A 72,089-nucleotide genomic window follows, 5' to 3' on the forward strand; every position below is an offset into this window, starting at 1 on the left:
TGCTGTTAGGCTACAGGTGTGAATCGCCTAAAACAGCAGTCTTTTACCATAAGAAAGAGCAAGAAAGTTTTTAGGGCTTTTTAGGTGTTATCCTCAGCATTTCAGTACAATTAGAGAGCTAGAAAGCCAGGAGACCCTCAGACTTTAAAGCCATCTCCAGAGTCCTACTCTGTGACTCCACCACTACCCTGCCCTGGGGCCCAGAGTCTCCTGGTATGTATCCCATGAGACCAAGTAAGTAGGAAAGAGGCATTGCCATTTCCCTATCCAGAAATGTGTGTTGGTTGTACACACTTGCCATTAGTTGGCTAAGTAGAACTTCACTATACTTCTCAAGCCATTGTGCTCTTTTACAAATTTCCTATCTGAAATCTATTATGTGAATCATTTATTGGAATCAGATGTTACAGTTGAAAGAATGCTAAGGAGAGATATGCCCTGGTATGGTAACCATAACTAGACTTGAAAGAAAATCAGTACTGGAGATGCTCCCTACCTGGGTATTAACCTGTAACTTAGGGCATGGAACAGGAAGTCAGAACAGTTTTCAATCAGAGATCTGAAAAGAATAGCTATGTTAAAGGAGAAACTCATATTCCCACAGCTTCTTATAGAGGAGCCCACACACATTTAAAATTAGGACTCTTGTTTGAAACTTTGGTTTCTGCTCTAGGTTAGCGACACAGCTATTGAGAGTGTCATGATGTACTGAAGAAGAAAGGCATAGAGAGGAAGGTTTTTCAGTGGACATTATAATGAAAAGATCATGTGTAGTTTCCTGAAATTCTTCTCAAAATTTTGCCCACATACTTGAAGAAAAGGGGTAAGATATGTGGCTGTGAAAAATTGTGGGGAAAGAAGTATAGCAGTTCTTAAAAGAAGTAAGAAACTATAAGCTATAGACCTGAGTTCATAGCAGGGCATAAACATCTGTATTTTGTTATTTGTGAATATTTCTAAAGTTGTCTTATTTATTTGTCTATAATTAAACCCTTGAAGGGTATATATGTCTCACAGTCCACAGCTCAAGTTGAGGAGAGCCCCAGTCCTTGTTAAAGGAAATGAAAAGAGCCTGAATCTTTGAGGTTTGTAATACAAACTATAAGAATGCGTTGGAAGATAGTAAAATGAGATGGAATGTATTCTCTGAGTACATAAACACCCTGAAGCCACAGGTCTTTTAGGCAGGTACCTGCAGAAAGGTTTAGGGAGGTAATTAATACTAGGGAAGTGTATTGCTGCCCAGATCAGGGCAAAAAGTGGTTTCTTTCATGTGTTTTTTCCCCAACTATTTAAGATGTATACAGTAAGTATACATACAGCCTGACATCTCCAGCTAGATTGTTTACACCTTAGGAGCTGTATCTCTGATTTTCTAGCCCCAAGTAACACTTTGTCTATTGACTAGTATATCAACTTGAATTTTATAATGTTATTCTCTCATATGAGATCATTATTAGCATTATTATATAAGGTTAAACAATTTACCTTACATGATATAAAACCATTCTACCAGACCTCTGTTTATATTGCAAGCAAAGGTTCCTGACTCACTTCAGAAATGGGACATTGCTGATTGACTGGACTATATTGGATCTTATGACTAATCTTGTCTGGTCATGTATCCCCATGGGGGTGAGGACATGGGCCTTGGACTGTGACTTGTACAAATAGGAAAGAGTTTTTATCATTTACCATACATCGTCGTCTCTCATTGTAACAAAGAGATTATCGTCAGCCAAAACGAGAAAGGGCTATGACAAAGTGTGTTGACAAAAGAAAAGGAAGTGCAAATAGCAAGAATGAGACCTTTGACAGATATTAAACTGGGAGTGGAAGAAAGGCGAAGATACCTGGGTGTTAGTAAATAACAAGTGAGCCATCTCCTCAGCTGTGGCACATTTCTGGCGCTCAGGATTTATACTCATATACTGATAACTTATGAAGTATGTCAATCACTATTTCATGCCTGTCAAATTTTATAGCACCTGTAACATAGACTATTATAAAAATACTCTGATCCCTGTTAAGCTGAGATGAATAATCTTAACTACACATCCCTCTTTAGCCACACAGACATCTCCACCATGAAGGACTATATTAAGTATAGTCCCTCTATATTGGAACACATAGATGTGGAACATGTCTATATGGACATATATTGGAACTCCATGATGTGGAATTGATTGCTTTCTTTTTTTTGTTGCTTGCTGTCAGGTATTTGTTCATAGAAAAGAGAAAATTCATAACACATCTACTTAATCCTCCCAGCTACTGAAAGTCTGGTTGTTCTGTATACACAGAAAGCCTCTTTTCCTGACGTATATATACCCAACTAATGACATTTTCTCAAAGGGGGAGGCTTGTGGTATCAAGAAATATGTACCAGAGGCAGTAACTACAAGCCTGTGCAATCACTAGTCACCTAAGGAAGGAAAATAAACTATCTGCCTATGGTATTATGGTGTACCAATCTCTGGGTCAGTTTCCAAGATCCATGGTGTACTGGCTAGTTTTGTGTCAACTTGACACAGCTGGAGTTATCACAGAGAAAGGAGCTTCAGTTGAGGAAATGCCTCCATGAGATGCAATTGTAAGGCATTTTCTCAATTAGTGATCAAGGGGGAAAGGCCCCTTGTGGGTGGGACCATCTCTGTGCTGGTAGTCTTGGTTCTATAAGAAAGCAGGCTGAGCAAGCCAGGTGAGGCAAGCCAGTAAAGAACATCCCTCCATGGCCTCTGCATTGGCTCCTGCTTTCTGACCTGCTTGAGTTCCAGTCCTGACTTCCTTGGTGATGAACAGCAGTATGGAAGTGTAAGCCGAATAAACTTTTTCCTCCCCAACTTGCTTCTTGGTCATGATGTTTGTGCAGGAATAGAAACCCTGACTAAGACAAATTGGTACCAGGAGTGGGGTATTCATGTGACAACCTGACCATGTTTTGGGGAGGTCTGTGGAAGGACTTTGGAACTTTGGTCTTGAAGATCCATTTGTTGTTAAGAGCTCTGTGGGATGTTGTGGTAGGAGCTTGGAAGATAATGTTGAGAACAGTGCAGAAGATGGAGGCCTGGCTTGTGAAATTTCAGAGGGAAAATTAAAGACTCTTTTCAGGGCCATTGCTGTTTTGATTGTGAAGATTCTGTAGTTCTGGTTAGCTGGGGCTGAAGAATCAGCTGTGATTAACAAGATACCAGAACTACTAAAGCAAAAACTTTGCATTACTGGGACTATTGATGCTGGTTAGCTGGAGCTAAGAAATTAGCGGTGATTAAGAACAGACCAGCATCATTGAGGTGACATCTTCTGGGAAGTGTTTTCTGAGAGCACAGTGGCTGTGTTCCAGATATAGCCAAAGTTGTACCTTGTGCTGTGGCTGGACTTGGTAATGTGTAAGAGTCACCCAGGTGGTACTGTTTTTGAAGGCATGAAGGAGTTGAGCAGAGCAGCTGAGGCTTGGCACTGTGAGAGGCCATGGAAGGCCATTGGTGAAAGTCCAGCCTCATTTGCAATTGATGGCCCAGGACTGAAGGGGTCATGCAGTGTTTTGGAGATGCCAGTACCATGAGATGACCACCAAGAGCAGCAGCAGCAGTGGAGTACAGGCATCTGGAGCCTAGAGGATGATGTGTGTGCTACAAAGGGCCTGGCTGGAGAAGTGACCCAAGCCCTTGGAGGAGCCCAGAAGATCGTGAGTTGGATCCCAGACATTGGACAGTTGGAGATTGACTTTTGCTTTTGATTGTGACTGTGCCCTGATATTTTCCCTCTTGAAGGAAGAAACTGTTTTAGTGGAGCCCACAGTTAAGAGACTTTTAATTGTAAAAAGACTTTGAATTTTAAAAGAGATGGATATTTTAAAGAGATTGAAATTTTAAGAATATGTAAAGACTGTGGGACTTTTAAAGTTATTTAGAATGGGGATGAATAAGATTGTAAGGGTTGAGGCTTACTAGTGATGTTTTTGTGTGTCAAGTTGACAAGGGGTCAATTGTACTGGCTAGTTTTGTGTCAACTTGACACAGCTGGAGTTATCACAGAGAAAGGAGCTTCAGTTGAGGAAATGCCTCCATGAGATGCAATTGTAAGGCATTTTCTCAATTAGTGATCAAGGGGGAAAGGCCCCTTGTGGGTGGGACCATCTCTGTGCTGGTAGTCTTGGTTCTATAAGAAAGCAGGCTGAGCAAGCCAGGTGAGGCAAGCCAGTAAAGAACATCCCTCCATGGCCTCTGCATCAGCTCCTGCTCCCTGACCTGCTTGAGTTCCAGTCCTGACTTCCTTTGGTGATGAACAGCAGCATGGAAGTGTAAGCCGAATAAACTTTTTCCTCCCCAACTTGCTTCTTGGTCATGATGTTTGTGCAGGAATAGAAACCCTGACTAAGACACATGGTGTAAGAGAAAAGGTAAATATTAGAAAATATATGTGGATCCAGGCAGAAAAAAATTGCCTAAGATGGCTGATGAGCCACTTAAGAAATTAATGAGAGTTTGTCGTATGTAGTAGGTGACCTGGTAACAACCAGTCTAGGCTCACTGCCCATTCTTGACACATTAAGTGTTAGAGAGGTCCCAATCAATGCTGTCCATATATGCTGGTGAAATATAGCCCTTGATGCATCAGTTCTCTTAGAAAAATTATCTGTCTTTTTAAAACCCCATACTCCCTACCTCCTGGTATAAAATCTGTTAAGGATGTCAAAGACCAGCTTTGACACCACAGGATAAACTGAGGCAGGCAGCAAGGTATGGGGTTTGTGATCACAGTCAGTGCTGATCAGAGCTCACTGAGTCAGCTGGCTGGGGTTTGGGGCTGATAGACAGCAGTGATTAGAGAAATCACTGTTGGAATAGCAACCTGCTGCTGCTGGCAGCTAGTGATTAGAGAAATCACTCAGCAGACTTTCCTGCTAGGAAGCAAACCTTGATTCATTGGGACTAGGCACTCCCAGTCAGTGGCCAGCAAGAAACTCTAAATTCCTTTAACTATTAGGGGTCATCAAAAAAGTAATGGAAAGAGAAAATTCATAAACACCCACACCCCGCACACACACCCCCACAAACACACACAAACAGAGTGGATGAAGCAAAGCAAGCATCAACAACTTCACACATGTGTGTGCATCCATCCATCCAACCATCTATCCATCCATCCATCCATCCATCCATCCATCCATCCATCCATCCATCCATCCATCCATCCATCCATCCACAGATTGAATGAATTTCACAAATGTCAAACAAGCAGGCACTAAGTATTTTACACATATACACATTTGGGGGATGGAAATAGGCTTCAACACATACTTTGTTTTTCTCCCACAACTCATATACCCTAGCAAAATCTTTCAAGCAATATAGAATGATAACGTGATTACATTGTATATTTCTTCTAGGAAATGGCTAATGAAAAAAACAGTATGTTCCCCATAACTTTACATGATAAAACACCACATGGTAAAGGTAAAGAAAACAAACTATTCCCAAGAATATACATACGTTTGTAACTTGTTTCAGGTTGACTAAGTGTGAGCAGCAAAATATTTTTCTCAGGCAGTCTTTCTTACGAGCAAGCAGCAATTTGTGTTTACAAAAAGGATCAATTGATTTATCTTATCATAAGAACCTGAAAACAATCACAAACCCAAACTTTTATATAAAATCAGCCATATTTACCTTAAAATCTCAGAATACACATCTACTCATCAGCAACGCTTATTAAATCATAACAGGAAGCCGAGGGCAGAAATAGGTTTAAGAAGTCAACCATCACCAGTCCAGCCTCAGTGAGACTGACATCAGGCAGTGCTGCCATTGTTCTTATTCCCTGACCACAAAAAGTCATTGGTTTAACTATTAAGAGTGTGCCTTTTGTACATCAGAATGAGTTGTCAAAACATCTCAACCTAGCTTCACTAACAATTTTATTTTTCCTAATTTTTTTAAAGGGTGATGGTCATTGGTGACAACCTACATCTGTAAATTATCTCCTAGGAAGTGACTGAATGATTAATCTGTTTCAGCAGCAATGCCTGAAAGATATCAAACTGGATTATTATGAGTACCAGTGACACTGCCCAGTGAGGGCCTGGAAACCCCCTTAGAGTTTTCATACAATTCTTAGATTAAGAGGGGTGTGACGGCAACAGGCAGAGCAAAACTCACCAAAGCATGAAGTCCTCAGAACATTTAGTCCTTGAGGTCATGTATCCCAGTGACCTGCCCAACATGACTGTGCCAACCAGTAGGCTGTATTCCCTGAGCAGTGAAAGCTGTTCACTGTTCCTCCTGCATGGGCCTCAGCAAAAATCCAAGTAAAGTACTTTACAGACTGTGTGCTATCTCTTGTGATCCTCTTAGAAACTGTGAGATGTCTTTTTAGGACCACAAAAGTAGACAAGTTAAAGCTACTACAGACAGAAAGATGCAGCAAGTTGGATCCAAGATCTAATGATAGAACAATTACAAGATCAAATGTGTTTCTAAAACTCATTTGCTTTGGAAAAAAGTCAGATTTAGTTTAAGAAATATACATCATTTGTATCCAGACTTAGTATATCTTTACTACCTAACAAGCTTGCCTCAGATGATCTTGCAGTACAAAAAGCATCCTTCAAGAAAGAATAGAAAGTTCCCAGATTGCTCAATCTGTGACATATTTGGCAAGGTGCCTTTCTATATCTGTCCACACCATCCATGTGGGTTGCCAACAGACTCTTGAGTTTACTGAATTCATAAGATGTCCTGCTATGAGGAGCAACAGTCATATGGGGGTCCTGTTACCTGGGTAACTGTAGAGAACTAGGGAGTTGGTCTGTCCTCGCTGCCTTGAGAGGTATATGTTAAAGGTTTTTCACGTTAAAACAGGCAGTGTTGAAGAAGTAGCATTTGTCTGTAGAATGTGGTGATTTGAGTATGCTTGTCCCAGGGAATGGTGCTACTAGGAGGTGCTATTACAGCCTAGTTGGAGTAGGTGTAGCCTTGTTGAAGGAAATGTGTCACTGTATGAGTGGGCTTTGAGACCCTCCTCCTAGCTGTCTGAAAAACAATAGTCTTCTTCCTTCCTTTGGATCAAGATGTAGAACTCTCTGTTCCTTCCACTCCCATCTAAAAGCACTGACGTGCTTCCTACCTTGATGATGGTCTGAACCTGTAAGCCAGTGCCAACTAAATGCTTTTCTTTATAAGTGTTACCTTGGTCGTGGTGTCTGTTCACAGCAAAGGAAAACCTAAGACAGAGAAGTTCTACGAACTTTGTTGCTGGAGGAAGGAGGTAAGAGGGAAGTCATCAGTTGATAAAATTCCTGGAATTTATTAGAGAACTTCAGTCATCTTTCCCTCAAAAGAAGTTGGTCCTTGTTAGAAAACCAAAAAACAAACAAACAAACAAACCAAAACAATTCAGAGAATATTTGATGCAAAGGGGCCAGAGGAAATTCCTAGTGATGCTTTTCAGTTTTGCAAAGAAAGGAAACAATACTAGATTTGACACAGTTAAAACTAAAACTGAACCAAGAGGTAGTGGTGCATGCCTTTAATCCCGGCACTCAGGAGGCACAGGCAGGAGGATTTCTGAGTTTGAGGCCAACCTGGTCTTCAGAGTGAGTTCCAAGACATCCAGAGCTATATATACAGAGAAACCCTCTCTCAATCCACCACCACCCCAAAATAAGAAAGTAAAAACAAATAAAAATATAAATAAGATCAGGAAAAAGCAAGACTAACACTGGCAATAAAATCCAAATTAGAAACTACAGATAGAGTATTTACTGCCTCTCTGTGACAAGGTGGAGGATTTTTTGGTTTTTGTTTTTTTCCTTCTTGTTATGATATCACTCCCTTACCTGCAGCTCCAATTTCTCTGCTGCTAAAATGTGTGAATCATGTCCAGTTTTTTCATTGCTTGCTTGCTTGCTTGCTTGCTTTCTCTTTTCTCTCTTCCTTTCTTTCTTTTTCTTTCTTTCTTTCTTTCTTTCTTTCTTTCTTTCTTTCTTTCTTTCTTTCTTTCTTTCTTCCTTTCCCTCCCTCCCTCCCTCCCTCCCTCCCTCCCTCCCTCCCTCCCTCCCTTCCTTCCTTCCTTCCTTCCTTCCTTCCTTCCTTCCTTCCTTCCTTCCTACCGTATAGAGGGGTGTACATGTTCGGTTCACAATTGTCCAGGGGGGGAAGCCCTCCCGTTTAGTCCGTCGGGGTACAAGTCTGCCAGCCCAGAGATTTTGCATCAAGCCTGAGAGATGGTAAAAGATATGAAAGGATTTTCTCTTTTACCAGTGAGTAAAACACCTGATCTAAAATCTAGATCAAAAAGATAAAAAGTATATACACATTTCATTTAAGAATTTTAAGAATTTTAAGCAAGCTTGTGGCCTCAACAGATTAAGATAGAAGTTATCTACCCTGAATTCCCCTCATGTGCTTTAAATCAGGCCCCTGAACTCACTTTGGGGTCTCCATCTTGAAATGAGAGAAACCCCCAGCATGCTGGACTTCTGCAGAATAAAAGATCTTTGTGTTTCCATTCTATTTGAGTCCTGGATACCATTCTTCAACAAATCTCAAATCTTTGTATTTAGAAGTTCTCACCCAGGATTGGCTAGAGAGCCACCCCCCACCCTGCCCCCCTGCCCCTCACGACCATATCCACCCAAAGAGTGAAGTGTTTTTCTGATCAGTAATTCTGGGCACCCAGTTGTCTTTTGTCTTGTCCATCTCTGTGTTTGTGCTTTGGGTTTAATCTTTCTGTTTGAGGCCTAGAGGGACAAAGTGGATGCATGTTTTGTCAACTGGCCTGAGACAATTGAGGACACTCCCCAACCCCTACTAGAAGCAGGAGAACTTGCTAGTTCTCATCTGAATTCTGAACTAGCTGTGTGTCTTATAGGCCTCCCATGCACAGGGAGAAAGATCATCTTAGACAGCCTTTTGGTTTTGGTTTCCCAGGAATATCCTCCTGTTTCTGTCTGTGTTGTATTACGTTTGTGCTTTTTGTCCTCTTGTACAATTTTTTCTTTGATTCCTAGAATGGGACAGGCACAGTGCATCCCACTGGGCTTGTCCTTCACCATTCTAAGGACTTTCAATGAACTGCAAAAGACTTGAGGCTGGTTGTTTGTCCTGTAAACTCACCACCATTGTAGGAATAAATGGCCCACCTATGGTCTGAGGAGACTTTCCACCTGCCGAGCCCCATCATTTACAGGGTGAAGGTTTACTTTCTGAGACAAGTGCCATACATCACCTCATGGCAATACTTGGTTGAGAAGCCCCCTGTTTGGATGAGATATTTTTGTTATGGGCCTTGCTCCCCCTTTCTACCTACCAGTAGGATCTCTGTCCAGCTCCTTATATTTCTACCCATGTCCAGCCAGCACAGGCAGAGGAAGGAGCAGCCCCTGACTCCCCTCGGAGTCTACCTCACACTACCCAGAGAGCCAAGTCTACTACAGCCTTACCTCTCTGGGCTACAAGATCCCAAATGCTCAGGGGAGACATTTCGTGGCATATGTGCCATTTACCAGTAATGATGTTAATAACTGGAAGTTGCATAATCTCCCTCCCCTATACCCCATCCCCATTCTCAGAAAGACCATTAGCTCTCAAAGGTCTTCTAGATGCAATCATGCTGACTCACCTGGCACGACTGACAGCAATTGCTCCAGGTCCTCTTTGTGACAGGAGAGAGATCATTGTGAGGCCCATCAGGGAATTGATTCCAGTAGCAAATGGGCTGCCTACTCAAGTTCAGGTTGATATAGATGCAGCCTTTCCTTGGACTGGGATTTTAAAGGTAAGGAGAGGTGCTGGGTCTACCACCAGATAATGATGGGGGGTGGCGGTGGGGCTCTGAGAGGCCAACAGATGGCCCACGATCTTATCTAAGGTGAGCCAGGTGATGCAGGGGAAGAATGAGAGTCCCAGGGAAGACCTAGGAAGACTTTGAAACCTACAGAACCTACACTGCTTTTGACCCTGAAGCCAGAGAGTTTCATTCTGCTGTGAACATGGTTTTGTTAACCAAACTACCTGCAGCATCCTTTGGAAGCTACAGCCAGTGAAAGGCTTAGTGGCCTGTCTCTGGCACCCTAAAGCCAGCTTCTATTTGACTTTGAATTGGCAAGACTTGGAGAGAAGCTTCAAGGGATAACTGACTTGGCCACTCCTGCCTCAAGGATTCAAGCACTCATCCTGTAATGACAGGAAAATGTTAAACCAGACAGGAGCTGATCTGATGCAATCTCACAGCAGATTATTTATTTTAGTTAAGCTAGCTCAGTCCCTCAGCTCACCTCAGACAGGCAGGACAGGTTATGGTGGGGAGAGGAGCCATGAACATCTATCCAAGGCTTTCTAGCAAGCAGCAGGTGGCTGGGAGTGGGGAGGGGCGGTACTGGGGATATTGGGGGCAGGGGCCAGGAATAACTGCAAGCATCTAATTGGAAAGCTACTATGGTCTTTAGCATAATTGGCTGGTGCTGGGACTCAAACTGTAAAATTAATTTCTATTTCCCTCTATATTGGTGATCATTAGGCAGGTGTGGGCTTGTAACCTGGGGGTGCAGATCTGTTGGGATAATAACCTGGAGTAGCTGGTCTTGTTCAGGGTGTAACCTGGAAACTCTGATCTTGTTGGGGTGAGAGCCTAGAGACTGGAGCTAGGCTTGGGTTTTGTTGGGGCAAAGTAACTTGGAAACTAATGCCAGGTAGGAGCGTGTTAGTTTACCTGACTTCAAACTTAGGTCAGGTTCTCTAAAATGGAGTCTGAATTTAAAAGATTTTGGTCTCTCCACCTACTTACTGCCTTTGAAGAGGCACTGTATGAGGACTCAGATGAGTACCTGTGGGCACATCCCCAAATAAATGTGCTCCAGTATGTATTGAGAGCTCCAGACTTGGAGACATGTCAGGAGGCCACTTGATGCCTCCTACAGGAATAGAGTCAACTTGGCTACTGAGTATCTGCTAAGAAAGCCCAGCTTTGTCAACTTAAGGTCACCTACATATTCAAAGGGGACTGACTGACCAACACATGCTGTCATACACCAGGAACAAACCAAACTTAACATCTCAGTTACATAACCCAAAGGCAAGTACAGAAATTTCTGGGATATGATGGGTTTGAAGACTTTGGGTGCCAGGGTTCACTGAGTTAGCCAAACTGTTCTATGAGGACTCTCAGGGCCAAGAAGACAACATAGAACGGACCCTTGAGATGGACATGGCTTTTAAGACTCTAAGAAGAGCCTTATTGGAGATGACTGCTTTGGCCCTCCTGAAGATTCACAAACCTTTCCACCTGTATATGGATGAGAGAAAGGGGATAGAAAAGGGGGTGGCTCACCCAAACTTTGGGATCATAGAAAAGATCTGTGGCTTATTTATCTAAGAAGCTGGACCCGGTGGCCCAAGGATGGCCAGTCTACCTCTAGATCATAGTTTCCAGCATCCTGCAAGACAAGGATGCTGACAAAATAACCACATGGCAGGAACTTATCACCACCCCCAATGCTATTGAGGGGACCCTCTGGAATCCACCCAGCCGGTGTGCCAGACTGGTGCACTTTCAGGCTCTACTTTTGAATTCCCCTCACATAAGATATAACCGGTTCACCATCTGCCTTAAAGCCAGCCACCCTGCTATCTGATCCACCCTCAGACATGCAGCATGATTGCTCTATAGTACTGGGATACATCCAGAATGTCAGGCCAGACTTGATTGTCATACTCTGGTCAGATGAGGGATGAATATACTTAATGGATAGGAGCAGCGTCATCCAGAATGGAATCAGACATGCAGGGGCAGCAGTAATGGGCTTGGACTCTGTTATTTGGACAACTGCTTTGCTGCCAGGAACTTCAGCCCACAAAGCTCAACTAAAGGGTCTATCCCAGGCTTTAAAACTGGAAAAAGGAGATACAGATGTGGTTATTCACTGCTGAAGGAAAAGCCATCAAAAATAAGGAGGCAATACTTTGTTACTCAACAACGAAGTCAGACAATGGCTTTGCTTTACCTTTTATTGACAGATTGTTTTTGACTATGCAAATACTTCATCTCTACTGGTAAATTCTACTTTAACATTAACAAGTCTTTCTTAACAAAGAATCATTTCTGAACAGTTAAAGTTTCCTTGTTTTATGTTCTAGAAGAATTCATGGGTGGAATGTTAGTCATTATTTCACTTCCCCCCAAAACAATGTATTTCCGTATTCGGGTAAGGCAGTAAAACTTACTATTTGCCTTATCTCCTAAATCAACATATTTCTTTTAACATTTGGAGAACATAGGAATAACATCTTATTTTTCTTCTTAGAAATGCTGTTTGGTACACAACTTAAGACTTTAGTACCTGCCTCCACTTTATATCTGCTTTCTCCACGACCTCCATGGGATCCCCCAAATCTTGGTATTACTACTGTATGATTCACGAGATGCACTATACAGCCCATCCTTAGGTGAATGCCCTCTTTCCTGTCTGCCCTCACGGTCAAAGTATTCCCTATCAATAGGTGGTGGAAGCACTTCTTGTCTACCACTACGTTCATAGTCACTTGAGTATATGTTACTTCGGTTGCTTATGTATGGTTCTCCTCTTCCACCATATCCATCTTGTGAGTTACTATAGTCATCATAGCGGTTGTTTCCACCTCTTGCAGATGGTGCCTCATGGAATCTTCCTAAAGTAGATAAATGACCAAGTAAGAAAACAGCCTTAAGACTGCCCATTTAGTCAGTTAAGAACACTGCAATAGCAAATACTCCAACCACCTAATTAATGTATAACCCATGTTACATTTGTCTGTATGTGTAAAATTCACTAAGATGGCATTTATTTACCAAGTAAAATAGGACTCTTACCATAACTTCTGTATGTATCTCTGTATGAATTTCCACTTAAATATTCAGAGAAATCTCTATCACGTCCTCCAAGATAGCCAGCATGATCACTAAGTTTTAAAAGGAAGTTTTAATTAACATAAGAACTAACAGTTTTGCCAGGTTTGGTGGCACACACCTTTAATCCCAGCACTTGGGAGGCAGAGGCAGGTGGATTTTTAAGTTTGAGGCCAGCATGGTCTACAAAGAGCTTTCCCAGACAGGCACAGAGAAATCATGTCTTGAAAAAGAGAAAGAACAAAAGAACGAAAGAAAGAAAGAGAGAGAGAGAGAAAGAAAGAGAGAGAGAGAGAGAGAGGGGAGGGGAGGGGAGGAGAGGAGAGGAGAGGAGAGGCGAGAGGAGAGGAGAAATAGGAGAAAAGAGGAGAGGGAGGAAAGTAGAGGAGAAAAAACAAGAGGAGAGGTGATGAGAGGGGAGGAGAGGTGAGGGGAGGGGATGGGAGAGGAGAGGGGAGGGAAGGGGAAAGGAGAGGGGAGGGGAGAGGAGAGTGAGGAGAGGGCAGAGGAGGGGAGGGGGAGGGAAAAGAGAAAGGGAAAAAAGAAAGGAAAAAAGAAAAGGGAAAAGAGGGAAAGGGAAAAAGCGAAGGGAAAAGAAGGAAAGGGAATAAGGGAAAGGGAGAGAGGGAAAGGGAGAAAGGAAAAGAGGGAAAGGGAAAGAGAAACAGGGAAAGGGGGAAGGGAAAGGGAGAAAGGGAAATGGAAAGGGAGAAGGGAGAAAGAAGAGGAGGAATGAAGGTAGGAAGGAAGGAAGGAAGGAAGGAAGGAAGGAAGGAAAAAAGGAAGGAAGGAAGGAAAGAAGGAAGGAAAAAAGGAAGAAAAAAGGAAAAGAAAGAAAGAAAGAAAGAAAGAAAGAAAGAAAGAAAGAAAGAAAAAAGAGAAAGAGGGCCGAGGAGAGGGGAGAGGGAGTAGAGGGAGGATTGGGAGGAGAGGAGGAAAGAGGTGACAAAGGAGAAAAGAGGAGAGGGAGGAGAGGAGAGGGGAGGGGAGAGGAGGGGGGAGGGGAAAAAGTGAAAGGGAAAAAGGAAAGGGAAAAGATGGAAAGAGAAAAAGGGAAAGGGAAAAGAGGGAAAAGGAAAAAGGAAAAGGGAAAAGAGGGAAAGAGGAAAAGGGAAAGGGAAAAGAGGGAAAGGGAAAAATGGAAAAGTAAAAAGGGAGAAAGGGAAAGGAAAAAAGGGAATAAAAGGGAATAAGAGAATAAGGGAAGGGAAGGGAAGGGAAGGGAAGGGAAGGGAAGGGCAGGAAGAAAGAGGAGGGTAGGGGAAGGAAGGGGAGGGAAGAGAGAAGAAAGAAATTGTAATACCTGAAGACTTTAGATGCACTTTCTTCCCGAGAGTGGTAATTGCCATAGTCACAGTATCCTCTGGATGTTGATTCATATTTCCTTGAATAAATTAGAAACTAAAAATAACCATCCAAACTTTTATGTGAGAGTTTCTCACTGTCCTGGAACTGGCCAATTAGCTAACTGGCCAGGAATACATGATACCTGGCAAAATATCAATGGGCCCTTCTCCAAGTAAGATAAGACAAGGTCCCAAACATAACTAGGATACATGTCTGCGACTCCATCAAATATGGAAGGAAATACTGCTATTAGGATTGCTAAAATTTAGCAAACAAACGATACAGTATTTGGAGAGGAAGAAACTTCATAAAAATTAAAACTTTGACCATCATTGACAGGAATGTAAAAGGGGTTCTATATACTATATTACCATATTCCCCAGCAATTCAACTACAATACACATAAAATAACTGAAAAGTAAGAACTCTATTAACCGTATATGAATGTCCTTAGCACTGCTACAACACAAAATCATAGCTTTAAAATGACATACATGAGAACGTAATATGTACTTAATATACATATTTAATAAATATTAAATAAAATTAATTTATGGGATGGGATCTGATGCTCTCTTCTGGTGTGTCGGAAGAGAGAAATGGTGTATTCACATAAAATACAATAAATAAATCTTAAAAAAGACTAAACCTTACAAAAGGATTAAATCTGAAAATTATGTAGATCAAATAAGTATACAGTAAACCGTGATTCCATTCATACCCTCTCTGTATTTACAGAATTGAAACTGATTGTATAATTGGAAGGTATTTACTTTGTGTACTAAAGTAGGTAGTATACTTTTGAGATTAGTCAGACTTAGGAAATGAGCGTGATTATCAAAGGATATCCTCAAATGTTGGTTCTCAGGTCCTTTCCACATTCTATTTGAACAGTGTCTCTAACTGTCCTGAAATTTTTCCACGTAATGCTATCAGACCCATGAGAGTCTTCCAACCAACATAAGAGTTGATCAATTAACACAGGTGAGATTATAGGTTTTATGCCTAACTTTTTCATTGGTTCTGAGTATATGAATACAGGTCTTCATCTTAAGAAGTAAATACTTCCACAACTGAACCACCTTTCTCATTCTAGAAGATAATTTGCAGAAAATTTTGTATGCATTTATCTACTTATTCACTGTGTATATAGAACCCAGAAAACCTGTCTTGTTTTGTTTTTTTTCCCAAGTTGTTGTGGCATTTGGACATCTTCTTAGGTCTCATGAAAGTTACTCAACTTGTTAAGCCATTTCACTAGCCTTGGAAAACAGACTTAATGAGAAAGGATATAAAAGGTTTTGACACTACATAAAATGTTCCTGTATGATACTAAGTACAATAATTAAAGCATTTTTCCTTCCACAATGGGAAATTTAACCATTTTGCTCTTTTTTTCTTTACCTATCATTAGAAGACTGGCCATAATCCCTTGGTAATGGATACTCATCTCTTCTGGAAGACGCCGGCTCTCCTCTTGGCATATTTCTAGAAATCTCTCTTCGATGTGGTTCTGGACATTAAGTTTAAAAATTACTATACAAGTATTTCAAGTTGCAGATGTTTCAAAGTAGTAATAAAAACACTGCACTTTTCTCTGCAAAATACCTTTTACAAGGCATACTTCATTCTTTAATGAAGCTGTATTAGTAAACTACTTCACAAATGCAATATAAACAGACTGTTGTCAGTGTAATCAAACATCAATCTGCCTTTTATTTTATGGATAAGTCTCTCTTGTTATTCAAATTTCACATCTTACATTTGTATTTTAATGGTCTTTACTCAAATTTTGCTTACAACATACTTCATTATGTTGATACTGTAACACATAAATACTCTAATATTCAAATTTCTCTCTCTCTTTGTTTCTCTCTCCTCCTTTCTCTCTCTCTCTCTCTCTTTCTCTCTCTCTCTCTCTCTCTCTCTCTCTCTGTGTGTGTCTCTCTCTTCCTCCCCCATTCCCTCCTTCATACCTTTCTTCTTTTTTTTCCAAGAAAGTGTTTTTCTGTATAACCCTGGCTGTCTAGGAACTCACTCTGTAGACCAGGCTGGCCTCAAAGTCAGAAATCCGCCTGACTCTGTCTCCTGAGTGCTGGAAATTAAAGGTGTCTGCCACCACTGTTTGGCTGTTACATTTCACTATCATTCCGCCTAAAATCTTTAGATAGATCTACAAATGTAAAATTTTCCTAAGTACGTACATGTGTGCGGTTGTCTTCTAAGACTGTGATGGTCAAAAACTCATAGGCAATTGTTTAAATGTTTCTCATTCATTATAAACTGCATTTCCACAAAAATGTCTGCTTGGCATGTTTTTACCTCGTCCTCTTAGTCCAGTATTGCTTCTTGTCTGAGCAGAAGTTGCAGATCTTTTAGAAGGGGGATCATCCCTTTTTGAAGATGGATTTCTTTTAACTGCAAAGTGTCTCCCAGAAGAACTCACATTGAAATTAGGAGTATATCTATCACCACCTGTATTTAAAGAAACATCTTAGCTAAAGGGAATCAATACTTCAATGAGTAAGTTCTAATTATCACTTGTAAATCTTCGTTAAACAATACTGTATTCTCAGCAATTAGTATTTTTTTCTAAATTGGTAAAATTTACTATTACTAGTATTTATTGGTAAAAATACTATTTACTTTTGTAACTATAATTCAAACAGTATGTAAAGATGGCTTTAACATTTATAGCACAGTTTGAACACTACACTGTGTTTAAAGAAATGACAGAGAACTGGAGTGAAAGGGAACAAAAATCTGTCAATTAAATATGTCTATATTTCAGGTAAAATAATCACTTCATTATTAGAAAGCAGATTTTAATATATTTCTAGTCTCAATACTTTGCAAGATCCATCTATGAAATAAACTTTCACGCAAATATAAGCCCCAATATCAATTAAAAAATAAAAAATTTCATATAATACTATTAATACATAGACATGCTGAGCAATTATTATAATTGACAAACTCGGACTCTCTATGAAATGCATATCAAATATGATATAATCATTTTAGCTTAAAAAATCAATATAGATCTAGTACGCAATTATGAATAAACTTTGTATTTTCATACAGGTAAGAATAAAAACTTAGATTTAACCATTAAGATCATTTGGAGAGCATTATAAAATGTAAATCTACTTGAGAAATATCACCTATCTTATCTAACAGCCCTTACTTGGATATTTAAGTTTGGTTAATACAAAAAATTATAGATTTTTAAGAATAAAATTTGAATTTATTTATTTATTTTCAAAAGTAGTAAAATACTCTTGAAGATTGCCTAAAAAGCATTCTAATGAGTCGTCATCTTCTCATCACACATCAAAAGGTAACATGTAAAAGTTAACGTTAAAATGTTCTGTTTCTTTTAAACTCTTCCAGAGTCTGAAACAGTCTTAAAACTTGCAAGGTTTAGATAATTCAGGAAGGATAAATTAGTGTTCAATAGGCTTATATACAATCTGTCATCAAAAGAAGAAATGAACAGTTTTCAGATAAATATACAGCAATAAATATTGTCTGATCAATTCTATTTATTTGAAATGTACTTCTGAGTTCTGGACACTTTAAGTCAATTTTATTTTTCCTATTGGTATAGTTTTAACTTTCCAAAGTGTTAGAATTACAACTCACACGCAATACTGGCCTCTAAAGAGCAAAACTAAAAAACAAGATTAGAAATAAATCTTGCTACTCAGTGTAGGGGTACTGAAGTTCTCCCGAGGACCTGTGTTCAATTCACTAACAGCTAAAAAATATAACTCTAGGATATGAAACCTTCATACAGACATACACACAGAGGCAAAATAGCAATGCACATAAAACAAATCTTGCAAAATTTCTGTTGACTACATCAGGACAAATACTGAATATCCTAAAAGAACTCTTTTGCAATTGACACTCTGGTGTAAATTCAATTTTTAATTAAGGCATCTGTTACTTATATTAATCATACAGTGCTTTTAATTTTTCTAATTGAAGGTAACTGCTCTACTCATGAGAATGTAAATAAAAGTCGTAGTGTTTCTACTTATATTATCTTACTAATTATCAGTCACACTGCTTCTACTATGTACAGTTACCCAAGTTCCCTTCACATGAAGGACCACTTCTTGCTCTGCTTCTTCCTCCTCTTCCACATTTCAGAATTCTTGAAGCACCTCTGGTTCTTGAAAAGGATGGTGGTCTCTTCTTGCTACCACTTTCAAGTGACGATGGTCTCCTGGCTTGTTTTACTTTAATTCTTTTTCCATCCAAAATCTGAAAAAGACAACAGAACCAAATTTAACTTACATACATTACCTTTTACTGAGTCAAACATGAGGTTTAGAATGTCTTTCTTAATGGAAATATATACCAGTTTGTTTTATCAGAAAGGAAAAAAATTGAGACAGAAACAAGAGAATTGTAGTATTTTACAATCTGCACAATAAAGCTTAAAATACAGAATGGCATGTTGAGAGCCCAAAGAATAAAATCATTTCCGTGCTGGAAGAACAGCACTTGTAAGTAGATTGTCCAATTCAAAATAATCAATCTTAAAAACTACATACAAGTAACATTATACACACTGAGCAAGCTGTATTGGTATGTATTTAGGAGTATATATGTACTGTATATGTACTGTATATGTATGTGATAAACTAATGAAAAAAAAACCGGAAGAAGTGGAAAGAGAAAAAAAAGATGACAAATTATACTATTACCCTCCTCAAATAAAGGAAACAATTTTTAAAAGTTACTTGAAAAAAATGGAGAAAAATTACCTTTAAAGTAATCATAAAAATATATCGTGTTTCCTATAGAATATGCAATTTCTAAAATTTTTGATGCAGGATAACAAAGAGCATCTGTTGAATAAAAATCTCAAAAACACTACTATAAACTAAAAATCACTCATAGCTAGTTTTCAAAGACAAAAGAGAATTCCAAGTTGGTAAAAATAAATTAGTTAAGGTAGGAACTCTATTTATTATGACAATCAATAAAATCAATTTGACTTTTATTGCTGTTAAGTCTTGTAATCTGTTTAGAGCTGGATTTACTTGAACATAACTTTCTCCAGAATATTTTCCTTTATAATTTCTTCCATGAATTGAAAAACTGCTTTTCCCAGTTTTCCCAAACTATGGTTTCCTTTTTTTCTGTTGCTTGTAAAGATTATATCCTATTTACTCTTAAAGTATAATATGAACTTGATACAGATGTAATATATGTGACAATGTTGAAATATCCTACTAGCCATAATTTTGGCATTAGTTAAAAAAAAAAAACCCAAGGAAGTTTTGCTCATTTTTCAGCAAACTAAACACACCAACTAATGTCATTAACTACTGGAAAGGAGTAATATATTGTTACTACATTCTTACCACTCCATTCATTTCTTTGACAGCATTCTTAGCATCTGCAAGGCGTCGGAAAGTAAGGAAAGCAAAGCCTCTAGACTTCTTAGTTTCACGATCTCTCATCAAAATAACTGCAATATATGTAAACTTTTACTTACAAAACTACATAAAATTTTTTTCTACTTCCAAATTGACATTTTTTTAAACTGTTACTCATAGGACCCTTAATTTGACATTCTAAGTAAAACACTATACCAATCATTCTAGTCAAATCTTAAATAAAACCCAAAATCTTACATTTCATATTTTTACTTGCATTCTCAATGTCAACAAAATTAATAAATTAATGTCAGCCTTTGTTGCATTTTGTCATACACCTAGAGTGTGCAAGGCATGCATGCACACACAAACACACATGCACACACATGCACATTACACTAATTGAGCAACATTATCCATTGCAATGAGTAGTTGTCAAATAAACATAAAAATAATCATCCATGTTCCAAAATTGAACATATCATAGAAATACTTTATATTTACTCTGAAGAGACATACAGTTTCTTTTAAAGAATTACCACGTGCTACTGGTCCAAATCTCCCAAATATTTCTTGAAGAGTCTTTTGTCTGGTCTTTATGTTGAGGCCTCCTATAAAAATTTTCCCAGGCTGATTAGTTTCTGCCATTTTTCTATAAGTAGAGAAAAGGATAAAATAGCATGCTTAAAACTTTTAAAGCTGGACAAATAGCTCAGTTAAAGAACACTGACTGCCCTTCCAGAAGATTGAGATCTGATTCCCAGAACAACATACATGGTGGTTCAAAGTAATTCCAGCTCAAGGGGACTGCTGCCTTCCACATACGAACATCATATAATACATGTTGCACAGACATATATGCAGACAAAAGATTCATATACATAAGAAAATACAACTAAAGGGAACCACAGAGCCTGACATCCTAATGTTTTTTCCTTCCCCTTTTTATTTATGACCGTTTTCTATTTAGCTGAAACTGGCCCTTCTTGCTTCTACACATCTACCACTCAGCTTACTGGTGTGCAGCACTGTTTAATGAAAGAAAGCAAAAGGTCAATTAGCATACTGTAACAGGTCTAGTTTTTATTAAGTATGGGAAAGGTTGTAATTACTAAACTTTATTCTTTTTCACTTAAAAATACTCACACTGATGAGATGTATGCTGTTTACTGTAGAATGATACATAATATTATTCTTGTGTTTTCTTGCAGTGATAAATTTCCATGTACAGTGGTAGTCTTATTGTATAGTTGTTGGTTATTAAAAAAAGTTACAAATGTTACAAAGTTGTTGTAGCCTACAAACAGATTAATAAAATACTTGCAGAAAACATCTAAAGAAACGGAACTTTATCGAAGTAATTGAGTCTGACAGCTCCACATGCTTATAGTCCCAGGACAAATTTGGGAGATTGTCACAATTTCCTGCTCGGCATAGAACATAGCAGCCCCCCGCCCCCCCGCCCCGATTATATAGGGAAGACTACACTCAGAATTTAGAAAAAAAATACAAAATGTAAAACACTTATTATACACACTAATATTGTGCTTAGATTTTCCCCTTATCAAAGACAGACAGACAGACAGAGAGGTAGAGGGAGAGGAAGAGGGAGAGGGAGAGGGAGAGGGAGAGGGAGAGGGAGAGGGAGAGGGAGAGGGAGAGGGAGAGGGAGAGGGAGAGGGAGAGGGAGAGGGAGAGGGAGAGGGAGACAGGAAGAAGGAGAGGGAGACAGGAAGAGGGAGAGGTAGACAGGGAGATGGAGAGGGAGACAGGAAGAGGGAGAGGTAGACAGGGAGATGGAGAGGGAGACAGGAAGAGGGAGAGGCAGAGGGAGAGGGAGAAGGAGAGGGAGACAGGAAGAGAGAGAGAGAGAGAGACAGGGAGAGAGAGACAGGGAGAGAGAGACAGGGAGAGGGAGAGAGAGACAGGGAGAGGGAGAGGGAGAAAGAGACAGGGAGAGGGAGAGGGAGAGAGAGTCAGGAAGAGAGACAGAGAGAGGTAGAGGGAGAGAGAGACAGGGAGAGGGAGAGGGTGTGGGAGAGGGAGAGGGAGTGGGAGACATGAAGAAGGAGAGGGAGACAGGAATAGGGAGAGGGAGACAGGGAGAGGGAGAGGGAGAGGGAGAGGGAGAGGGAGAGGGAGAGGGAGAGGGAGAGGGAGACAAGAAGAAGGAGAAGGAGAGGGAGACAGGAAGAGGTAGAGGGAGACGTAGATTGATAGGCAAAGGGAGACAGGAAAAGGGAGAGGGAGATGCAGAAGGAGACAGGAAGGGGGAGACAGGAAGAGGGAGAGGGAGACGTAGATTGATAGGCAAAGGGAGACAGGAAAAGGGAGAGGGAGATGCAGAAGGAGACAGGAAGAGGGAGACAGGAAGAGGGAGAGGGGGAGGGAGAGGGAGAGGATAGGGAGAGGCAGGCGTGCAGGCAGGCAGAGGCAGAGACACAAGCATACACACATTTAATGTGTCAAGTCTAAAACATTCGAATTGTGTCTTCTATGGAGGCAAATTCAAAAGGAAAGATTTCCAGAGATGTTGGCATTTGAAATGTAAACACCTGTGAGCTGTACACGCAAAGATTTTCCTTTAGGAGTGAAATTTAAATCATCCTTAAACTTTTGCCTATATTTTTCGATTATAAGAAATACCAACTGGAGAGGAGACAGATACGAGACCAGAGCAGAGCAGGAAGGAAGAGATGATTGGGAAGTCAAATAATCCAAGCCTACCCTGCACCTTAACCAAGCATGTTCATTCTCAGAATTCGGATCTACTCAGGCTCTCCTCTCGTATCCCACTAGCCTACCCTCAGAAGTTAGCAGCAAACTTGCTCTACCAAGTGGGCTGCTGCGGCACCAATGACATCTTTATAGTGTCTGACCAATCAGGATGGTAGAATAGCTTGAGCCTGCCCTTTCAGTAGGTGGAGTCCAACTCTAAGCAGGCGTGGTTCTGATCACTGACCTATCAACGTAGTGGCGTAGTGGCGTAGTGGCATAGCCCGGGCTTGCCCCTGTGAGGAAGCCCTGTTCAATGGGCCTACCAGGGTGGGCCTTGTGATGTTGGACCTAACCAACAGTAGCTGGTAGCCTAACAGAGACCTGCACTGATGGCGACATCAGGACAAACAGACTATGGCACTAATAACTGTTGTCCGTAGAGCCGTAGGACCTTTAAAGTACAGTTCCGGTATTTTGAGGTAGAAAAGCAATAGCGGACAGATGCTCCTGTGGAACAAAGGCTGCGGCACGGCGCGCCGCGATCGAAACAAAATGGTGCCTAAAATTTTCATACCTACGCCAAACATTTCACGCCAAACACCGCCACCCTCCTCAAATCTAAAATTAAATCATCACAAAGAGAGGCAAATAGTTTACCTCAAATGTAAATTAAACCACCACAAACAGAGGCAAATAACTCAAAGGATATTACCTACCTGGTTTTTAGAAATATATAATTTAAATCCTAATTTCCTCTGCTCAAGCAATATTACTCTTCCAAATGAAAGCGCTTTTCCCCCTTTTGATAGGATAACAGAACTCCTTTACGTCCATACATGTTCCAATTTACATATAATTTACTAATACAGCTTTTTTTTGTTTTTTGGTTTTTTTTTTTTTGTTGTTGTTGTTTTTTTTGGAGGGTGGGGGTGGGTGGGGGGGTTGAGACAGGGTCTCTCTTTGTAGCCCTGGCTGTCCTGAAACTCACTCTGTAGACCAGGCTGGCCTCGAACTCAGAAATTCGCCTGCCTCTGCCTCCCAAGTGCTGGGATTAAAGGCGTGTGCCACCCCGCCAGGCTACTAATATGGCATTTTTAAAATTTTGTACAAACGTATGACAGAAGATTACTCTGAATTAATTTCTCCGTCATAGCCATTCGTTTTTCCTAAGGTATAAAATTGTTGGTTACAATTAAAATTCAGAATTCATTACCTTTTCTTGATTTTCTATTTTCTCAGCTTTAATGGATCACACCGTCCTGCAACAACTCCGACTCCAAAATGACCACTCGCGCCCAAGTCGCAACCAATTTAAGTAGGCGGAGAGACCCTGATGTCACCAACCGCAAAGGAAGTAGGGATGATGTGGAGGATTGAACCAAGAGACTGGCTGGTTGAGGGGTGGGCGTAGTGTGGTATTGGGCTTCAGAGTCAGAAATGGACACAGTACTTGATAAGTATGAACAAAGCAGATAAAAATTAATTGAATAGCAGATAAGAATTGGTGAATGGAGGGAGTTGTTAGGGCAGCTACCTGCAGAGGCCTCCTATTGCAAGTCCATGCCCCCATTACACCCGAGATAGCAGTTACCAGTTTTAGACCAGAGCTCTGAGCCCGGGATATAGCAAGCACATCGCTGTTGTCCATTTAAAACATTTAAAAGACCAACATATGTTTACTAATTTGCATGATTCCCCCCCTATTTTCTTTTCTTACCTAGCGAATAAAAACCATTCTGGTGCTGGTTAAATGGCTCAGCTGGTAAGAGCACTGACTGGTCTTCTGAAGGTCCTGAGTTCAATTCCCAGCAACCCTGTGCGTACGTGAGGCCTCACAACCATCTGTACAGCTACAGTGTACTCATATACATGAAACACGGTAAATTAATCTTTTATTTAAAAGCCATTATAAAATTTCTACTACTTATCGTCCACCCAAAATATTGATAAAATACTGGGCGGGCCACATTGTGTAGAATTGAGTTTTCCAACATTATAAAAGGAAAAAATATATATACATGGATGATTCGTACAAAATACTAAAAAATAAAAACGGAGAAAAAATTTAAAGATTACAAATTGAAAGCTGATCGTTTCTGGGGACTAGAGAAGGCCATGGATAAAAGCTCCAGTGGATAAAAGGTTTGCTCTATAATGTAAGAACTTGATTTCAGATCCCAACTACAACTGTAGAAAGTCAGGAGTTAGGTAGAGTTAAGAGAAGGAATCTCAGGGCTTGTTAACCAGTCCATGTTACCAAATCAGTAATCTGAAGGTTAGTGAAAGACTATCTGAAAATAAAGGTGAGGAGTGTTTGCATGGACATACACTACCATACATGAAAAAGAACACACACATACCCACACAGGCACACACACACACACACACACACACACACACACACACACACACACACACACACAGAGACACACACACACACACACACACACACACACACACACACACACACACACACACATGTTTTGTTTTCCTAGTTTGGATTTTTAAATTATTAATTCTCTTCATTTAGTAAATCTTTGTAATAATTTGACACAAATTTTCAAAATTAACAAAAAAAATTGAGACTTACTTAAGACAGGCCATATTTGTTTTTTTTTTTTACAGATTTCTTTAATCCCTGTAGTGTATGACAGTAAGGAACTTTTTTTTCCACTTAAAAATATTACTGTATGCCTCCATAGGTTTAATTCAGCTATACGGGCTCTCGACACTGAACAAGAAGTAGACACAGACTCCCACTCCTGTCTTTTATTAATACATGATTTCAAAGAAAAAAATTAGTTTTCTCCAACTGAATCTAGATGGGTATACTAATCTCAATCAGGGTAGGCCTGAAGGAGTAGTTTGCCAACACAAAATGAGCTACAGAATTTTTGCAGACTTTTTGTTTTGTATTGTTTTCTTTGAAGATTTTTGTCTTAATGTCTTTTGCTTGTATTTTTTTCTACCTTTTTTGTGATTTGTGGAGCTTTTTTTGAGTGTCCTGTATGTCAAGAAACGTAATTGTATTTTAGTACCTAACTACCATTTTTCAGTAGTTAATATCTTGTTATTTATGGACATCATGTTATGCATAATATTCGTATATTGACGTTCAGTTTATAAAGGAGCATATATGTACACTGGTGTGTACATAAGTATGGGGACCAGAAGTAAAACTCTGGTATCATTCCCTAGGAGATGTCTACTGTGTTTTTTGAGACAGAGTCTCTCACTGGAACCTGTGGCATGGCAACTAACCCTGGCAAACTGGCCATCACGTTTCAAGGATTAACCCGCAATCTCTTCTGAATTGTACTCATAAGCACATCAGCTAAAGATTGGTATAGGGCATCATACAAATTTTTGTACTTGTATTATAAGGATTTTACTGACAGATTAGAAGTTTCCACAGATCTTAAAGATATTTTTTGCCAATTAATATACTCTTTTTATTCTTACCGTTTATTGCTTGTAAATTCTACATACACTATACTAATGTTTTATTGTCAATTGCATCTTCATTTAAACTTTCAAAACTTTTCTGTCAGGTAAAATAACACCGCAGATGATCTATGACTAAATGGTAAACATATTTTATACAGTTATCGTTTTTATACTGTGAAATTGTGGGGCTGAAGAGATCGATCAGCAGGTAAGAATACTAGTTCCTCTTGCAGAGGACCTGGATTTAATTCCTACTATTCACATACTTACTTACCACTGTCTCCCTGTGCACTGCACTCAAGTGGTGCACTGATACACATACATACAGGCAAAACACCAGAACACAAAAAAATACAAACTAATCTTAATAATACAGTTGTAATACAGAAAGCTATTGAGGAGGCTGAGGCAGGAAGACCCCAAATTCAAGTCCTCCCTAGCAAGGCCAGTCCTTTCCTAGGACTAGCAAGACAATTAGCAATTAGCAATTAAAAATTGCAATTAAAAATTAGCAATTAAAAAATTCAAAGAGACTGGTCATCTAAATTGGGCGTAGAATATTTGCTATGTGCAATGCTTTGAATTCACCCTCCATTGCGATCCCGAATTGGCAGAAAATTTAACTTTCACAGAAACACATGTAGAATAAGCCTCCTAGTAGTATAGTCAGATTATATATCTGAAATGTGACCACCAAATAGCCAACACATTTTCAGAAAGTTGGTATGTTTCATAATAGTAAATGATATTACTAAAAAGGGAATTTCCTATATATCAATTAAAATAGTTTCCTCTTACATACTTCATTAATATGAAAAAAATACTTGTAGGTGTATATATAGGCAAAAAAAAATATTGCGTCAAAAAATAAATCCACGGACTCTAAGTGAAGTTAATGGAATATAAAGCTGTTCCGTATGCATCACTAGCAAGGGAGATTATCAACCTATTGTTTAACTACTTTTAGTATAAATTTCACTGTGAACTATCACAGATCATCAAAATAGAAATTGGAAATAAGTTGGGTATTTAGTCTACTGCACATAATTTTTGGGCACCAGATTGTCACTGTAATTTCTTGGTCTGTCATTTATTTCCTATCTTCACAAGATTACATATAATGAAAAGAAAATTTATCACGAAATTTTTGTAGGTAAATTTATTGAATGTTTATAAGTATTTATATCTTCCTTCTGCTGTCAAGAAATATTAGCACACTTGCTATATACAACAGTAATGGAATACTTTTGAGTAGGTTTCTTTATGGGCAGTTAGATTTTTCTTAGTTCACTAAATCTCATGGCTATGATTCTTACTAATTAGTATTAAATTCTGTCACTCTAACAAAATGTGTGTTTTCTTATTATGGTTTGATTGGGCTGTTTTTTGTTTGTTTGTTTGTTTGTTTGTTAGGTTTTGTTTTTTGTTTTTAGTATAGGTCACCTATTGCAACTATATATAACAATATATTTAAATAAAAACCTTATAAATAATGAGGAGAGGCTTGGTACTCCTCTTTTTTTGAGACAAGTTCTTTCTATTATGTTTCTCAGGCTATTCTAACACTCCCTATCAGACTGGGCGAGCCTCAGACTTCCAGAGTTCACCTCTCTCTAGCCTCTACCTCCTGAGTGCTGGGATTACAGGGATGTGCTACTCTGTGCAGCTCTAGTTTGGTATGTTTTTATAGTGACCAACCAACTATTTTAATTAATAGTTACATTACCTCAAAAATTTTACAAATCTTTTTAACCAAATTTTATTGTGTTCATCTTTTTTAACTTGGAATTGCAGGAAGAGCTTGTTAGGTTCTAAACTTAGATATTGCCAAGTTACTGGAAGAGGCCATGTCTTGGGAATTTATTTTTAAAATATCTTTTCTTGTTTTGAAAATAGATTGAGAATTTATTCACACAAAGTCAAACTGGCAAGTTAGTATGCCCCTGAGAAGTACGTTTCATTGTGGAATTGATTCCATTGGTTTCAGGGAAAATCTAAAATGCATTAATAGAATTAGAAGAAAAAGGTTGGGGGAGGGTATGGAGATTAACAAGCCAAAATAGGAAAAAAGGCATCTGTGGCAGGACAGCTCTGACTGATGTCAGATCTCTGTGATGCTGGAGTCACCTGCATCCCTCTTTAAGAATCAGTGTGAAACAGGACTGCAGCTCTCCCACTTAGACATCCTCTGAGATCTCAGCAGACCTGGCACCAATAGCCACCTTCCAGTTCCTGTACCTCAGGGTCAGGCAGGGGAACATAGTCACTCTTCTCTTTCTTTTTCCTTTTGGGTTTCTTAGTGTCACTTTCCTTGAGTTCCTCAGAACTGCTAGATGCTAGATGGGAAATCATCTGACTGAGAAGTATCACTTTTCCTCCAAAGGTAAAGATTTTGTAGGAGACTTTTTCCTGGATTTTTTTCTTGCTCTTGTGTGGTTGCTTATTTTCCTGGTATTAGAAGCTCCAGTTTCCTCAGAGAACACACCTGAGGAATCTGCTGTTATGTCCATAGCTTTTTTTTTATTTTTCTTCTGTTATTTATTTATTTATTTATTTATTTATTTACTTATTTATTTACTTATTTATTTATTTATTTGTGAAACACAGAGAGAGAGAGAGAGAGAGAGACAGAGACAGAGACAGAGACAGAGACAGAGACAGAGACAGAGACAGAGAGAAAGAGAGAGTTTTTTTTCTGCTTCTTCTAATGGGATTTCTTTGACTTATGTTTTGGGGATTCAGGTGCAAATGATTTTACCAGGGGAGATGTATTTCTCCCCATTGGTAATGTCTTGCTGATCACTACTGTCTGTTTCAAATTCTTCAGGATACAACTCTATATAACCACTTTGACCCCATCTGCCCCTTGTATTGGATTCATAATCATATAACCTCTTGTTCCCGGATTTTGCCTTAAGAAAATCATCTTCCAGGACCCAAGAAATTTCACTCTTTGACCTCCAGTAGTCTCTGACTTTCTTCATCAAAACCATCACTTCTCATCTGACTTGACATGTTGGGTACTCTGTTCCTTCTGGTCCCCTGGTAAGCATCCTTCACAGGCTTCTCTAGTTCTCTGAAATTCCACATGTCAGACTCCTCCTGTATCTTATTGTGAGCATCTGTATGCTGGATGACAATCCTCAGGAGGACTCCCCACAATGGAACTCATGACATTCTTTAATTGTGTGCCACAGCCTCGCAAGGCAGGGTAGGAGAAAAGGCAGTGAATTCTTCCAGATGTTTTTATTACTGGCTCTGATATAAAATATCCTACTGGACAAAATGAAGTTCAGAAAGGCTCACTCTTATTTTTTAACCTAGGAGACCCTTTATGGCCAGGCAACAAGGATAATGGCAGCACTAGCTGATCTGACTCTCACTGTGGCTGGACTGGTTATAATTTATTTCTTATACCCATTTTTGCTCTCAGCTTCACGATATGATTTATTGAAAATGGCTGATGAGAAGATACACATTTTGCGGATTTAAGGTGCATATGACTGATTTTTATAGAACATTTAGATTTGTGGTTCTTTTCAGATTTTTATAAGATTTCCTTTAAAGATAAACAATAAAATAAATTCTTTTTCCTTTGTAACCACAAATTGCTACCTGCCAGTAGGAGAAACTGGCTGAAAAACTAGCTTGCATCCTTGTGTGAATATGTATATGTCTGTCTGTAGGTCTCTATATATGAATGCATATGTGCATATTTGTTTGTATGAAGTTATTGGATTCTGCCTTTTGTTTCATCCATAACTTGATAATCTATAACTAACGTATGTGAGCTTAATAGAATAATTTGGTTTTTTTTACCTGAACTGTGTAATGTTATTACTTGTAAAGGTGTTCGGAAACACACTATTTTATCATAATCACTTACTAGAAGAAAACTAAAATGTAATCACATTGTAATTGTATGCTGCTTGAAAGATTTTGCTAGGATATATAAGATATGGAAGAAAAAAAAACACATGGTGTGACATGGCTGGAGTATAGTCTCACCCATCCATCAACTATGTGTGTATGTGTACAGTTTGTGCAAAAGGGAGATGTACATTGTTCCATCTATCTACCAATTCACATATATGTATGTATGGAATACTTAGTGGCTGGTTTTGGAGCTCTGTTCTAACCAATCTATGTGTGAGTATTTGTATGTCTGTCTGTAGGTCTTTATACATTTATATATGTGTGTATGTATGCATATATGCATGTATGTGTGTGTATGTATATATGTATATATATGTATGTATGTATGTATGTATGTGTGTATGTATGTATGTATGTATGTATATGAAATTAGCAGACTCTGCCGTTTTTTTCCCAACATTCAGTGTGAGTGTGTGTCTGTGTAAATTTTCTCTCTCTCCTCTTCTTTCTCCTGAGCCCTGGAGAGTTAAAAGATTTCATAGTTTTTCTGTTGGCCAGAAATTGTCAGCTCCAGTAAATTAAGTTTTGTTCTCTCAGAAAAAAAAAAAAAGTCTGCTGAGTAACCTCTTCTAATCCCTGTCTGCCTTTGAAGGCTCCTGGATTGACCAAGGAATGTGGATCTACCCAGGTCAGCAGCTCTAAGAACTGACCCCCAAGCCTGGCTTGGTTTACCCACCATATGGATGCCAAAGCCAAAGGCACTTAGAGAACACCAGTTACCCTGGACCAGAAAAGAAACTTCTCCCACTACATAAAAATCAAAACACAAAGTCTACATATCAAGAATGTGAGAAAAATAAACTAATATTAAAAAAAGAAAGAATATTAAAATGACAAGGGGAAAGGCCAGGTAACACACAAAGGCATACCTATCAGAATTACACCCAACTTCATAACGTAGACTCTAAAATCTATCCTGCAAACTCTAGAAAATGAGAGATGTAAACCTAGACTACTATACCTTGCAAAACTCTCAATCACCATCAATGGAGAAAACAAGATATATCAAGACAAATACAAATTTAAACAACCCTACTAAAAATATTAGAAGGAAAACTCTAACCTAAGAAGGATAATTATAGTCAGATGTATCCAAGAAAACCCAGGAAATAATTCCATACCATCAAAAGCAAAGAAAGTGCACAGACACAAATACACACATCACCACCAGCAACAACAATAACAACATTAAAATAACAGTAATTAACAATCATTGGTCATTAACATCTCTCAACATCAATGGACTCAATTCTCCACTAAGAAGACCCAGGGTCACCTGGCAGTGGTGGCGCATGTCTTTAATCCCAGCACCACTTGGGAGGCAGAGGCAGGGAGATTCCTCAGTTCGAGGCCAGCCTGGTCTACAGAGTGAGTTCTAGGAGAGCCAGGGCTACACAGAAAAACCCTGTGTCAAAAAAACAAAAAAAACAAAACAAAACAAAAAAAAAAAACAACAAAACAAAACAAAAAAAAAAAGAAAAGGAAAGAAAAGAAAAGAAAGAAGATGATGATCAAGGTTAAGGGACTAGATGTGAAAACAGGATCCATCATTATGCTACATACAAGAAACATACCTCAGCAATAAACATAGCCAATTTCCTCACAGTAAAGGGCTGAAAAAATTTTTTTCCTAGCAAACAGACCAAAGATACAAGCTGTAGTAGACATTTTAATATCTAATATATAGATTTTCAACCAAAATTAATCTAAAGAGATAGTGAAGGACACCTTACACTCATCAAAGGAAAATTCTACCAAGAGGGTATCTCAATTCTGAACATCTATGCCCCAAACACAAGGACACAATATAATATATGTAAAAGAAACAGGATAGAATTGATAGAGTTTTGACAGATCTATCTAGAAAATGCTTGCCATCCTTTACATAGGAACTCAGGTTCATAATTTAAAAACCCATTTAACTATCTCATGTCATGCCAATTTTAAATGGATTTGTTTCACCCGTCTGCCCTACTATGGGTCAGAAATGTTCTGGGAACAGAACAGATACAAGAACATCTTCATGGTGTGTGGAACATTTCACAGCTTGCTCTTGATATGGATACTTTACATCCCCAGATCCGTGCCATCAGTCACTCCAGACTGAAGAGTTCTTCAGTAGCAGAATTGGCTAATTGTTTTTCAAATTCAATCATAAACTTTGTTAAAAATAATTCTTTATGGAATTTTCTTATAACTTTGGGAATTATTATAGGATTAGTTATTCTGCTTCTGTTTCTTCTTCCAGTCATCTTCAAGCGCTTAGGATATGCTATCAGTACTGCACAAAGGGATATATATACGCTTCATTTATGTTATTCGAAGGGAAAAGATGTCAGGAGCCACAATGGGACAAGCTAATAACCAACAGGTGATCATCCTGAAATGGCCTGCCTCGGAATATAATATAATCTGTGACAGGTGAGCCCTCATTAAGCAAGGCTGTGAGGGACTCATTTTAGGAAAGGTTCCTGCTATTAATATGATTTTCCTGTTATTATTGTACATATATAACAATCACTAAGTAATAGCACACACATCCACGAATATGTACTATATTGTAGTAATGCTACATAGACTCAAGTCTTAATGATGATCCTATAAGAATTCCTAAATTATATCTGTGATTATTAAACTTTTTAAATTAATGGTACTGCTAGTAAGTCCTTTTCTGGTAATCAAAGCTGCAATGAGAACTCTGTCAGTCTCCCAAGGGTCACCAGTTAATTGCTCTTAGATGGTAACCAGACCTTCTCCTACTCAGAGCACATTCTAAGAGTTTGTAAAACAATTAACCAAAGGTCATTAAAAGGGAACTAATGATTTATTAGAGGTGTTAGGACAGAAGAAAAAGTATTGACTGTGTTTATCTGTTGGGGCCGGCCTGCGGCTCTCACGTCTGGGTTTGAGCCTGGGATGCATCTTGGAACTGAAAGAAAGGAGAGAATCTAGGTGGGTAGAGAGAGAAATGGAGTCAAGACTGTATTCTGATCAAGACTCAAATGTTTAATGATAATCTGTACTTTATAAAGAGGGAAGCCCATCCTTAGTCACGCCAAGGTTCTTGTGAAGTTGTCAGAATTGGCTTTTAGCAGGGAAATCACCATTCAGTGTTAACTCTGGAAGATCTTGGAGAAAGAGTTCAGCCTCAGGCAGGTAGCAGGTAGTGGCACATCAAAGGAGAGGGATGAGAAGCAGCACAGCAGGTGGCTCTGCCCCAGTGGCAGATGGTCTGAGCCAGCCTGGCTAGGCTGGAAGGAAGTTACATTTATCTATACAAAACTTCACTAATAATTTAGGGTTTTACACCTTCAGTGAACCTGTGCAGCTGAGACAGGTGGTGGATGTTTAGCTAATTACTCCTGATCGATATGCATTATGCATGTAAAGCTTCTCTGTTGTAAACGTCTATTTCAATTTGTGATTTGATTTTCTGTGTGAATTTGTCATGAACTTTGTAACCTGTGACCATATGTTCTGAAAGATGTACAAGTATGGAGGACAAAGAGATGAGAAAGATCAATAGATGAGACTTTTTTTTTTTTTTTTTTTTTTTGTTGCCTTTCCCCACTTAGGCTAGAATCTTTTCCTTTTCCTCACTAAGAGAATTTTTCCTTTTCCCTACTTAGGGTCTTTTCACGTTTCCCCTTAGGTAGCTTTTATAGGGTACTTTTACAACTTAGTAATAAATTATATAATCACTTTTCTATGTGTCTTCTCTTCCTGGGACCTCTGACTAGTTAGAGCCCAGCAGTTCAGGCTGAGATAGAACAAAGGCTGTGTTGCTTAATCCTCTGCTGTTAGGCTACAGGTGTGAATCGCCTAAAACAGCAGTCTTTTACCATAAGAAAGAGCAAGAAAGTTTTTAGGGCTTTTTAGGTGTTATCCTCAGCATTTCAGTACAATTAGAGAGCTAGAAAGCCAGGAGACCCTCAGACTTTAAAGCCATCTCCAGAGTCCTACTCTGTGACTCCACCACTACCCTGCCCTGGGGCCCAGAGTCTCCTGGTATGTATCCCATGAGACCAAGTAAGTAGGAAAGAGGCATTGCCATTTCCCTATCCAGAAATGTGTGTTGGTTGTACACACTTGCCATTAGTTGGCTAAGTAGAACTTCACTATACTTCTCAAGCCATTGTGCTCTTTTACAAATTTTCTATCTGAAATCTATTATGTGAATCATTTATTGGAATCAGATGTTACAGTTGAAAGAATGCTAAGGAGAGATATGCCCTGGTATGGTAACCATAACTAGACTTGAAAGAAAATCAGTACTGGAGATGCTCCCTACCTGGGTATTAACCTGTAACTTAGGGCATGGAACAGGAAGTCAGAACAGTTTTCAATCAGAGATCTGAAAAGAATAGCTATGTTAAAGGAGAAACTCATATTCCCACAGCTTCTTATAGAGGAGCCCACACACATTTAAAATTAGGACTCTTGTTTGAAACTTTGGTTTCTGCTCTAGGTTAGCGACACAGCTATTGAGAGTGTCATGATGTACTGAAGAAGAAAGGTATAGAGAGGAAGGTTTTTCAGTGGACATTATAATGAAAAGATCATGTGTAGTTTCCTGAAATTCTTCTCAAAATTTTGCCCACATACTTGAAGAAAAGGGGTAAGATATGTGGCTGTGAAAAATTGTGGGGAAAGAAGTATAGCAGTTCTTAAAAGAAGTAAGAAACTATAAGCTATAGACCTGAGTTCATAGCAGGGCATAAACATCTGTATTTTGTTATTTGTGAATATTTCTAAAGTTGTCTTATTTATTTGTCTATAATTAAACCCTTGAAGGGTATATATGTCTCACAGTCCACAGCTCAAGTTGAGGAGAGCCCCAGTCCTTGTTAAAGGAAATGAAAAGAGCCTGAATCTTTGAGGTTTGTAATACAAACTATAAGAATGCGTTGGAAGATAGTAAAATGAGATGGAATGTATTCTCTGAGTACATAAACACCCTGAAGCCACAGGTCTTTTAGGCAGGTACCTGCAGAAAGGTTTAGGGAGGTAATTAATACTAGGGAAGTGTATTGCTGCCCAGATCAGGGCAAAAAGTGGTTTCTTTCATGTGTTTTTTCCCCAACTATTTAAGATGTATACAGTAAGTATACATACAGCCTGACATCTCCAGCTAGATTGTTTACACCTTAGGAGCTGTATCTCTGATTTTCTAGCCCCAAGTAACACTTTGTCTATTGACTAGTATATCAACTTGAATTTTATAATGTTATTCTCTCATATGAGATCATTATTAGCATTATTATATAAGGTTAAACAATTTACCTTACATGATATAAAACCATTCTACCAGACCTCTGTTTATATTGCAAGCAAAGGTTCCTGACTCACTTCAGAAATGGGACATTGCTGATTGACTGGACTATATTGGATCTTATGACTAATCTTGTCTGGTCATGTATCCCCATGGGGGTGAGGACATGGGCCTTGGACTGTGACTTGTACAAATAGGAAAGAGTTTTTATCATTTACCATACATCGTCGTCTCTCATTGTAACAAAGAGATTATCGTCAGCCAAAACGAGAAAGGGCTATGACAAAGTGTGTTGACAAAAGAAAAGGAAGTGCAAATAGCAAGAATGAGACCTTTGACAGATATTAAACTGGGAGTGGAAGAAAGGCGAAGATACCTGGGTGTTAGTAAATAACAAGTGAGCCATCTCCTCAGCTGTGGCACATTTCTGGCGCTCAGGATTTATACTCATATACTGATAACTTATGAAGTATGTCAATCACTATTTCATGCCTGTCAAATTTTATAGCACCTGTAACATAGACTATTATAAAAATACTCTGATCCCTGTTAAGCTGAGATGAATAATCTTAACTACACATCCCTCTTTAGCCACACAGACATCTCCACCATGAAGGACTATATTAAGTATAGTCCCTCTATATTGGAACACATAGATGTGGAACATGTCTATATGGACATATATTGGAACTCCATGATGTGGAATTGATTGCTTTCTTTTTTTTGTTGCTTGCTGTCAGGTATTTGTTCATAGAAAAGAGAAAATTCATAACACATCTACTTAATCCTCCCAGCTACTGAAAGTCTGGTTGTTCTGTATACACAGAAAGCCTCTTTTCCTGACGTATATATACCCAACTAATGACATTTTCTCAAAGGGGGAGGCTTGTGGTATCAAGAAATATGTACCAGAGGCAGTAACTACAAGCCTGTGCAATCACTAGTCACCTAAGGAAGGAAAATAAACTATCTGCCTATGGTATTATGGTGTACCAATCTCTGGGTCAGTTTCCAAGATCCATGGTGTACTGGCTAGTTTTGTGTCAACTTGACACAGCTGGAGTTATCACAGAGAAAGGAGCTTCAGTTGAGGAAATGCCTCCATGAGATGCAATTGTAAGGCATTTTCTCAATTAGTGATCAAGGGGGAAAGGCCCCTTGTGGGTGGGACCATCTCTGTGCTGGTAGTCTTGGTTCTATAAGAAAGCAGGCTGAGCAAGCCAGGTGAGGCAAGCCAGTAAAGAACATCCCTCCATGGCCTCTGCATCAGCTCCTGCTCCCTGACCTGCTTGAGTTCCAGTCCTGACTTCCTTTGGTGATGAACAGCAGCATGGAAGTGTAAGCCGAATAAACTTTTTCCTCCCCAACTTGCTTCTTGGTCATGATGTTTGTGCAGGAATAGAAACCCTGACTAAGACACATGGTGTAAGAGAAAAGGTAAATATTAGAAAATATATGTGGATCCAGGCAGAAAAAAATTGCCTAAGATGGCTGATGAGCCACTTAAGAAATTAATGAGAGTTTGTCGTATGTAGTAGGTGACCTGGTAACAACCAGTCTAGGCTCACTGCCCATTCTTGACACATTAAGTGTTAGAGAGGTCCCAATCAATGCTGTCCATATATGCTGGTGAAATATAGCCCTTGATGCATCAGTTCTCTTAGAAAAATTATCTGTCTTTTTAAAACCCCATACTCCCTACCTCCTGGTATAAAATCTGTTAAGGATGTCAAAGACCAGCTTTGACACCACAGGATAAACTGAGGCAGGCAGCAAGGTATGGGGTTTGTGATCACAGTCAGTGCTGATCAGAGCTCACTGAGTCAGCTGGCTGGGGTTTGGGGCTGATAGACAGCAGTGATTAGAGAAATCACTGTTGGAATAGCAACCTGCTGCTGCTGGCAGCTAGTGATTAGAGAAATCACTCAGCAGACTTTCCTGCTAGGAAGCAAACCTTGATTCATTGGGACTAGGCACTCCCAGTCAGTGGCCAGCAAGAAACTCTAAATTCCTTTAACTATTAGGGGTCATCAAAAAAGTAATGGAAAGAGAAAATTCATAAACACCCACACCCCGCACACACACCCCCACAAACACACACAAACAGAGTGGATGAAGCAAAGCAAGCATCAACAACTTCACACATGTGTGTGCATCCATCCATCCAACCATCTATCCATCCATCCATCCATCCATCCATCCATCCATCCATCCATCCATCCATCCATCCATCCATCCATCCACAGATTGAATGAATTTCACAAATGTCAAACAAGCAGGCACTAAGTATTTTACACATATACACATTTGGGGGATGGAAATAGGCTTCAACACATACTTTGTTTTTCTCCCACAACTCATATACCCTAGCAAAATCTTTCAAGCAATATAGAATGATAACGTGATTACATTGTATATTTCTTCTAGGAAATGGCTAATGAAAAAAACAGTATGTTCCCCATAACTTTACATGATAAAACACCACATGGTAAAGGTAAAGAAAACAAACTATTCCCAAGAATATACATACGTTTGTAACTTGTTTCAGGTTGACTAAGTGTGAGCAGCAAAATATTTTTCTCAGGCAGTCTTTCTTACGAGCAAGCAGCAATTTGTGTTTACAAAAAGGATCAATTGATTTATCTTATCATAAGAACCTGAAAACAATCACAAACCCAAACTTTTATATAAAATCAGCCATATTTACCTTAAAATCTCAGAATACACATCTACTCATCAGCAACGCTTATTAAATCATAACAGGAAGCCGAGGGCAGAAATAGGTTTAAGAAGTCAACCATCACCAGTCCAGCCTCAGTGAGACTGACATCAGGCAGTGCTGCCATTGTTCTTATTCCCTGACCACAAAAAGTCATTGGTTTAACTATTAAGAGTGTGCCTTTTGTACATCAGAATGAGTTGTCAAAACATCTCAACCTAGCTTCACTAACAATTTTATTTTTCCTAATTTTTTTAAAGGGTGATGGTCATTGGTGACAACCTACATCTGTAAATTATCTCCTAGGAAGTGACTGAATGATTAATCTGTTTCAGCAGCAATGCCTGAAAGATATCAAACTGGATTATTATGAGTACCAGTGACACTGCCCAGTGAGGGCCTGGAAACCCCCTTAGAGTTTTCATACAATTCTTAGATTAAGAGGGGTGTGACGGCAACAGGCAGAGCAAAACTCACCAAAGCATGAAGTCCTCAGAACATTTAGTCCTTGAGGTCATGTATCCCAGTGACCTGCCCAACATGACTGTGCCAACCAGTAGGCTGTATTCCCTGAGCAGTGAAAGCTGTTCACTGTTCCTCCTGCATGGGCCTCAGCAAAAATCCAAGTAAAGTACTTTACAGACTGTGTGCTATCTCTTGTGATCCTCTTAGAAACTGTGAGATGTCTTTTTAGGACCACAAAAGTAGACAAGTTAAAGCTACTACAGACAGAAAGATGCAGCAAGTTGGATCCAAGATCTAATGATAGAACAATTACAAGATCAAATGTGTTTCTAAAACTCATTTGCTTTGGAAAAAAGTCAGATTTAGTTTAAGAAATATACATCATTTGTATCCAGACTTAGTATATCTTTACTACCTAACAAGCTTGCCTCAGATGATCTTGCAGTACAAAAAGCATCCTTCAAGAAAGAATAGAAAGTTCCCAGATTGCTCAATCTGTGACATATTTGGCAAGGTGCCTTTCTATATCTGTCCACACCATCCATGTGGGTTGCCAACAGACTCTTGAGTTTACTGAATTCATAAGATGTCCTGCTATGAGGAGCAACAGTCATATGGGGGTCCTGTTACCTGGGTAACTGTAGAGAACTAGGGAGTTGGTCTGTCCTCGCTGCCTTGAGAGGTATATGTTAAAGGTTTTTCACGTTAAAACAGGCAGTGTTGAAGAAGTAGCATTTGTCTGTAGAATGTGGTGATTTGAGTATGCTTGTCCCAGGGAATGGTGCTACTAGGAGGTGCTATTACAGCCTAGTTGGAGTAGGTGTAGCCTTGTTGAAGGAAATGTGTCACTGTATGAGTGGGCTTTGAGACCCTCCTCCTAGCTGTCTGAAAAACAATAGTCTTCTTCCTTCCTTTGGATCAAGATGTAGAACTCTCTGTTCCTTCCACTCCCATCTAAAAGCACTGACGTGCTTCCTACCTTGATGATGGTCTGAACCTGTAAGCCAGTGCCAACTAAATGCTTTTCTTTATAAGTGTTACCTTGGTCGTGGTGTCTGTTCACAGCAAAGGAAAACCTAAGACAGAGAAGTTCTACGAACTTTGTTGCTGGAGGAAGGAGGTAAGAGGGAAGTCATCAGTTGATAAAATTCCTGGAATTTATTAGAGAACTTCAGTCATCTTTCCCTCAAAAGAAGTTGGTCCTTGTTAGAAAACCAAAAAACAAACAAACAAACAAACCAAAACAATTCAGAGAATATTTGATGCAAAGGGGCCAGAGGAAATTCCTAGTGATGCTTTTCAGTTTTGCAAAGAAAGGAAACAATACTAGATTTGACACAGTTAAAACTAAAACTGAACCAAGAGGTAGTGGTGCATGCCTTTAATCCCGGCACTCAGGAGGCACAGGCAGGAGGATTTCTGAGTTTGAGGCCAACCTGGTCTTCAGAGTGAGTTCCAAGACATCCAGAGCTATATATACAGAGAAACCCTCTCTCAATCCACCACCACCCCAAAATAAGAAAGTAAAAACAAATAAAAATATAAATAAGATCAGGAAAAAGCAAGACTAACACTGGCAATAAAATCCAAATTAGAAACTACAGATAGAGTATTTACTGCCTCTCTGTGACAAGGTGGAGGATTTTTTGGTTTTTGTTTTTTTCCTTCTTGTTATGATATCACTCCCTTACCTGCAGCTCCAATTTCTCTGCTGCTAAAATGTGTGAATCATGTCCAGTTTTTTCATTGCTTGCTTGCTTGCTTGCTTGCTTTCTCTTTTCTCTCTTCCTTTCTTTCTTTTTCTTTCTTTCTTTCTTTCTTTCTTTCTTTCTTTCTTTCTTTCTTTCTTTCTTTCTTTCTTTCTTTCTTTCTTTCTTTCTTTCTTCCTTTCCCTCCCTCCCTCCCTCCCTTCCTTCCTTCCTTCCTTCCTTCCTTCCTTCCTTCCTTCCTTCCTTCCTTCCTTCCTTCCTTCCTTCCTTTCTGAGGTTGATGAGGAGGATTTACAATCTCCAAGAGAGAATTAACTCCTTTAATGTCAGGGTACAAGTCTGCCAGCCCAGAGATTTTGCATCAAGCCTGAGAGATGGTAAAAGCTATGAAAGGATTTTCTCTTTTACCAGTGAGTAAAACACCTGATCTAAAATCTAGATCAAAAAGATAAAAAGTATATACACATTTCATTTAAGAATTTTAAGAATTTTAAGCAAGCTTGTGGCCTCAACAGATTAAGATAGAAGTTATCTACCCTGAATTCCCCTCATGTGCTTTAAATCAGGCCCCTGAACTCACTTTGGGGTCTCCATCTTGAAATGAGAGAAACCCCCAGCATGCTGGACTTCTGCAGAATAAAAGATCTTTGTGTTTCCATTCTATTTGAGTCCTGGATACCATTCTTCAACAAATCTCAAATCTTTGTATTTAGAAGTTCTCACCCAGGATTGGCTAGAGAGCCACCCCCCACCCCGCCCCCCTGCCCCTCACGACCATATCCACCCAAAGAGTGAAGTGTTTTTCTGATCAGTAATTCTGGGCACCCAGTTGTCTTTTGTCTTGTCCATCTCTGTGTTTGTGCTTTGGGTTTAATCTTTCTGTTTGAGGCCTAGAGGGACAAAGTGGATGCATGTTTTGTCAACTGGCCTGAGACAATTGAGGACACTCCCCAACCCCTACTAGAAGCAGGAGAACTTGCTAGTTCTCATCTGAATTCTGAACTAGCTGTGTGTCTTATAGGCCTCCCATGCACAGGGAGAAAGATCATCTTAGACAGCCTTTTGGTTTTGGTTTCCCAGGAATATCCTCCTGTTTCTGTCTGTGTTGTATTACGTTTGTGCTTTTTGTCCTCTTGTACAATTTTTTCTTTGATTCCTAGAATGGGACAGGCACAGTGCATCCCACTGGGCTTGTCCTTCACCATTCTAAGGACTTTCAATGAACTGCAAAAGACTTGAGGCTGGTTGTTTGTCCTGTAAACTCACCACCATTGTAGGAATAAATGGCCCACCTATGGTCTGAGGAGACTTTCCACCTGCCGAGCCCCATCATTTACAGGGTGAAGGTTTACTTTCTGAGACAAGTGCCATACATCACCTCATGGCAATACTTGGTTGAGAAGCCCCCTGTTTGGATGAGATATTTTTGTTATGGGCCTTGCTCCCCCTTTCTACCTACCAGTAGGATCTCTGTCCAGCTCCTTATATTTCTACCCATGTCCAGCCAGCACAGGCAGAGGAAGGAGCAGCCCCTGACTCCCCTCGGAGTCTACCTCACACTACCCAGAGAGCCAAGTCTACTACAGCCTTACCTCTCTGGGCTACAAGATCCCAAATGCTCAGGGGAGACATTTCGTGGCATATGTGCCATTTACCAGTAATGATGTTAATAACTGGAAGTTGCATAATCTCCCTCCCCTATACCCCATCCCCATTCTCAGAAAGACCATTAGCTCTCAAAGGTCTTCTAGATGCAATCATGCTGACTCACCTGGCACGACTGACAGCAATTGCTCCAGGTCCTCTTTGTGACAGGAGAGAGATCATTGTGAGGCCCATCAGGGAATTGATTCCAGTAGCAAATGGGCTGCCTACTCAAGTTCAGGTTGATATAGATGCAGCCTTTCCTTGGACTGGGATTTTAAAGGTAAGGAGAGGTGCTGGGTCTACCACCAGATAATGATGGGGGGTGGCGGTGGGGCTCTGAGAGGCCAACAGATGGCCCACGATCTTATCTAAGGTGAGCCAGGTGATGCAGGGGAAGAATGAGAGTCCCAGGGAAGACCTAGGAAGACTTTGAAACCTACAGAACCTACACTGCTTTTGACCCTGAAGCCAGAGAGTTTCATTCTGCTGTGAACATGGTTTTGTTAACCAAACTACCTGCAGCATCCTTTGGAAGCTACAGCCAGTGAAAGGCTTAGTGGCCTGTCTCTGGCACCCTAAAGCCAGCTTCTATTTGACTTTGAATTGGCAAGACTTGGAGAGAAGCTTCAAGGGATAACTGACTTGGCCACTCCTGCCTCAAGGATTCAAGCACTCATCCTGTAATGACAGGAAAATGTTAAACCAGACAGGAGCTGATCTGATGCAATCTCACAGCAGATTATTTATTTTAGTTAAGCTAGCTCAGTCCCTCAGCTCACCTCAGACAGGCAGGACAGGTTATGGTGGGGAGAGGAGCCATGAACATCTATCCAAGGCTTTCTAGCAAGCAGCAGGTGGCTGGGAGTGGGGAGGGGCGGTACTGGGGATATTGGGGGCAGGGGCCAGGAATAACTGCAAGCATCTAATTGGAAAGCTACTATGGTCTTTAGCATAATTGGCTGGTGCTGGGACTCAAACTGTAAAATTAATTTCTATTTCCCTCTATATTGGTGATCATTAGGCAGGTGTGGGCTTGTAACCTGGGGGTGCAGATCTGTTGGGATAATAACCTGGAGTAGCTGGTCTTGTTCAGGGTGTAACCTGGAAACTCTGATCTTGTTGGGGTGAGAGCCTAGAGACTGGAGCTAGGCTTGGGTTTTGTTGGGGCAAAGTAACTTGGAAACTAATGCCAGGTAGGAGCGTGTTAGTTTACCTGACTTCAAACTTAGGTCAGGTTCTCTAAAATGGAGTCTGAATTTAAAAGATTTTGGTCTCTCCACCTACTTACTGCCTTTGAAGAGGCACTGTATGAGGACTCAGATGAGTACCTGTGGGCACATCCCCAAATAAATGTGCTCCAGTATGTATTGAGAGCTCCAGACTTGGAGACATGTCAGGAGGCCACTTGATGCCTCCTACAGGAATAGAGTCAACTTGGCTACTGAGTATCTGCTAAGAAAGCCCAGCTTTGTCAACTTAAGGTCACCTACATATTCAAAGGGGACTGACTGACCAACACATGCTGTCATACACCAGGAACAAACCAAACTTAACATCTCAGTTACATAACCCAAAGGCAAGTACAGAAATTTCTGGGATATGATGGGTTTGAAGACTTTGGGTGCCAGGGTTCACTGAGTTAGCCAAACTGTTCTATGAGGACTCTCAGGGCCAAGAAGACAACATAGAACGGACCCTTGAGATGGACATGGCTTTTAAGACTCTAAGAAGAGCCTTATTGGAGATGACTGCTTTGGCCCTCCTGAAGATTCACAAACCTTTCCACCTGTATATGGATGAGAGAAAGGGGATAGAAAAGGGGGTGGCTCACCCAAACTTTGGGATCATAGAAAAGATCTGTGGCTTATTTATCTAAGAAGCTGGACCCGGTGGCCCAAGGATGGCCAGTCTACCTCTAGATCATAGTTTCCAGCATCCTGCAAGACAAGGATGCTGACAAAATAACCACATGGCAGGAACTTATCACCACCCCCAATGCTATTGAGGGGACCCTCTGGAATCCACCCAGCCGGTGTGCCAGACTGGTGCACTTTCAGGCTCTACTTTTGAATTCCCCTCACATAAGATATAACCGGTTCACCATCTGCCTTAAAGCCAGCCACCCTGCTATCTGATCCACCCTCAGACATGCAGCATGATTGCTCTATAGTACTGGGATACATCCAGAATGTCAGGCCAGACTTGATTGTCATACTCTGGTCAGATGAGGGATGAATATACTTAATGGATAGGAGCAGCGTCATCCAGAATGGAATCAGACATGCAGGGGCAGCAGTAATGGGCTTGGACTCTGTTATTTGGACAACTGCTTTGCTGCCAGGAACTTCAGCCCACAAAGCTCAACTAAAGGGTCTATCCCAGGCTTTAAAACTGGAAAAAGGAGATACAGATGTGGTTATTCACTGCTGAAGGAAAAGCCATCAAAAATAAGGAGGCAATACTTTGTTACTCAACAACGAAGTCAGACAATGGCTTTGCTTTACTTTTTATTGACAGATTGTTTTTGACTATGCAAATACTTCATCTCTACTGGTAAATTCTACTTTAACATTAACAAGTCTTTCTTAACAAAGAATCATTTCTGAACAGTTAAAGTTTCCTTGTTTTATGTTCTAGAAGAATTCATGGGTGGAATGTTAGTCATTATTTCACTTCCCCCCAAAACAATGTATTTCCGTATTCGGGTAAGGCAGTAAAACTTACTATTTGCCTTATCTCCTAAATCAACATATTTCTTTTAACATTTGGAGAACATAGGAATAACATCTTATTTTTCTTCTTAGAAATGCTGTTTGGTACACAACTTAAGACTTTAGTACCTGCCTCCACTTTATATCTGCTTTCTCCACGACCTCCATGGGATCCCCCAAATCTTGGTATTACTACTGTATGATTCACGAGATGCACTATACAGCCCATCCTTAGGTGAATGCCCTCTTTCCTGTCTGCCCTCACGGTCAAAGTATTCCCTATCAATAGGTGGTGGAAGCACTTCTTGTCTACCACTACGTTCATAGTCACTTGAGTATATGTTACTTCGGTTGCTTATGTATGGTTCTCCTCTTCCACCATATCCATCTTGTGAGTTACTATAGTCATCATAGCGGTTGTTTCCACCTCTTGCAGATGGTGCCTCATGGAATCTTCCTAAAGTAGATAAATGACCAAGTAAGAAAACAGCCTTAAGACTGCCCATTTAGTCAGTTAAGAACACTGCAATAGCAAATACTCCAACCACCTAATTAATGTATAACCCATGTTACATTTGTCTGTATGTGTAAAATTCACTAAGATGGCATTTATTTACCAAGTAAAATAGGACTCTTACCATAACTTCTGTATGTATCTCTGTATGAATTTCCACTTAAATATTCAGAGAAATCTCTATCACGTCCTCCAAGATAGCCAGCATGATCACTAAGTTTTAAAAGGAAGTTTTAATTAACATAAGAACTAACAGTTTTGCCAGGTTTGGTGGCACACACCTTTAATCCCAGCACTTGGGAGGCAGAGGCAGGTGGATTTTTAAGTTTGAGGCCAGCATGGTCTACAAAGAGCTTTCCCAGACAGGCACAGAGAAATCATGTCTTGAAAAAGAGAAAGAACAAAAGAACGAAAGAAAGAAAGAGAGAGAGAGAGAAAGAAAGAGAGAGGAGAGGAGAGGAGAGGAGAGGAGAGGAGAAATAGGAGAAAAGAGGAGAGGGAGGAAAGTAGAGGAGAAAAAACAAGAGGAGAGGTGATGAGAGGGGAGGAGAGGTGAGGGGAGGGGATGGGAGAGGAGAGGGGAGGGAAGGGGAAAGGAGAGGGGAGGGGAGAGGAGAGTGAGGAGAGGGCAGAGGAGGGGAGGGGGAGGGAAAAGAGAAAGGGAAAAAAGAAAGGAAAAAAGAAAAGGGAAAAGAGGGAAAGGGAAAAAGCGAAGGGAAAAGAAGGAAAGGGAATAAGGGAAAGGGAGAGAGGGAAAGGGAGAAAGGAAAAGAGGGAAAGGGAAAGAGAAACAGGGAAAGGGGGAAGGGAAAGGGAGAAAGGGAAATGGAAAAGGAGAAGGGAGAAAGAAGAGGAGGAATGAAGGTAGGAAGGAAGGAAGGAAGGAAGGAAGGAAGGAAGGAAAAAAGGAAGGAAGGAAGGAAAGAAGGAAGGAAAAAAGGAAGAAAAAAGGAAAAGAAAGAAAGAAAGGGAAGGGAAGGGAAGGGAAGGGAAGGGAAGGGCAGGAAGAAAGAGGAGGGTAGGGGAAGGAAGGGGAGGGAAGAGAGAAGAAAGAAATTGTAATACCTGAAGACTTTAGATGCACTTTCTTCCCGAGAGTGGTAATTGCCATAGTCACAGTATCCTCTGGATGTTGATTCATATTTCCTTGAATAAATTAGAAACTAAAAATAACCATCCAAACTTTTATGTGAGAGTTTCTCACTGTCCTGGAACTGGCCAATTAGCTAACTGGCCAGTGAATACATGATACCTGGCAAAATATCAATGGGCACTTCTCCAAGTAAGCTAAGACAATGGTCCCAAACATAACTAGGATACATGACTGCTACTCCATCAAATATGCTAATGAAATACTGCTATTAGGATTGCTAAAATTTAACAAACAAACGATACAGTATTTGGAGAGGAAGAAACTTCATAAAAATTAAAACTTTGACCATCATTGACAGGAATGTAAAAGGGTTCTATATACTATATTACCATATTGCCCAGCAATTCAACTACAATACACCTAAAATAACTGAAAGTAAGAACTCTATTAACCGTATATGAATGTCCTTAGCACTGCTACAACACAAAATCATAGCTTTAAAATGACATACATGAGAACGTAATATGTACTTAATATACATATTTAATAAATATTAAATAAAATTAATTTATGGGATGGGATCTGATGCTCTCTTCTGGTGTGTCGGAAGAGAGAAATGGTGTATTCACATAAAATACAATAAATAAATCTTAAAAAAGACTAAACCTTACAAAAGGATTAAATCTGAAAATTATGTAGATCAAATAAGTATACAGTAAACCGTGATTCCATTCATACCCTCTCTGTATTTACAGAATTGAAACTGATTGTATAATTGGAAGGTATTTACTTTGTGTACTAAAGTAGGTAGTATACTTTTGAGATTAGTCAGACTTAGGAAATGAGCGTGATTATCAAAGGATATCCTCAAATGTTGGTTCTCAGGTCCTTTCCACATTCTATTTGAACAGTGTCTCTAACTGTCCTGAAATTTTTCCACGTAATGCTGTCAGACCCATGAGAGTCTTCCAACCAACATAAGAGTTGATCAATTAACACAGGTGAGATTATAGGTTTTATGCCTAACTTTTTCATTGGTTCTGAGTATATGAATACAGGTCTTCATCTTAAGAAGTAAATACTTCCACAACTGAACCACCTTTCTCATTCTAGAAGATAATTTGCAGAAAATTTTGTATGCATTTATCTACTTATTCACTGTGTATATAGAACCCAGAAAACCTGTCTTGTTTTGTTTTTTTTCCCAAGTTGTTGTGGCATTTGGACATCTTCTTAGGTCTCATGAAAGTTACTCAACTTGTTAAGCCATTTCACTAGCCTTGGAAAACAGACTTAATGAGAAAGGATATAAAAGGTTTTGACACTACATAAAATGTTCCTGTATGATACTAAGTACAATAATTAAAGCATTTTTCCTTCCACAATGGGAAATTTAACCATTTTGCTCTTTTTTCTTTACCTATCATTAGAAGACTGGCCATAATCCCTTGGTAATGGATACTCATCTCTTCTGGAAGACGCCGGCTCTCCTCTTGGCATATTTCTAGAAATCTCTCTTCGATGTGGTTCTGGACATTAAGTTTAAAAATTACTATACAAGTATTTCAAGTTGCAGATGTTTCAAAGTAGTAATAAAAACACTGCACTTTTCTCTGCAAAATACCTTTTACAAGGCATACTTCATTCTTTAATGAAGCTGTATTAGTAAACTACTTCACAAATGCAATATAAACAGACTGTTGTCAGTGTAATCAAACATCAATCTGCCTTTTATTTTATGGATAAGTCTCTCTTGTTATTCAAATTTCACATCTTACATTTGTATTTTAATGGTCTTTACTCAAATTTTGCTTACAACATACTTCATTATGTTGATACTGTAACACATAAATACTCTAATATTCAAATTTCTCTCTCTCTTTTTTTCTATCCTCCTTTCTCTCTCTCTCTCTCTCTCTCTCTCTCTCTCTCTCTCTCTCTCTCTGTGTGTGTCTCTCTCTTCCTCCCCCATTCCCTCCTTCATACCTTTCTTCTTTTTTTTCCAAGAAAGTGTTTTTCTGTATAACCCTGGCTGTCTAGGAACTCACTCTGTAGACCAGGCTGGCCTCAAAGTCAGAAATCCGCCTGACTCTGTCTCCTGAGTGCTGGAAATTAAAGGTGTCTGCCACCACTGTTTGGCTGTTACATTTCACTATCATTCCGCCTAAAATCTTTAGATAGATCTACAAATGTAAAATTTTCCTAAGTACGTACATGTGTGCGGTTGTCTTCTAAGACTGTGATGGTCAAAAACTCATAGGCAATTGTTTAAATGTTTCTCATTCATTATAAACTGCATTTCCACAAAAATGTCTGCTTGGCATGTTTTTACCTCGTCCTCTTAGTCCAGTATTGCTTCTTGTCTGAGCAGAAGTTGCAGATCTTTTAGAAGGGGGATCATCCCTTTTTGAAGATGGATTTCTTTTAACTGCAAAGTGTCTCCCAGAAGAACTCACATTGAAATTAGGAGTATATCTATCACCACCTGTATTTAAAGAAACATCTTAGCTAAAGGGAATCAATACTTCAATGAGTAAGTTCTAATTATCACTTGTAAATCTTCGTTAAACAATACTGTATTCTCAGCAATTAGTATTTTTTTCTAAATTGGTAAAATTTACTATTACTAGTATTTATTGGTAAAAATACTATTTACTTTTGTAACTATAATTCAAACAGTATGTAAAGATGGCTTTAACATTTATAGCACAGTTTGAACACTACACTGTGTTTAAAGAAATGACAGAGAACTGGAGTGAAAGGGAACAAAAATCTGTCAATTAAATATGTCTATATTTCAGGTAAAATAATCACTTCATTATTAGAAAGCAGATTTTAATATATTTCTAGTCTCAATACTTTGCAAGATCCATCTATGAAATAAACTTTCACGCAAATATAAGCCCCAATATCAATTAAAAAATAAAAAATTTCATATAATACTATTAATACATAGACATGCTGAGCAATTATTATAATTGACAAACTCGGACTCTCTATGAAATGCATATCAAATATGATATAATCATTTTAGCTTAAAAAATCAATATAGATCTAGTACGCAATTATGAATAAACTTTGTATTTTCATACAGGTAAGAATAAAAACTTAGATTTAACCATTAAGATCATTTGGAGAGCATTATAAAATGTAAATCTACTTGAGAAATATCACCTATCTTATCTAACAGCCCTTACTTGGATATTTAAGTTTGGTTAATACAAAAAATTATAGATTTTTAAGAATAAAATTTGAATTTATTTATTTATTTTCAAAAGTAGTAAAATACTCTTGAAGATTGCCTAAAAAGCATTCTAATGAGTCGTCATCTTCTCATCACACATCAAAAGGTAACATGTAAAAGTTAACGTTAAAATGTTCTGTTTCTTTTAAACTCTTCCAGAGTCTGAAACAGTCTTAAAACTTGCAAGGTTTAGATAATTCAGGAAGGATAAATTAGTGTTCAATAGGCTTATATACAATCTGTCATCAAAAGAAGAAATGAACAGTTTTCAGATAAATATACAGCAATAAATATTGTCTGATCAATTCTATTTATTTGAAATGTACTTCTGAGTTCTGGACACTTTAAGTCAATTTTATTTTTCCTATTGGTATAGTTTTAACTTTCCAAAGTGTTAGAATTACAACTCACACGCAATACTGGCCTCTAAAGAGCAAAACTAAAAAACAAGATTAGAAATAAATCTTGCTACTCAGTGTAGGGGTACTGAAGTTCTCCCGAGGACCTGTGTTCAATTCACTAACAGCTAAAAAATATAACTCTAGGATATGAAACCTTCATACAGACATACACACAGAGGCAAAATAGCAATGCACATAAAACAAATCTTGCAAAATTTCTGTTGACTACATCAGGACAAATACTGAATATCCTAAAAGAACTCTTTTGCAATTGACACTCTGGTATAAATTCAATTTTTAATTAAGGCATCTGTTACTTATATTAATCATACAGTGCTTTTAATTTTTCTAATTGAAGGTAACTGCTCTACTCATGAGAATGTAAATAAAAGTCGTAGTGTTTCTACTTATATTATCTTACTAATTATCAGTCACACTGCTTCTACTATGTACAGTTACCCAAGTTCCCTTCACATGAAGGACCACTTCTTGCTCTGCTTCTTCCTCCTCTTCCACATTTCAGAATTCTTGAAGCACCTCTGGTTCTTGAAAAGGATGGTGGTCTCTTCTTGCTACCACTTTCAAGTGATGATGGTCTCCTGGCTTGTTTTACTTTAATTCTTTTTCCATCCAAAATCTGAAAAAGACAACAGAACCAAATTTAACTTACATACATTACCTTTTACTGAGTCAAACATGAGGTTTAGAATGTCTTTCTTAATGGAAATATATACCAGTTTGTTTTATCAGAAAGGAAAAAAATTGAGACAGAAACAAGAGAATTGTAGTATTTTACAATCTGCACAATAAAGCTTAAAATACAGAATGGCATGTTGAGAGCCCAAAGAATAAAATCATTTCAGTGCTGGAAGAACAGCACTTGTAAGTAGATTGTCCAATTCAAAATAATCAATCTTAAAAACTACATACAAGTAACATTATACACACTGAGCAAGCTGTATTGGTATGTATTTAGGAGTATATATGTACTGTATATGTACTGTATATGTATGTGATAAACTAATGAAAAAAAAACCGGAAGAAGTGGAAAGAGAAAAAAAAAAGATGACAAATTATACTATTACCCTCCTCAAATAAAGGAAACAATTTTTAAAAGTTACTTGAAAAAAATGGAGAAAAATTACCTTTAAAGTAATCATAAAAATATATCGTGTTTCCTATAGAATATGCAATTTCTAAAATTTTTGATGCAGGATAACAAAGAGCATCTGTTGAATAAAAATCTCAAAAACACTACTATAAACTAAAAATCACTCATAGCTAGTTTTCAAAGACAAAAGAGAATTCCAAGTTGGTAAAAATAAATTAGTTAAGGTAGGAACTCTATTTATTATGACAATCAATAAAAGCAATTTGACTTTTATTGCTGTTAAGTCTTGTAATCTGTTTAGAGCTGGATTTACTTGAACATAACTTTCTCCAGAATATTTTCCTTTATAATTTCTTCCATGAATTGAAAAACTGCTTTTCCCAGTTTTCCCAAACTATGGTTTCCTTTTTTTCTGTTGCTTGTAAAGATTATATCCTATTTACTCTTAAAGTATAATATGAACTTGATACAGATGTAATATATGTGACAATGTTGAAATATCCTACTAGCCATAATTTTGGCATTAGTTAAAAAAAAAAAACCCAAGGAAGTTTTGCTCATTTTTCAGCAAACTAAACACACCAACTAATGTCATTAACTACTGGAAAGGAGTAATATATTGTTACTACATTCTTACCACTCCATTCATTTCTTTGACAGCATTCTTAGCATCTGCAAGGCGTCGGAAAGTAAGGAAAGCAAAGCCTCTAGACTTCTTAGTTTCACGATCTCTCATCAAAATAACTGCAATATATGTAAACTTTTACTTACAAAACTACATAAAATTTTTTTCTACTTCCAAATTGACATTTTTTTAAACTGTTACTCATAGGACCCTTAATTTGACATTCTAAGTAAAACACTATACCAATCATTCTAGTCAAATCTTAAATAAAACCCAAAATCTTACATTTCATATTTTTACTTGCATTCTCAATGTCAACAAAATTAATAAATTAATGTCAGCCTTTGTTGCATTTTGTCATACACCTAGAGTGTGCAAGGCATGCATGCACACACAAACACACATGCACACACATGCACATTACACTAATTGAGCAACATTATCCATTGCAATGAGTAGTTGTCAAATAAACATAAAAATAATCATCCATGTTCCAAAATTGAACATATCATAGAAATACTTTATATTTACTCTGAAGAGACATACAGTTTCTTTTAAAGAATTACCACGTGCTACTGGTCCAAATCTCCCAAATATTTCTTGAAGAGTCTTTTGTCTGGTCTTTATGTTGAGGCCTCCTATAAAAATTTTCCCAGGCTGATTAGTTTCTGCCATTTTTCTATAAGTAGAGAAAAGGATAAAATAGCATGCTTAAAACTTTTAAAGCTGGACAAATAGCTCAGTTAAAGAACACTGACTGCCCTTCCAGAAGATTGAGATCTGATTCCCAGAACAACATACATGGTGGTTCAAAGTAATTCCAGCTCAAGGGGACTGCTGCCTTCCACATACGAACATCATATAATACATGTTGCACAGACATATATGCAGACAAAAGATTCATATACATAAGAAAATACAACTAAAGGGAACCACAGAGCCTGACATCCTAATGTTTTTTCCTTCCCCTTTTTATTTATGACCGTTTTCTATTTAGCTGAAACTGGCCCTTCTTGCTTCTACACATCTACCACTCAGCTTACTGGTGTGCAGCACTGTTTAATGAAAGAAAGCAAAAGGTCAATTAGCATACTGTAACAGGTCTAGTTTTTATTAAGTATGGGAAAGGTTGTAATTACTAAACTTTATTCTTTTTCACTTAAAAATACTCACACTGATGAGATGTATGCTGTTTACTGTAGAATGATACATAATATTATTCTTGTGTTTTCTTGCAGTGATAAATTTCCATGTACAGTGGTAGTCTTATTGTATAGTTGTTGGTTATTAAAAAAAGTTACAAATGTTACAAAGTTGTTGTAGCCTACAAACAGATTAATAAAATACTTGCAGAAAACATCTAAAGAAACGGAACTTTATCGAAGTAATTGAGTCTGACAGCTCCACATGCTTATAGTCCCAGGACAAATTTGGGAGATTGTCACAATTTCCTGCTCGGCATAGAACATAGCAGCCCCCCGCCCCCCCGCCCCGATTATATAGGGAAGACTACACTCAGAATTTAGAAAAAAAATACAAAATGTAAAACACTTATTATACACACTAATATTGTGCTTAGATTTTCCCCTTATCAAAGACAGACAGACAGACAAAGAGGTAGAGGGAAAGGTAGAGGGAGAGGGAGAGGGAGAGGGAGAGGGAGAGGGAGAGGGAGAGGGAGAGGGAGAGGGAGAGGGAGAGGGAGAGGGAGAGGGAGAGGGAGAGGGAGAGAGGAAGAAGGAGAGGGAGACAGGAAGAGGGAGAGGTAGACAGGAAGATGGAGAGGGAGACAGGAAGAGGGAGAGGCAGAGGGACAGGGAGAAGGAGAGGGAGACTGGAAGAGAGAGAGAGAGAGAGAGAGACAGGGAGAGAGAGACAGGGAGAGAGAGACAGGGAGAGAGACACAGGGAGAGGGAGAGGGAGAGGGAGTGGGAGACATGAAGAAGGAGAGGGAGACAGGAAGAGGGAGAGGGAGACAGGGAGAGGGAGAGGGAGACAGGGAGAGGGAGAGGGAGAGGGAGACAGGAAGAGGGAGAAGGAGAGGGAGACAGGAAGAGGGAGAGGGAGACGTAGATTGATAGGCAAAGGGAGACAGGAAAAGGGAGAGGGAGATGCAGAAGGAGACAGGAAGAGGGAGACAGGAAGAGGGAGAGGGGGAGGGAGAGGGAGAGGATAGGGAGAGGCAGGCGTGCAGGCAGGCAGAGGCAGAGACACAAGCATACACACATTTAATGTGTCAAGTCTAAAACATTCGAATTGTGTCTTCTATGGAGGCAAATTCAAAAGGAAAGATTTCCAGAGATGTTGGCATTTGAAATGTAAACACCTGTGAGCTGTACACGCAAAGATTTTCCTTTAGGAGTGAAATTTAAATCATCCTTAAACTTTTGCCTATATTTTTCGATTATAAGAAATACCAACTGGAGAGGAGACAGATACGAGACCAGAGCAGAGCAGGAAGGAAGAGATGATTGGGAAGTCAAATAATCCAAGCCTACCCTGCACCTTAACCAAGCATGTTCATTCTCAGAATTCGGATCTACTCAGGCTCTCCTCTTGTATCCCCACTAGCCTACCCTCAGAAGTTAGCAGCAAACTTGCTCTACCAAGTGGGCTGCTGCGGCACCAATGACATCTTTATAGTGTCTGACCAATCAGGATGGTAGAATAGCTTGAGCCTGCCCTTTCAGTAGGTGGAGTCCAACTCTAAGCAGGCGTGGTTCTGATCACTGACCTATCAACGTAGTGGCGTAGTGGCGTAGTGGCATAGCCCGGGCTTGCCCCTGTGAGGAAGCCCTGTTCAATGGGCCTACCAGGGTGGGCCTTGTGATGTTGGACCTAACCAACAGTAGCTGGTAGCCTAACAGAGACCTGCACTGATGGCGACATCAGGACAAACAGACTATGGCACTAATAACTGTTGTCCGTAGAGCCGTAGGACCTTTAAAGTACAGTTCCGGTATTTTGAGGTAGAAAAGCAATAGCGGACAGATGCTCCTGTGGAACAAAGGCTGCGGCACGGCGCGCCGCGATCGAAACAAAATGGTGCCTAAAATTTTCATACCTACGCCAAACATTTCACGCCAAACACCGCCACCCTCCTCAAATCTAAAATTAAATCATCACAAAGAGAGGCAAATAGTTTACCTCAAATGTAAATTAAACCACCACAAACAGAGGCAAATAACTCAAAGGATATTACCTACCTGGTTTTTAGAAATATATAATTTAAATCCTAATTTCCTCTGCTCAAGCAATATTACTCTTCCAAATGAAAGCGCTTTTCCCCCTTTTGATAGGATAACAGAACTCCTTTACGTCCATACATGTTCCAATTTACATATAATTTACTAATACAGCTTTTTTTTGTTTTTTGGTTTTTTTTTTTTTGTTGTTGTTGTTTTTTTTGGAGGGTGGGGGTGGGTGGGGGGGTTGAAACAGGGTCTCTCTATGTAGCTTTGTTTGTTCCGAAACTCAGTCTGTAGACCAAGCTGGCCTCTAACTCAGAAATTCACCTGCCTCTGCCACCAAAGTGATGGGATTAAAGGTGTGTGCCACCCCGCCAGGCTACTAATATGGCATTTTTAAAATTTTGTACAAACGTATGACAGAAGATTACTCTGAATTAATTTCTCCGTCATAGCCATTCGTTTTTCCTAAGGTATAAAATTGTTGGTTACAATTAAAATTCAGAATTCATTACCTTTTCTTGATTTTCTATTTTCTCAGCTTTAATGGATCACACCGTCCTGCAACAACTCCGACTCCAAAATGACCACTCGCGCCCAAGTCGCAACCAATTTAAGTAGGCGGAGAGACCCTGATGTCACCAACCGCAAAGGAAGTAGGGATGATGTGGAGGATTGAACCAAGAGACTGGCTGGTTGAGGGGTGGGCGTAGTGTGGTATTGGGCTTCAGAGTCAGAAATGGACACAGTACTTGATAAGTATGAACAAAGCAGATAAAAATTAATTGAATAGCAGATAAGAATTGGTGAATGGAGGGAGTTGTTAGGGCAGCTACCTGCAGAGGCCTCCTATTGCAAGTCCATGCCCCCATTACACCCGAGATAGCAGTTACCAGTTTTAGACCACAGCTCTGAGCCCGGGATATAGCAAGCACATCGCTGTTGTCCATTTAAAACATTTAAAAGACCAACATATGTTTACTAATTTGCATGATTCCCCCCCTATTTTCTTTTCTTACCTAGCGAATAAAAACCATTCTGGTGCTGGTTAAATGGCTCAGCTGGTAAGAGCACTGACTGGTCTTCTGAAGGTCCTGAGTTCAATTCCCAGCAACCCTGTGCGTACGTGAGGCCTCACAACCATCTGTACAGCTACAGTGTACTCATATACATGAAACACGGTAAATTAATCTTTTATTTAAAAGCCATTATAAAATTTCTACTACTTATCGTCCACCCAAAATATTGATAAAATACTGGGCGGGCCACATTGTGTAGAATTGAGTTTTCCAACATTATAAAAGGAAAAAATATATATACATGGATGATTCGTACAAAATACTAAAAAATAAAAACGGAGAAAAAATTTAAAGATTACAAATTGAAAGCTGATCGTTTCTGGGGACTAGAGAAGGCCATGGATAAAAGCTCCAGTGGATAAAAGGTTTGCTCTATAATGTAAGAACTTGATTTCAGATCCCAACTACAACTGTAGAAAGTCAGGAGTTAGGTAGAGTTAAGAGAAGGAATCTCAGGGCTTGTTAACCAGTCCATGTTACCAAATCAGTAATCTGAAGGTTAGTGAAAGACTATCTGAAAATAAAGGTGAGGAGTGTTTGCATGGACATACACTACCATACATGAAAAAGAACACACACATACCCACACAGGCACACACACACACACACACACACACACACACACACACATGTTTTGTTTTCCTAGTTTGGATTTTTAAATTATTAATTCTCTTCATTTAGTAAATCTTTGTAATAATTTGACACAAATTTTCAAAATTAACAAAAAAAATTGAGACTTACTTAAGACAGGCCATATTTGTTTTTTTTTTTTACAGATTTCTTTAATCCCTGTAGTGTATGACAGTAAGGAACTTTTTTTTCCACTTAAAAATATTACTGTATGCCTCCATAGGTTTAATTCAGCTATACGGGCTCTCGACACTGAACAAGAAGTAGACACAGACTCCCACTCCTGTCTTTTATTAATACATGATTTCAAAGAAAAAAATTAGTTTTCTCCAACTGAATCTAGATGGGTATACTAATCTCAATCAGGGTAGGCCTGAAGGAGTAGTTTGCCAACACAAAATGAGCTACAGAATTTTTGCAGACTTTTTGTTTTGTATTGTTTTCTTTGAAGATTTTTGTCTTAATGTCTTTTGCTTGTATTTTTTTCTACCTTTTTTGTGATTTGTGGAGCTTTTTTTGAGTGTCCTGTATGTCAAGAAACTTAATTGTATTTTAGTACCTAACTACCATTTTTCAGTAGTTAATATCTTGTTATTTATGGACATCATGTTATGCATAATATTCGTATATTGACGTTCAGTTTATAAAGGAGCATATATGTACACTGGTGTGTACATAAGTATGGGGACCAGAAGTAAAACTCTGGTATCATTCCCTAGGAGATGTCTACTGTGTTTTTTGAGACAGAGTCTCTCACTGGAACCTGTGGCATGGCAAACTGGCCATCACGTTTCAAGGATTAACCCGCAATCTCTTCTGAATTGTACTCATAAGCACATCAGCTAAAGATTGGTATAGGGCATCATACAAATTTTTGTACTTGTATTATAAGGATTTTACTGACAGATTAGAAGTTTCCACAGATCTTAAAGATATTTTTTGCCAATTAATATACTCTTTTTATTCTTACCGTTTATTGCTTGCAAATTCTACATACACTATACTAATGTTTTATTGTCAATTGCATCTTCATTTAAACTTTCAAAACTTTTCTGTCAGGTAAAATAACACCGCAGATGATCTATGACTAAAAGGTAAACATATTTTATACAGTTATCATTTTTATACAGTGAAATTGTGGGGCTGAAGAGATCGATCAGCAGGTAAGAATACTAGTTCCTCTTGCAGAGGACCTGGATTTAATTCCTACTATTCACATACTTACTTACCACTGTCTCCCTGTGCACTGCACTCAAGTGGTGCACTGATACACATACATACAGGCAAAACACCAGAACACAAAAAAATACAAACTAATCTTAATAATACAGTTGTAATACAGAAAGCTATTGAGGAGGCTGAGGCAGGAAGACCCCAAATTCAAGTCCTCCCTAGCAAGGCCAGTCCTTTCCTAGGACTAGCAAGACAATTAGCAATTAGCAATTAAAAATTGCAATTAAAAATTAGCAATTAAAAAATTCAAAGAGACTGGTCATCTAAATTGGGCGTAGAATATTTGCTATGTGCAATGCTTTGAATTCACCCTCCATTGCCATCCGAATTGGCAGAAAATTTAACTTTCACAGAAACACATGTAGAATAAGCCTCCTAGTAGTATAGTCAGATTATGTATCTGAAATGTGACCACCAAATAGCCAACACATTTTCAGAAAGTTGGTATGTTTCATAATAGTAAATGATATTACTAAAAAGGGAATTTCCTATATATCAATTAAAATAGTTTCCTCTTACATACTTCATTAATATGAAAAAAATACTTGTAGGTGTATATATAGGGGAAAAAAATTGCGTCAAAAAATAAATCCACGGACTCTAAGTGAAGTTAATGGAATATAAAGCTGTTCCATATGCATCACTAGCAAGGGAGATTATCAACCTATTGTTTAAATACTTTTAGTATAAATTTCACTGTGAACTATCACAGATCATCAAAATAGAAATTGGAAATAAGTTGGGTATTTAGTCTACTGCACATAATTTTTGGGCACCAGATTGTCACTGTAATTTCTTGGTCTGTCATTTATTTCCTATCTTCACAAGATTACATATAATGAAAAGAATATTTATCACGAAATTTTTGTAGGTAAATTTATTGAATGATTATAAGTATTTATATCTTCCTTCTGCTGTCAAGAAATATTAGCACACTTGCTATATACAACAGTAATGGAATACTTTTCAGTAGGTTTCTTTATGGGCAGTTAGATTTTTCTTAGTTCACTAAATCTCATGGCTATGATTCTTACTAATTAGTATTAAATTCTGTCACTCTAACAAAATGTGTGTTTTCTTATTATGGTTTGATTGGGCTGTTTTTTTTTTTTGTTTGTTTGTTTGTTTGTTAGGTTTTGTTTTTTGTTTTTAGTATAGGTCACCTATTGCAACTATATATAACAATATATTTAAATAAAAACCTTATAAATAATGAGGAGAGGCTTGGTACTCCTCTTTTTTTGAGACAAGTTCTTTCTATTATGTTTCTCAGGCTATTCTAACACTCCCTATCAGACTGGGCGAGCCTCAGACTTCCAGAGTTCACCTCTCTCTAGCCTCTACCTCCTGAGTGCTGGGATTACAGGGATGTGCTACTCTGTGCATCTCTAGTTTGGTATGTTTTTATAGTGACCAACCAACTATTTTAATTAACAGTTACATTACCTCAAAAATTTTACAAATCTTTTTAACCAAATTTTATTGTTTTCATCTTTTGTAACTTGGAATTGCAGGAAGAGCTTGTTAGGTTCTAAACTTAGATATTGCCAAGTTACTGGAAGAGGCCATGTCTTGGGAATTTATTTTTAAATTATCTTTTCTTGTTTTGAAAATAGATTGAGAATTTATTCACACAAAGTCAGACTGGCAAGTTAGTATGCCCCCTGAGAAGTACGTTTCATTGTGGAATTGATTCCATTGGTTTCAGGGAAAATCTAAAATGCATTAATAGAATTAGAAGAAAAAGGTTGGGGGAGGGTGTGGAGATTAACAAGCCAAAATAGGAAAAAAGGCATCTGTGGCAGGACAGCTCTGACTGATGTCAGATCTCTGTGATGCTGGAGTCACCTGCATCCCTCTTTAAGAATCAGTGTGAAACAGGACTGCAGCTCTCCCACTTAGACATCCTCTGAGATCTCAGCAGACCTGGCACCAATAGCCACCTTCCAGTTCCTGTACCTCAGGGTCAGGCAGGGGAACATAGTCACTCTTCTCTTTCTTTTTCCTTTTGGGTTTCTTAGTGTCACTTTCCTTGAGTTCCTCAGAACTGCTAGATGCTAGATGGGAAATCATCTGACTGAGAAGTATCACTTTTCCCCCAAAGGTAAAGATTTTGTAGGAGACTTTTTCCTGGATTTTTTTCTTGCTCTTGTGTGGTTGCTTATTTTCCTGGTATTAGAAGCTCCAGTTTCCTCAGAGAACACACCTGAGGAATCTGCTGTTATGTCCATAGCTTTTTTTTGATTTTTCTTCTGTTATTTATTTATTTATTTATTTATTTATTTATTTATTTATTTATTTGTGTGAAACACACAGAGAGAGAGAGAGACAGAGACAGAGACAGAGACAGAGAGAAAGAGAGAGTTTTTTTTCTGCTTCTTCTAATGGGATTTCTTTGACTTATGTTTTGGGGATTCAGGTGCAAATGATTTTACCAGGGGAGATGTATTTCTCCCCATTGGTAATGTCTTGCTGATCACTACTGTCTGTTTCAAATTCTTCAGGATACAACTCTATATAACCACTTTGACCCCATCTGCCCCTTGTATTGGATTCATAATCATATAAATTCTTGTTCCCGGATTTTGCCTTAAGAAAATCATCTTCCAGGACCCAAGAAATTTCACTCTTTGACCTCCAGTAGTCTCTGACTTTCTTCATCAAAACCATCACTTCTCATCTGACTTGACATGTTGGGTACTCTGTTCCTTCTGGTACCCTGGTAAGCATCCTCCACAGGCTTCTCTAGTTCTCTGAAATTCCACATGTCAGACTCCTCCTGTATCTTATTGTGAGCATCTGTATGCTGGATGACAATCCTCAGGAGGACTCCCCACAATGGAACTCATGACATTCTTTAATTGTGTGCCACAGCCTCGCAAGGCAGGGTAGGAGAAAAGGCAGTGACTTCTTCCAGATATTTTTATTACTGGCTCTGATATAAAATATCCTACTGGACAAAATGAAGTTCAGAAAGGCTCACTCTTATTTTTTAACCTAGGAGACCCTTTATGGCCAGGCAACAAGGATAATGGCAGCACTAGCTGATCTGACTCTCACTGTGGCTGGACTGGTTATAATTTATTTCTTATACCCATTTTTGCTCTCAGCTTCACGATATGATTTATTGAAAATGGCTGATGAGAAGATACACATTTTGCGGATTTAAGGTGCATATGACTGATTTTTATAGAACATTTAGATTTGTGGTTCTTTTCAGATTTTTATAAGATTTCCTTTAAAGATAAACAATAAAATAAATTCTTTTTCCTTTGTAACCACAAATTGCTACCTGCCAGTAGGAGAAACTGGCTGAAAAACTAGCTTGCATCCTTGTGTGAATATGTATATGTCTGTCTGTAGGTCTCTATATATGAATGCATATGTGCATATTTGTTTGTATGAAGTTATTGGATTCTGCCTTTTGTTTCATCCATAACTTGATAATCTATAACTAACGTATGTGAGCTTAATAGAATAATTTGGTTTTTTTACCTGAACTGTGTAATGTTATTACTTGTAAAGGTGTTCGGAAACACACTATTTTATCATAATCACTTACTAGAAGAAAACTAAAATGTAATCACATTGTAATTGTATGCTGCTTGAAAGATTTTGCTAGGATATATAAGATATGGAAGAAAAAAAACACATGGTGTGACATGGCTGGAGTATAGTCTCACCCATCCATCAACTATGTGTGTATGTGTACAGTTTGTGCAAAAGGGAGATGTACATTGTTCCATCTATCTACCAATTCACATATATGTATGTATGGAATACTTAGTGGCTGGTTTTGGAGCTCTGCTCTAACCAATCTATGTGTGAGTATTTGTATGTCTGTCTGTAGGTCTGTATACATTTATATATGTGTGTATGTATGCATATATGCATGTATGTGTGTGTATGTATATATGTATGTATGTATGTATGTATGTATGTATGTATGTATGTATGTATGTATACGAAATTAGCAGACTCTGCCGTTTTTTTCCCAACATTCAGTGTGAGTGTGTGTCTGTGTAAATTTTCTCTCTCTCCTCTTCTTTCTCCTGAGCCCTGGAGAGTTAAAAGATTTCATAGTTTTTCTGTTGGCCAGAAATTGTCAGCTCCAGTAAATTAAGTTTTGTTCTCTCAGAAAAAAAAAAAAAAGTCTGCTGAGTAACCTCTTCTAATCCCTGTCTGCCTTTGAAGGCTCCTGGATTGACCAAGGAATGTGGATCTACCCAGGTCAGCAGCTCTAAGAACTGACCCCCAAGCCTGGCTTGGTTTACCCACCATATGGATGCCAAAGCCAAAGGCACTTAGAGAACACCAGTTACCCTGGACCAGAAAAGAAACTTCTCCCACTACATAAAAATCAAAACACAAAGTCTACATATCAAGAATGTGAGAAAAATAAACTAATATTAAAAAAAGAAAGAATATTAAAATGACAAGGGGAAAGGCCAGGTAACACACAAAGGCATACCTATCAGAATTACACCCAACTTCATAACGTAGACTCTAAAATCTATCCTGCAAACTCTAGAAAATGAGAGATGTAAACCTAGACTACTATACCTTGCAAAACTCTCAATCACCATCAATGGAGAAAACAAGATATATCAAGACAAATACAAATTTAAACAACCCTACTAAAAATATTAGAAGGAAAACTCTAACCTAAGAAGGATAATTATAGTCAGATGTATCCAAGAAAACCCAGGAAATAATTCCATACCATCAAAAGCAAAGAAAGTGCACAGACACAAATACACACATCACCACCAGCAACAACAATAACAACATTAAAATAACAGTAATTAACAATCATTGGTCATTAACATCTCTCAACATCAATGGACTCAATTCTCCACTAAGAAGACCCAGGGTCACCTGGCAGTGGTGGCGCATGTCTTTAATCCCAGCACCACTTGGGAGGCAGAGGCAGGGAGATTCCTCAGTTCGAGGCCAGCCTGGTCTACAGAGTGAGTTCTAGGAGAGCCAGGGCTACACAGAAAAACCCTGTGTCAAAAAAACAAAAAAAACAAAACAAAACAAAAAAAAAAAACAACAAAACAAAACAAAACAAAAAGAAAAGGAAAGAAAAGAAAAGAAAGAAGATGATGATCAAGGTTAAGGGACTAGATGTGAAAACAGGATCCATCATTATGCTACATACAAGAAACATACCTCAGCAATAAACATAGCCAATTTCCTCACAGTAAAGGGCTGAAAAAATTTTTTTCCTAGCAAACAGACCAAAGATACAAGCTGTAGTAGACATTTTAATATCTAATATATAGATTTTCAACCAAAATTAATCTAAAGAGATAGTGAAGGACACCTTACACTCATCAAAGGAAAATTCTACCAAGAGGGTATCTCAATTCTGAACATCTATGCCCCAAACACAAGGACACAATATAATATATGTAAAAGAAACAGGATAGAATTGATAGAGTTTTGACAGATCTATCTAGAAAATGCTTGCCATCCTTTACATAGGAACTCAGGTTCATAATTTAAAAACCCATTTAACTATCTCATGTCATGCCAATTTTAAATGGATTTGTTTCACCCGTCTGCCCTACTATGGGTCAGAAATGTTCTGGGAACAGAACAGATACAAGAACATCTTCATGGTGTGTGGAACATTTCACAGCTTGCTCTTGATATGGATACTTTACATCCCCAGATCCGTGCCATCAGTCACTCCAGACTGAAGAGTTCTTCAGTAGCAGAATTGGCTAATTGTTTTTCAAATTCAATCATAAACTTTGTTAAAAATAATTCTTTATGGAATTTTCTTATAACTTTGGGAATTATTATAGGATTGGTTATTCTGCTTCTGTTTCTTCTTCCAGTCATCTTCAAGCGCTTAGGATATGCTATCAGTACTGCACAAAGGGATATATATACGCTTCATTTATGTTATTCGAAGGGAAAAGATGTCAGGAGCCACAATGGGACAAGCTAATAACCAACAGGTGATCATCCTGAAATGGCCTGCCTCGGAATATAATATAATCTGTGACAGGTGAGCCCTCATTAAGCAAGGCTGTGAGGGACTCATTTTAGGAAAGGTTCCTGCTATTAATATGATTTTCCTGTTATTATTGTACATATATAACAATCACTAAGTAATAGCACACACATCCACGAATATGTACTATATTGTAGTAATGCTACATAGACTCAAGTCTTAATGATGATCCTATAAGAATTCCTAAATTATATCTGTGATTATTAAACTTTTTAAATTAATGGTACTGCTAGTAAGTCCTTTTCTGGTAATCAAAGCTGCAATGAGAACTCTGTCAGTCTCCCAAGGGTCACCAGTTAATTGCTCTTAGATGGTAACCAGACCTTCTCCTACTCAGAGCACATTCTAAGAGTTTGTAAAACAATTAACCAAAGGTCATTAAAAGGGAACTAATGATTTATTAGAGGTGTTAGGACAGAAGAAAAAGTATTGACTGTGTTTATCTGTTGGGGCCGGCCTGCGGCTCTCACGTCTGGGTTTGAGCCTGGGATGCATCTTGGAACTGAAAGAAAGGAGAGAATCTAGGTGGGTAGAGAGAGAAATGGAGTCAAGACTGTATTCTGATCAAGACTCAAATGTTTAATGATAATCTGTACTTTATAAAGAGGGAAGCCCATCCTTAGTCACGCCAAGGTTCTTGTGAAGTTGTCAGAATTGGCTTTTAGCAGGGAAATCACCATTCAGTGTTAACTCCGGAAGATCTTGGAGAAAGAGTTCAGCCTCAGGCAGGTAGCAGGTAGTGGCACATCAAAGGAGAGGGATGAGAAGCAGCACAGCAGGTGGCTCTGCCCCAGTGGCAGATGGTCTGAGCCAGCCTGGCTAGGCTGGAAGGAAGTTACATTTATCTATACAAAACTTCACTAATAATTTAGGGTTTTACACCTTCAGTGAACCTGTGCAGCTGAGACAGGTGGTGGATGTTTAGCTAATTACTCCTGATCGATATGCATTATGCATGTAAAGCTTCTCTGTTGTAAACGTCTATTTCAATTTGTGATTTGATTTTCTGTGTGAATTTGTCATGAACTTTGTAACCTGTGACCATATGTTCTGAAAGATGTACAAGTATGGAGGACAAAGAGATGAGAAAGATCAATAGATGAGACTTTTTTTTTTTTTTTTTGTTGCCTTTCCCCACTTAGGCTAGAATCTTTTCCTTTTCCTCACTAAGAGAATTTTTCCTTTTCCCTACTTAGGGTCTTTTCACGTTTCCCCTTAGGTAGCTTTTATAGGGTACTTTTACAACTTAGTAATAAATTATATAATCACTTTTCTATGTGTCTTCTCTTCCTGTGACCTCTGACTAGTTAGAGCCCAGCAGTTCAGGCTGAGATAGAACAAAGGCTGTGTTGCTTAATCCTCTGCTGTTAGGCTACAGGTGTGAATCGCCTAAAACAGCAGTCTTTTACCATAAGAAAGAGCAAGAAAGTTTTTAGGGCTTTTTAGGTGTTATCCTCAGCATTTCAGTACAATTAGAGAGCTAGAAAGCCAGGAGACCCTCAGACTTTAAAGCCATCTCCAGAGTCCTACTCTGTGACTCCACCACTACCCTGCCCTGGGGCCCAGAGTCTCCTGGTATGTATCCCATGAGACCAAGTAAGTAGGAAAGAGGCATTGCCATTTCCCTATCCAGAAATGTGTGTTGGTTGTACACACTTGCCATTAGTTGGCTAAGTAGAACTTCACTATACTTCTCAAGCCATTGTGCTCTTTTACAAATTTCCTATCTGAAATCTATTATGTGAATCATTTATTGGAATCAGATGTTACAGTTGAAAGAATGCTAAGGAGAGATATGCCCTGGTATGGTAACCATAACTAGACTTGAAAGAAAATCAGTACTGGAGATGCTCCCTACCTGGGTATTAACCTGTAACTTAGGGCATGGAACAGGAAGTCAGAACAGTTTTCAATCAGAGATCTGAAAAGAATAGCTATGTTAAAGGAGAAACTCATATTCCCACAGCTTCTTATAGAGGAGCCCACACACATTTAAAATTAGGACTCTTGTTTGAAACTTTGGTTTCTGCTCTAGGTTAGCGACACAGCTATTGAGAGTGTCATGATGTACTGAAGAAGAAAGGCATAGAGAGGAAGGTTTTTCAGTGGACATTATAATGAAAAGATCATGTGTAGCTTCCTGAAATTCTTCTCAAAATTTTGCCCACATACTTGAAGAAAAGGGGTAAGATATGTGGCTGTGAAAAATTGTGGGGAAAGAAGTATAGCAGTTCTTAAAAGAAGTAAGAAACTATAAGCTATAGACCTGAGTTCATAGCAGGGCATAAACATCTGTATTTTGTTATTTGTGAATATTTCTAAAGTTGTCTTATTTATTTGTCTATAATTAAACCCTTGAAGGGTATATATGTCTCACAGTCCACAGCTCAAGTTGAGGAGAGCCCCAGTCCTTGTTAAAGGAAATGAAAAGAGCCTGAATCTTTGAGGTTTGTAATACAAACTATAAGAATGCGTTGGAAGATAGTAAAATGAGATGGAATGTATTCTCTGAGTACATAAACACCCTGAAGCCACAGGTCTTTTAGGCAGGTACCTGCAGAAAGGTTTAGGGAGGTAATTAATACTAGGGAAGTGTATTGCTGCCCAGATCAGGGCAAAGAGTGGTTTCTTTCATGTGTTTTTTCCCCAACTATTTAAGATGTATACAGTAAGTATACATACAGCCTGACATCTCCAGCTAGATTGTTTACACCTTAGGAGCTGTATCTCTGATTTTCTAGCCCCAAGTAACACTTTGTCTATTGACTAGTATATCAACTTGAATTTTATAATGTTATTCTCTCATATGAGATCATTATTAGCATTATTATATAAGGTTAAACAATTTACCTTACATGATATAAAACCATTCTACCAGACCTCTGTTTATATTGCAAGCAAAGGTTCCTGACTCACTTCAGAAATGGGACATTGCTGATTGACTGGACTATATTGGATCTTATGACTAATCTTGTCTGGTCATGTATCCCCATGGGGGTGAGGACATGGGCCTTGGACTGTGACTTGTACAAATAGGAAAGAGTTTTTATCATTTACCATACATCGTCGTCTCTCATTGTAACAAAGAGATTATCGTCAGCCAAAACGAGAAAGGGCTATGACAAAGTGTGTTGACAAAAGAAAAGGAAGTGCAAATAGCAAGAATGAGACCTTTGACAGATATTAAACTGGGAGTGGAAGAAAGGCGAAGATACCTGGGTGTTAGTAAATAACAAGTGAGCCATCTCCTCAGCTGTGGCACATTTCTGGCGCTCAGGATTTATACTCATATACTGATAACTTATGAAGTATGTCAATCACTATTTCATGCCTGTCAAATTTTATAGCACCTGTAACATAGACTATTATAAAAATACTCTGATCCCTGTTAAGCTGAGATGAATAATCTTAACTACACATCCCTCTTTAGCCACACAGACATCTCCACCATGAAGGACTATATTAAGTATAGTCCCTCTATATTGGAACACATAGATGTGGAACATGTCTATATGGACATATATTGGAACTCCATGATGTGGAATTGATTGCTTTCTTTTTTTTGTTGCTTGCTGTCAGGTATTTGTTCATAGAAAAGAGAAAATTCATAACACATCTACTTAATCCTCCCAGCTACTGAAAGTCTGGTTGTTCTGTATACACAGAAAGCCTCTTTTCCTGACGTATATATACCCAACTAATGACATTTTCTCAAAGGGGGAGGCTTGTGGTATCAAGAAATATGTACCAGAGGCAGTAACTACAAGCCTGTGCAATCACTAGTCACCTAAGGAAGGAAAATAAACTATCTGCCTATGGTATTATGGTGTACCAATCTCTGGGTCAGTTTCCAAGATCCATGGTGTACTGGCTAGTTTTGTGTCAACTTGACACAGCTGGAGTTATCACAGAGAAAGGAGCTTCAGTTGAGGAAATGCCTCCATGAGATGCAATTGTAAGGCATTTTCTCAATTAGTGATCAAGGGGGAAAGGCCCCTTGTGGGTGGGACCATCTCTGTGCTGGTAGTCTTGGTTCTATAAGAAAGCAGGCTGAGCAAGCCAGGTGAGGCAAGCCAGTAAAGAACATCCCTCCATGGCCTCTGCATTGGCTCCTGCTTTCTGACCTGCTTGAGTTCCAGTCCTGACTTCCTTGGTGATGAACAGCAGTATGGAAGTGTAAGCCGAATAAACTTTTTCCTCCCCAACTTGCTTCTTGGTCATGATGTTTGTGCAGGAATAGAAACCCTGACTAAGACAAATTGGTACCAGGAGTGGGGTATTCATGTGACAACCTGACCATGTTTTGGGGAGGTCTGTGGAAGGACTTTGGAACTTTGGTCTTGAAGATCCATTTGTTGTTAAGAGCTCTGTGGGATGTTGTGGTAGGAGCTTGGAAGATAATGTTGAGAACAGTGCAGAAGATGGAGGCCTGGCTTGTGAAATTTCAGAGGGAAAATTAAAGACTCTTTTCAGGGCCATTGCTGTTTTGATTGTGAAGATTCTGTAGTTCTGGTTAGCTGGGGCTGAAGAATCAGCTGTGATTAACAAGATACCAGAACTACTAAAGCAAAAACTTTGCATTACTGGGACTATTGATGCTGGTTAGCTGGAGCTAAGAAATTAGCGGTGATTAAGAACAGACCAGCATCATTGAGGTGACATCTTCTGGGAAGTGTTTTCTGAGAGCACAGTGGCTGTGTTCCAGATATAGCCAAAGTTGTACCTTGTGCTGTGGCTGGACTTGGTAATGTGTAAGAGTCACCCAGGTGGTACTGTTTTTGAAGGCATGAAGGAGTTGAGCAGAGCAGCTGAGGCTTGGCACTGTGAGAGGCCATGGAAGGCCATTGGTGAAAGTCCAGCCTCATTTGCAATTGATGGCCCAGGACTGAAGGGGTCATGCAGTGTTTTGGAGATGCCAGTACCATGAGATGACCACCAAGAGCAGCAGCAGCAGTGGAGTACAGGCATCTGGAGCCTAGAGGATGATGTGTGTGCTACAAAGGGCCTGGCTGGAGAAGTGACCCAAGCCCTTGGAGGAGCCCAGAAGATCGTGAGTTGGATCCCAGACATTGGACAGTTGGAGATTGACTTTTGCTTTTGATTGTGACTGTGCCCTGATATTTTCCCTCTTGAAGGAAGAAACTGTTTTAGTGGAGCCCACAGTTAAGAGACTTTTAATTGTAAAAAGACTTTGAATTTTAAAAGAGATGGATATTTTAAAGAGATTGAAATTTTAAGAATATGTAAAGACTGTGGGACTTTTAAAGTTATTTAGAATGGGGATGAATAAGATTGTAAGGGTTGAGGCTTACTAGTGATGTTTTTGTGTGTCAAGTTGACAAGGGGTCAATTGTACTGGCTAGTTTTGTGTCAACTTGACACAGCTGGAGTTATCACAGAGAAAGGAGCTTCAGTTGAGGAAATGCCTCCATGAGATGCAATTGTAAGGCATTTTCTCAATTAGTGATCAAGGGGGAAAGGCCCCTTGTGGGTGGGACCATCTCTGTGCTGGTAGTCTTGGTTCTATAAGAAAGCAGGCTGAGCAAGCCAGGTGAGGCAAGCCAGTAAAGAACATCCCTCCATGGCCTCTGCATCAGCTCCTGCTCCCTGACCTGCTTGAGTTCCAGTCCTGACTTCCTTTGGTGATGAACAGCAGCATGGAAGTGTAAGCCGAATAAACTTTTTCCTCCCCAACTTGCTTCTTGGTCATGATGTTTGTGCAGGAATAGAAACCCTGACTAAGACACATGGTGTAAGAGAAAAGGTAAATATTAGAAAATATATGTGGATCCAGGCAGAAAAAAATTGCCTAAGATGGCTGATGAGCCACTTAAGAAATTAATGAGAGTTTGTCGTATGTAGTAGGTGACCTGGTAACAACCAGTCTAGGCTCACTGCCCATTCTTGACACATTAAGTGTTAGAGAGGTCCCAATCAATGCTGTCCATATATGCTGGTGAAATATAGCCCTTGATGCATCAGTTCTCTTAGAAAAATTATCTGTCTTTTTAAAACCCCATACTCCCTACCTCCTGGTATAAAATCTGTTAAGGATGTCAAAGACCAGCTTTGACACCACAGGATAAACTGAGGCAGGCAGCAAGGTATGGGGTTTGTGATCACAGTCAGTGCTGATCAGAGCTCACTGAGTCAGCTGGCTGGGGTTTGGGGCTGATAGACAGCAGTGATTAGAGAAATCACTGTTGGAATAGCAACCTGCTGCTGCTGGCAGCTAGTGATTAGAGAAATCACTCAGCAGACTTTCCTGCTAGGAAGCAAACCTTGATTCATTGGGACTAGGCACTCCCAGTCAGTGGCCAGCAAGAAACTCTAAATTCCTTTAACTATTAGGGGTCATCAAAAAAGTAATGGAAAGAGAAAATTCATAAACACCCACACCCCGCACACACACCCCCACAAACACACACAAACAGAGTGGATGAAGCAAAGCAAGCATCAACAACTTCACACAGGTGTGTGCATCCATCCATCCAACCATCTATCCATCCATCCATCCATCCATCCATCCATCCATCCATCCATCCATCCATCCATCCATCCATCCACAGATTGAATGAATTTCACAAATGTCAAACAAGCAGGCACTAAGTATTTTACACATATACACATTTGGGGGATGGAAATAGGCTTCAACACATACTTTGTTTTTCTCCCACAACTCATATACCCTAGCAAAATCTTTCAAGCAATATAGAATGATAACGTGATTACATTGTATATTTCTTCTAGGAAATGGCTAATGAAAAAAACAGTATGTTCCCCATAACTTTACATGATAAAACACCACATGGTAAAGGTAAAGAAAACAAACTATTCCCAAGAATATACATACGTTTGTAACTTGTTTCAGGTTGACTAAGTGTGAGCAGCAAAATATTTTTCTCAGGCAGTCTTTCTTACGAGCAAGCAGCAATTTGTGTTTACAAAAAGGATCAATTGATTTATCTTATCATAAGAACCTGAAAACAATCACAAACCCAAACTTTTATATAAAATCAGCCATATTTACCTTAAAATCTCAGAATACACATCTACTCATCAGCAACGCTTATTAAATCATAACAGGAAGCCGAGGGCAGAAATAGGTTTAAGAAGTCAACCATCACCAGTCCAGCCTCAGTGAGACTGACATCAGGCAGTGCTGCCATTGTTCTTATTCCCTGACCACAAAAAGTCATTGGTTTAACTATTAAGAGTGTGCCTTTTGTACATCAGAATGAGTTGTCAAAACATCTCAACCTAGCTTCACTAACAATTTTATTTTTCCTAATTTTTTTAAAGGGTGATGGTCATTGGTGACAACCTACATCTGTAAATTATCTCCTAGGAAGTGACTGAATGATTAATCTGTTTCAGCAGCAATGCCTGAAAGATATCAAACTGGATTATTATGAGTACCAGTGACACTGCCCAGTGAGGGCCTGGAAACCCCCTTAGAGTTTTCATACAATTCTTAGATTAAGAGGGGTGTGACGGCAACAGGCAGAGCAAAACTCACCAAAGCATGAAGTCCTCAGAACATTTAGTCCTTGAGGTCATGTATCCCAGTGACCTGCCCAACATGACTGTGCCAACCAGTAGGCTGTATTCCCTGAGCAGTGAAAGCTGTTCACTGTTCCTCCTGCATGGGCCTCAGCAAAAATCCAAGTAAAGTACTTTACAGACTGTGTGCTATCTCTTGTGATCCTCTTAGAAACTGTGAGATGTCTTTTTAGGACCACAAAAGTAGACAAGTTAAAGCTACTACAGACAGAAAGATGCAGCAAGTTGGATCCAAGATCTAATGATAGAACAATTACAAGATCAAATGTGTTTCTAAAACTCATTTGCTTTGGAAAAAAGTCAGATTTAGTTTAAGAAATATACATCATTTGTATCCAGACTTAGTATATCTTTACTACCTAACAAGCTTGCCTCAGATGATCTTGCAGTACAAAAAGCATCCTTCAAGAAAGAATAGAAAGTTCCCAGATTGCTCAATCTGTGACATATTTGGCAAGGTGCCTTTCTATATCTGTCCACACCATCCATGTGGGTTGCCAACAGACTCTTGAGTTTACTGAATTCATAAGATGTCCTGCTATGAGGAGCAACAGTCATATGGGGGTCCTGTTACCTGGGTAACTGTAGAGAACTAGGGAGTTGGTCTGTCCTCGCTGCCTTGAGAGGTATATGTTAAAGGTTTTTCACGTTAAAACAGGCAGTGTTGAAGAAGTAGCATTTGTCTGTAGAATGTGGTGATTTGAGTATGCTTGTCCCAGGGAATGGTGCTACTAGGAGGTGCTATTACAGCCTAGTTGGAGTAGGTGTAGCCTTGTTGAAGGAAATGTGTCACTGTATGAGTGGGCTTTGAGACCCTCCTCCTAGCTGTCTGAAAAACAATAGTCTTCTTCCTTCCTTTGGATCAAGATGTAGAACTCTCTGTTCCTTCCACTCCCATCTAAAAGCACTGACGTGCTTCCTACCTTGATGATGGTCTGAACCTGTAAGCCAGTGCCAACTAAATGCTTTTCTTTATAAGTGTTACCTTGGTCGTGGTGTCTGTTCACAGCAAAGGAAAACCTAAGACAGAGAAGTTCTACGAACTTTGTTGCTGGAGGAAGGAGGTAAGAGGGAAGTCATCAGTTGATAAAATTCCTGGAATTTATTAGAGAACTTCAGTCATCTTTC

General features: G+C 39.0%; 2 protein-coding genes and 2 pseudogenes across 2 annotated transcripts; all 4 read right to left on the bottom strand.

Moving 5' to 3' along the window:
- Positions 1-11,990: 11,990 nt before the first annotated feature.
- Positions 11,991-23,631, bottom strand: Gm21704 (predicted gene, 21704). Its single transcript, NM_001270515.1, has 9 exons — positions 23,560-23,631; positions 20,168-20,280; positions 19,614-19,720; positions 18,327-18,504; positions 16,555-16,707; positions 15,637-15,745; positions 14,189-14,269; positions 12,850-12,938; positions 11,991-12,668 (listed from the first exon to the last, which is right to left on the bottom strand). Exons 2-9 carry the CDS (start codon positions 20,274-20,276, stop codon positions 12,352-12,354), a joined length of 1,143 nt encoding a protein of 380 aa, NP_001257444.1. The 5' UTR covers positions 20,277-20,280; positions 23,560-23,631; the 3' UTR covers positions 11,991-12,351.
- Positions 23,632-27,970: 4,339 nt separating this feature from the next.
- On the bottom strand, positions 27,971-28,970 carry Gm21147 (annotated as a pseudogene).
- Positions 28,971-44,031: 15,061 nt separating this feature from the next.
- On the bottom strand, positions 44,032-55,015 carry Gm21708 (predicted gene, 21708). The gene is made up of 9 exons (NM_001270516.1): positions 54,944-55,015; positions 51,807-51,919; positions 51,253-51,359; positions 49,964-50,141; positions 48,192-48,344; positions 47,280-47,388; positions 45,832-45,912; positions 44,891-44,979; positions 44,032-44,709 (listed from the first exon to the last, which is right to left on the bottom strand). The coding sequence occupies exons 2-9, from the start codon at positions 51,913-51,915 to the stop codon at positions 44,393-44,395; spliced, it is 1,143 nt and encodes a 380-aa protein (NP_001257445.1). The 5' UTR covers positions 51,916-51,919; positions 54,944-55,015; the 3' UTR covers positions 44,032-44,392.
- A 4,253-nt stretch (positions 55,016-59,268) lies between these two features.
- On the bottom strand, positions 59,269-60,224 carry Gm21156 (annotated as a pseudogene).
- Positions 60,225-72,089: the final 11,865 nt, after the last annotated feature.

Source organism: Mus musculus, chromosome Y, assembly GCF_000001635.26.
Source record: "Mus musculus strain C57BL/6J chromosome Y, GRCm38.p6 C57BL/6J".
NCBI classification, from domain to species: Eukaryota; Metazoa; Chordata; class Mammalia; order Rodentia; family Muridae; genus Mus; species Mus musculus.

Excerpts from the sequence above, each read along its gene's own strand:
- Gm21708 (NM_001270516.1), bottom strand. The coding sequence starts at position 51,915 with ATGGCAGAAACTAATCAGCCTGGGAAAATTTTTATAGGAGGCCTCAAC. Across the intron at positions 50,142-51,252 it reads TCAAAGAAATGAATGGAGTG|ATTTTGGATGGAAAAAGAAT; the intron begins GTAAGAATGTAG and ends TGTCTTTTTCAG. Across the intron at positions 45,913-47,279 it reads GGCCAGTCTTCTAATGATAG|GAAATATGAATCAACATCCA; the intron begins GTAAAGAAAAAA and ends AATTTATTCAAG.
- Gm21704 (NM_001270515.1), bottom strand. The coding sequence starts at position 20,276 with ATGGCAGAAACTAATCAGCCTGGGAAAATTTTTATAGGAGGCCTCAAC. Across the intron at positions 12,939-14,188 it reads AGTGCATCTAAAGTCTTCAG|TGATCATGCTGGCTATCTTG; the intron begins GTATTACAATTT and ends TTTAAAACTTAG. Across the intron at positions 12,669-12,849 it reads AGATACATACAGAAGTTATG|GAAGATTCCATGAGGCACCA; the intron begins GTAAGAGTCCTA and ends TATCTACTTTAG.